At 40.1% G+C, this 72,089-nt stretch overlaps 2 pseudogenes; both read right to left on the bottom strand.

Annotated features, from left to right (window-relative positions):
* Window positions 1-30,020: 30,020 nt before the first annotated feature.
* LOC109703323 (metaxin-3-like) lies at window positions 30,021-32,419 on the bottom strand (annotated as a pseudogene).
* Window positions 32,420-33,088: 669 nt separating this feature from the next.
* On the bottom strand, window positions 33,089-33,406 carry LOC141410422 (large ribosomal subunit protein eL39-like; annotated as a pseudogene).
* Window positions 33,407-72,089: the final 38,683 nt, after the last annotated feature.

Here is a 72,089-nt window from a genome sequence, read left to right as displayed (position 1 = left end):
TTGTGAGAAAAGCCAGCCAGCAAGCCAGCCAGCCAGTCAGAGCAGGTAGAAAAGCAACCTAAGGTAGCAGTTTGAATACTGGTGGTTGTGCAATTCTTCAAGACTGAGTTAATCCAGTTTGGCAGCTGTTGGGTTTGCCAGGATTGGTGCGGATGTGTGAATTCTGTGGAATGATGTATGTGGAATGCTTTGTCGACCTGTAGCTATCTGCCACATAAAAGGAATTTCAAGTTTTCTGTGGATTTTGTGGTGTTTTTAGAAATTGCTTTGTGCCTCTAGACTTTGATAAACCAGGAAGGGTGGGGTGGTGAGTATGTTAATTTAGGAAGAAGTTGGACAAACACAGAAACTTAGAAGAAAGTATACTGCAGGTTGATGACAGTCTGAAAAGGACTCTTTTAAAGGAAAGTGGGAGTAGAGGGAAGAGAATTGAGGAAGGATGAGGATAAGGACAGGATGGCCCTACATCCCTGTCTGTGCATGGTATATGCCCAGGGTCCAAGGTAGAGGGGTGGCATTGCAGGAGTTGTAGCCAGCTTGCTGAGGTGAGAATCTTGGTCATTCCATGAATGGGTGGTGATGAGGTCTACATATTCTTTCTGCTTTCTGTTACTTGTTTCCTCTTAAAGAGATCTTTGTTTAATAACATTTAGTTTTAATGCAAGTAATTTACTAATGTGGCATATAACCATAGTCTAAATGTGCACAGGAGTATAAAGAGATAAGTTGATCTCGCAGCCACTAGGTGCATCCTTCCCTAGAGGTAACTAATGTCAGTTTCTTCAAACTCTTTGCAGAAATGGACTAGAAAGGCAAATATATATCTGTTCTAGGCCCAATTCAGCAGGATAGAACAAAACATGTAGTATAGTTGCTGTCTCTTTCATATGTGTCTGCATATGCACATTTTAATCTTTAAAATGTGCATTTAGTGTATAACTATAACATGACATGTATGAATAAATACAGTTAATAATTTACTATAAGGATGGACTGAGTAGCTCAAGCTGTAAGAGCACCTGCCGAGCAAGCCAGAGTGACACCCTGAGTTTAAGCCTCAGTAATGCCAAGAAAACAATTACTGAACATCCTATTTCTACTAAAAGGACAACCAAAGTGAACGGTCTACATTTCCGTTAATCTATATCTTTAATTTGAATCTCAAAGTATCCTAGATGGTGTAGTTAAAAATGAGATGCCTTGTTTATTCTTGGTAAGAAGTAATTATAGTTATGCCCTGGTGGCTCATGGCTGTAATCCTAGCTACTGCTGAGACTTAGACTGAGATGATAGAAGTTCAAAGCCAGCCCAGGGAAATAGTGCATGAGACCCCATCTCCACAATAAGCAGAGCAAAATGGACTGGAGTTGTGTCTCCACCTCCTTTGCAAGTGTGAAGCCCACAGTTAAATTCCTAGTCCTACCAAAATCAAATAAGTAATTACAGCAAATCTTTTTTCTTTGTACAGTACATCTTTTAAGCCAAGTATTGTTTCCTAAAGTGAAAGCAACAAAGGTTAAGATTACTAAGCACTACAGGATCAGTGTTGTCAGCAAGTACAGTTTTCAAAAGGGGAGCAAGTCTATCACTATGAAGGGCATATTACTAGAATCTAACATGAAGTGTTTGATACTCACATGATCATGCCATAATCATGTCTTCCAGGAATAATGAGACTCTGTTGTGCTTTCTTGAAGATTTTGCTATCAGACATGAGTGATGATGTTGGATGATATGTGTTTTCAAAAGTGGGAATGATAAACAGGTAAGGAAGTGGGACTTTTCAGGGATCCACTTTTGGACAACGTTTTACTACAAAACATAAATGAGTTTTCAAAGTTCTATTTATAATGTATAATACTGTAATATATACATTATATTATAATGTGTATAACATAATAACATCTACTATATACCTATGGTGACTTCTCCAGTGAAATTACTTATTTATAAAGTATCTGCCAATTCTGGATAAAAGACAGTTCTTTATCACATTGCCTTTTTATCTTTTGGTTTAATGAACCCTCTTAATTTATGAAATATTATAAGAATTCTGATTCAATTTTTCCATCATTCCAGCATATTTCACAAACCGTCATGCATTATTAGACTTTATTTTTGAGTCATTTCCAATCCTTATGTACAATAACCAACAGAGATGGGAAATTGTGACTTCACTTTGTTCTAACATAAAGCCAGATGTCTTCAGGAAAGGGAAATAATTTGGTGGGGTTATAGACAACAATCTATAGGACACAATCTCCTTCAGAATTACCTCTAGGTGACTAAAGTTATTGTAGGCCATAGAATCAGTAAAATTTCTAAGTAGTTAAAACTTGTTTTGTTACAAGTAGAAAAACACAGAATCTGCGTAAATCACAGGAAAATTTGTTACCAAGGTTCAAAGGTGAGTCACAGAACTTAGGGGCCCCAAGGCAACCTGGACTTGCTCATGAAGTGGAAGAAAGGGTTATTTGCATCAGGAATATTTTGTCTTTTGTGGGCTCTTCATTGGGATTCACTTTCTCAGGGGATGGTTTTTTGTGATCATTCTGAGAGCATGAGTTCACACCTGCCCTGTTTACAAGCAAACCAGACTGAGGTTGGTGAGAAAGAATGGAGGACTGTGGAGGATTTTTAACAATCAAGTGTATGCAATATGAGACCCATGGGCTCATGAACAAAGTGGCCATACTGGCAGGACAAAGCTTATGCAGCGACTCAGCAAAATGGACTTTCATTTGTCATGGTCAACATGGGTATAGTCACTGTTTGAGTGTCCAAATTGATGAGGAGAAACCAGCATTAAACCCCTGATAAAGCACAATTCCCTGGAGTGTTTGGTCCACTATCTAGTGGCAAGTTGATGATGGAAGGGGCAATAATATGTTGTTACTAAAATTGAAACTTCCTCTGCATAAAAATTTGCCCTCCCAAGCCCTCCTGTGATGCTTGTGGGAATGCAGGCTAGTGCAACCACTCTGGAAAGCAATATGGAGGCACTAACTCAAACTAGCAAGTCAGCATTTCATGTTCTTATACCTATCTTGTCAAAAACATACAAATGACATTTAAAAAAAATTTGGTAATATAGCTATTTTAAAGTTGAACATTATTTTGACAGTTTTAAAATCATATCAAAAAGGTAAGAGGACTATATTAATTGTAAAACCTATACATAGTTTAAAAAGGACAAGACAAACTCACAAGCATATACACTTATACTCACACACATATACACATTCACACAGTCATAGTCACATTCACACAATACACCCAAACACACCACACACTGACACATACACTCACACACACACACTCACATACACACACCCTCACACCCACACATACTCTCAAACACACACTACTATACATACACACACATTCACACACTCACATATTCACACACTCACGTACACACACAAAAGATACTGTCTCATACATAAACACCCACTGACACCTGACATTTGTGGCTCATCACACTGAGCATCCAATTGAAGATTTCAAGAAGAGACATTTGTCACATTAATGGATTAATTTTAATAGCATTTTATATTGATCAGTTGGCTCAACTCTAAAAGGATATAGAAATGATTGAGCCCATGAATAGAGCCTTCCAAACTAACACTATTGCATGGATGTGGAATAAGAGTGTCCACTCCAAGTGTGGACCTGGAATGGCAGCACCTCCAGAAACAATGCACACATTCAGGGGAATATAGCAAACAAAACTAATACACTTTTGTGTTACACTAAGGAAAAAATAACTACAACCCAGGCCAAAAAATTTGGAAAAGTCTCTTTTTTAAAAGAAATTTAAATCAGAACACAGTAACACCATAATTACAGCTCCATGATCCAGAATATATACATTCCCAAAGTGAATTTATCACATCATTCTTGCTGGAGCAGAGAATCAGTGAGATCATCAAATTGGCTCTGAACATGCTTTAAAATCCACCTGGCAAAACTGATTCCAGAGCAACTTAGCAAGGGTTCCAAGCCTGGCGATTTGGGTTAGTGCCTTAGACGGAGTGCAGCCCTTACCTAAAACTCCTTGTTTATGTAGGCTAGTTCCTTGCTGAGCTCCAGGATGGTGAGAACCAGGTCCTAGCTGGACAAGGACAGTTACACAGGGCTTGCAGTCCCTTGGAGGCCTTAGTCATCCATTGGGAGTTGTGTCTCTGCTTCTCAGTGCAGTCACTACACTTGCAGAAATAGTCATGAGGCCACTGTATCCTGATGCCCTTCAGTAGCAGCATACTTCTGGCAGTGAGCTGCCAGAATGATGGGCCAGAATCAATCAAGGTCCTCCTCATGGGTGTGGAAGTACTTCTTCTGCAGCTCCTGTACAGGAGTTCAAGGTCAGGGACTTGTTGGCCATCAAGCCCAGGTGGTTGAGGATGGCCACGATGCCCACACAGGCCTTGCTCATGACAAACAGTAGGGAATCCTATTGTGTGCCAAGTTCTGTTCTTGAACCGCAGCTCTCTCACCTCCAGGTGCTCATTGCCCATCACCAGCTGCAGTTCTTTCAGGGGGAGAGGAAGATAAGAGAGGATGAGGGGGTGAATATGATCAAAGTACATTATATGCATGTATGGAAATATCACAACAAAACCTCTCTGTACAATTAATATATGCAAAAAAGAATAAAACCTAAATAACTGGAAAGAATGCCAGGGATGTATCTCAGAACTAGAGCACTTATCTAGCACATGTGAGTCCCTGGATTAAATTTCCAGACCACAAAATATCTTGGCATTGAAAATTAAAATGAGTGAATTTAGCCAGTTGCAATGGCTCACACTTGTAATCCCAGATACTCAGGAGGATCACAGTTGGAAATCAGCCCAGGCAAAAAGTAGGTGAGATCCCACTTCAACCAATAAAAGTTGGGAGTGGTGGCACTCATTACAAGAATCTTGGTCCAGGCCGACTTGGGCAGAAAAGAGACCCTATTGGAAAAATAACTAAAGCAAAAAGGGCTTGGGGCATAGCTTAAGTGGCAGAGTGCCTAGTAAGTGCAAGGCAATGAGTTCATGCCCCAAAACTGCAAAAAAATAAATAAAACAAAGAGAGAGGGAGAAGGATGAGAGGAAGGAAAGAGAGAGATGGAGGTGGGGGGAGAGAGAGAGAGAGAGAGAGAGAGAGAGAGAGAGAGAGAGAGAGAGAGAGAGAGAGAGAGAGAGAGAAGCCAGGGAAGGAAGGAAAGAAGGGAAGGAGGGAGAAGGGGATGAACTCTTCATGACTGATTTACCTGCTGAATGCCTGTGAGCTATAAAGCTGAGTTTATGGATTTGTGACCCAACCCACTTCTATTGTGGTGTAGGAGATGGATGTTGTTACCTGGAAGAGTTAGAAATAAAAGGCTGAGATTTGCATAGTGAGGATTATTCAGATTTACTGATTACTGAAATCAAGGAAGCTTTTCAACTTTTCGTTAGTACAAAAGAAAAAGCTAATCACCAGGAGTACATTATTCTCACTATATAGTGCCAGCATAATTTTGTATTATGGCAGCAAATTGTGTCAAGGATATAGTTAAATAAATGTGATACTTAATATTTTGTGAGATCTGGGGGAAGCACTCTTAACTTATAAACTTTCATTAGGTTTCATTAAAAGTAATTAAATAGAATGTCCTGCCAACCAGGCAGAACACAGGATTAACACAGGAATCAAGCTATAAAATCACCTGTTTCTTAAATATATATCATCAGGTAACAAAGCACTTGCTTTGAAAAAATCACTCCCAGGATTTGGGGTAGAGCCCGGTGCTAATACGCTTGCCTAGCTTCCCTCAAGCTGTGGGTTTGAACTCCAGCACCACATACACAGAAATCACTCCAAAACACTGATTTAATAAGCTGTTTATAACCACAGCCCAAAAGAGTTTTCAAAATAAGGCATTAATATAATTGGTTACAATATACACAGATGTCCACAATTCTTAAATCAGCTAAAATAATTCATAACTACAGTCTGGATGCTGCTTACTTAGGTTATTGGACTAAAGACCAGAATCTTCACTTAAACTCTTCGATTCAGTGGCATATTTTCTGCATTGTGCTCATCTGCCATCTCTAGTAATCCTTAGGTTTATTATCCTAAATTGGCTCATTATCAAGCAAGGCAAAATGTAATACTGGGTTATCCATGATGTTGATCTGTGTTTAAAATCACACATACTCAGTAGCATCAGGTGATCTTTCTGGAATACAAATAGTGAGCTCTTCTCTCTTACTCCATTGAAGGTGTGGTCAAGAGATTAAGAGACATGGAGAAGGACTCAATAAAAATAACCCCCTTCTGTTCTCAGGATGGAAATTCCTCATTCAAAATATGGCTCTGGGGCTGGAGTAGTGGCTCAGATGGTAAAGCACCTGCTTAGCACAAAAGGCCATGAGCTCAAACTTAATACCACCACCAAAAAAAAAAGGTATATGGCTCTGAGTACTGAGTGTGTAGGTCAGTGATACAACATCTGAGTAACATGTGAACAAGACCCTAGGACCAACCCCTGGCACTGCAAAAAATAAATAAATAAATAAAAGAACTAAACAGAAAACTCCATGCCTATGTTAGAGGTGTAGCTCAGAGCTAAAACACTTGCTTAGCATGTGTGAGGCCCTAGTTTGTTCCCAAGAACAACAACAAACAAACAAAAACTCAAGTATCTCAGTGGCATTTGGGGCAATTTTATAGGACTTTGGTTTTTGGTGCTGGGGATTGAGACCAGGAAGCATGTGTTCTACCACTGAGATATAACCCCAGTTCCAAATGGCTTCTTTTACACTAATATAAATGAGAGGTAGGGAAAGGAAGATTGTAGCTGCAATAAAGCCCAAAAGCCCTAATACTCAGTCAAAATCTTCCTAAAGCCTTCCTTTAAAAATCTGGATTTTGGGCTGGAGGTATGGCTCAAGTAATAAGGTGCTTGTCTGGCAAGTACAAGACCTTAAGTTCAAACCCCTGTCCATCAGAAAACAAGAAAACAAAAAACAAAAGACAAAAACAGTGATTTAGGCTTTTTGGCATTGCCTGATATGGTGTTTCCTCCTTACTGCAATAATTCAACATGTTAGAGATTCAACACTCCACACTGACCAGACTGGAGCCACATGACCTCAGGTGGTCCAAACTGACCAATAAAATCATGAAAAGTATGTGGCCTATGGCAGTTCTTTGCTTTTGTTTTTTTTTTTTTTTTTGCTGATGGTACTGCAGTGTGAACTCACAGCCTTGCACTTTGCATTTGTTAAGGAACTGCTGGACCACTTGAGCCACTCCACCAGCCCATTATTATTGCTTGTTTTTGAGATAGAGTCTCACTTTATGCCTAGGCTGACATAGACCTTAATATTCCTATTTGTGCTTCCCTGCATAGCTAGGAGGACAGAAACACATCTCCATTCCCAGCTGTTGTTAAGATGGAGTCTCATGGGCTTTTTTGCCCATGCTGGCCTAGAACCTTGATCCTCCTGATCTCTAGCTACTTAGGTGGCCTGAGCCACTGAGCTTGGCTGGGAAATTCTTAATGAATTAGCCATTCCTGGAACTGTCTTCCTTTCTGAGACTATGCAAGTCTCATCATTTTGTTAGACTTAAGTAAAATAACAAGATAAGATTCTTTCATCAACAAAAAGAAAGTGCTTGATGATTTTCCTCTATTCAAAAATGTTTACCTCCACTGAGATATTTTTGTACGTATTTTATTTTTGGTGCTGAGTATTAAACCCAGGACTTCACAGTGCTAACCCTGTGCTCTCCCACTGAGCTATTTAAAGACTAATAGTCATACACAAATCACTAACAGCTGACATTCCCTATCCTAAACCCCCACACTCATTCAGGTTTAGAATGATGGGCACATTCATCAAATTCACAGACTTTAAAAGACACAGAAGTCTCTGAAGACAGAAAACACCCTGACAAACACTGCATCCTGTTAGGATAAGTTGCCCATTTTCACATGGTGCCACCTTATGGAGTAAATGCCTGGCCTTTGACATTGTAAAAGGCAGCAGAATTTAACAGAAGGACCTGGGCCTTGAACTCACCTGTACTAAAAATGATGGCTTCACTTTGCTGAGCCTGGTCTCCTTGGAAATCAAAAAATTTTCCAAGCCTGCCACAGGCTTCAGAGGCTTCCTGAGAGCAGATTCACTTTATGTGAGGGCTGTGTTCTGAAACAGTGAGAATTGACTTTAAATGAAATCACTTTACACACCATTAGATATTGAGATTACAAGTAGTTCTATAAAACATTCTCAGCTAGCTGTGGTGGTACACACCTGTAATTCTAGCACTCAGAAGGCTGTTGGAGGAGGATCACATGTTTGAGGTCAGCCTGAGTTACATCTTGAGACCCTGCCTAAAAAAAAAGAAACAAAGATAATTAATTTAATTAAGATAAAGCCTCTGTGGTGCCACATCTTACTTTCTTTATTTCTAAGTTTAAAACACAGTATCTCACCTTCTATTTGCCTTTTTCTTTCTTCCTTCAAACATTATCTTCTTGACATTTCATGGGGGGTGCTTTCTCCCACTTATTCCTTTGTCTAGTGCAATGTGGTGTATTTGGCATCATCCTTAACTTTTACACCCATAAATTCCAGTAGCACTGTTCACCAAGTGGTGGCAACAGAAAATGTCTCCCAGGGGAGGTCATGACCCAGATGAGAGTAACTGCTTAACTAAGACATGACAATAGATGAGGATCATCTACCACAAAAAAATGACAGCTATAGACATTCCACATTGATATCACTTCCATTTCAACTGTCCTTTTACACTCTGTTGAGTCTCTCACTAACAGTTGTGGCACAGACTGTTAGATGTTAGTCGCAAACCTGTCTTCTCCTTCTGTGCCCACAAACAAACTGTATTTTCCAGTCTTTCTCAAAGAAGTTATGGCCTGTGACTATGTTCTAACCAATGAGTGAAATGGTCACTTCCACACTGAGCTCCTAAAACCTCTGAAACTTGACTCTCTCCATGTTCCTTCTACATCATGGAAGGTCTGGGTTGGAAATGACAGAACCACCTGGTGGATGGGGGTCTGGGTCCCAGAACTGCTAATTGGAGGTGCAGCACTTGAATAGACATACCCTTCTTGAAAGTGGAAATAAGAAGTATCCTCTATCATGTTTATACTACTGAAACTGTGGGGTTCACCTAACACAGCAGCAACTGTTTTTCCTCACCTGCCCTCTACTTTCTACTTCTGTCCTCACAGTGAATGCTCCTTTATTCTCACTCTCTTTATTATTCACCTTTTTATTAGGTACTGGGGTTTGGACTTAGGGTCCCATTTTTACTAGGCAGGCACTCTACCACTTCAGCCACTCCAGCATTCCTGTTTTGTGTTGGATATTTTCAAACTAGGATCTCACAAACTATTTGCCTGGGGCTGGCTTTGAACCTTGATCTTTCTGATTTCTGCCTCCTGAGTACTAGGATTACAATCACAAAGTGCCTGGCTCCCTTGCTATTCTTGTGACTATTTTTTTCTGTTATGCTTGCCTTGTTTATGCCTAGTACTTACCTTTTTACTTTCATGACTGTGTAGAAAAAACAAACCGAGACTCAAACTCAGTTTCTTCTAACTATACAACACAGATCACTTCTGACACCTGGTGTGTGGGAGTTTCTCTCCACACACAAACAAGCAAGCAAGCAATTCTGAATGACAGACATGTCCTCTGATTCAATGCCAACTTAACACTATCTACCTGGTGCCAGTATCAGATACCACAGGTTGAGGGCTCAGTCCCCAAGACTGACCCCTCTGCCCAATTCAATTCAGATGTCAGTCACAAGCCCCAGGTTGTTTACTCTGTGGTGTGTGTGGCTATGCATTGGGCTTCCCACAACACTCTTTTTGGTTTCCATGAATGTAACTGAGTGACTCACAGAACTCAAGGAAAACACACATACCAATTTATTATAAAGACTATTACAAAGGATACAGATAAAGAAACACATCAGGCAGATAAAGGAGAAAGTTGTACAGAGGTTCCATGGCCTTTCTGGGTGTGCCATCCTCCATTAACATCCATGTGGTCGGCTGTCTGGGCTATCCAGATGCTGTCATTTTGGATTTTTATGGACACTTCATTGCATACACATGGACAATATGTAGAAATTTGACTGGACATAATCTGATGAAATGTTTGATGGATGAGTGGGGAACACACCAAGGCCTGTCTACTCAGATGCCTGAGCCTCTCTATGTGGCCTGCCTTCTTCAGGACTTCTGAAATGGGGGTCTCATGACATACAACCAAATATGGCAGGTCAGAGAATATCTTTATGGCCAGCTACAAAATAAAACAAAAGGGCAGGGGAAGAGTATAGCTTTAGTTTCTATGAACTGCCTTTGGGAGAGAGTTATGGGCCAGGAACTATGTATGAAATCATAGATACATAAATGTCAAATAACTTTACTGGATTCCTAGCATGTCCAAATACTCTTTATTTCCCTTCTTATCTCCAACACTTCTATTTCTTTCATATTTATATAATGAAGGACATCTACTTTGCCATCAAAGAAGTACAACTTTCCTTAAGTTAAAGATGTGAATAAATGATTAAATGTTTTATAGGTTTCTGTATCTAACCTAAATGTACAGAAATGCAGATTAGCTCCTTATGTCTAAGTGAGTTGTTGGTATTGCAGAACTTTCAAGAATCCATGTATAGAAGCTGCTACAACTTAGAACCAAATAAACTTTGCTGTCAAGCCCAATATAATTTTTCCACTTTGAGTTCTTATTGATAAACCACCTGGTTTTTAGATTTGTACATATCAATTACTCCCTTACATTATATATTCTTATCCTTTGTCTTTATACAATGAGTACCATAGTTGGACATAATTGTCCATGTATATAATTCTAGGTACTCAGGAGTCAGAGATTGGGAGGTGTTTAGCTCAAGGCCAACTCAGGCAAAAAGTTCCCAAGACCACATCTCAACCAACAGCTAGGTATGGTGGTATGTTTCTGTAATTCAAATTACACGGGAAGTGTAAATAGGAGAATGTTGGTGCAAGGAGACTGGGCATAAACAGTGTCTTGTTTGAAAAGTAACTAACACAGCCTCCTGGTGGTGTGACTCAAGTGGTAGAGCACATGACTAGCAAAGCACAAAGCCCTGACTTCAAATCTAGGTACTGTCAAAAAAGAAAAATGGGAAGCATGAGTTTTAAATTATAACTGAATGATATATTTTTAGTGCCTTAATTTTCAAGGAAGATAGTTCTGAGACTGATTCCAAATTTCAAGCTTTATGGAGAGAAACTTTTAGAAAAATTTTATGAGAAACTAACATTTTCTCCTGGGCAATATAAAATTTAAACTGTAAAAATACACTATGTAATTATGTAGATATTATATACAAATATATACATATTGATATAAACTTACCTATGCATTGTATATAGCTGTATATGACTCCTCATATATATTATGTAAATATGAACTGGATTTAACTGAGTTTAAAAGATTTGCCTACAACCTCCTAATCAGAGACATGTATTTGGCTTCAAATTCACCTGTTTCCTTTGTGATTTCATATCTTTACTGTGGCAATGTCTGAGTTACTACTGGTGTGAAACTCACATTTTATATTTAGTGCTAAATGATATACAGAGCGTACACATAGGAGATTGTTACAGCTCATGACACAGTGTAACAAAGTCAGGCTCACATCTCTACTGTTTCAGTTTCCTGTACTTGGGGTTGGGGGGGGGGTGCATACAAGCTCCTGTTTATGCAAGCTCATGCTCAGTTTTAATGAAGTTGGGTCCCTTTCTTTAAAAACACCAGCAAAAGGATCATGACAATCTACTCACAAACAGCACAGACCCATCTCTCCTGAGCCCTTCTCCTTTCTTTCTAGTTCATGCCTACAACCTTGTCATTAACACCACTGCCTTGTTCCTTCACACAGAATATCTGACTGTCTCCCACATATGAATGGCTCCCCAACTGCCTTCAGATGAGACCTGATCTCTCTGGCTTAACTAGCCCAATCCTTTCCTTTGGTTCCCACCAATTACCTACTGGCTCCTAGGCTTAAGCCAGAGGCAGGGACCTGCACTGTTCCAAATGAGTCAGATTTTGCCATGCCTTTGTGCACTTGCCCAGGCTACTCTGTACAAAGCACCCACCCTGCCCTTCCCTTCATCAATCAACTCATTTCACAGCGAGTAAAGACTTCACCTTCCAGACCCATACCACCATTGGCATTCCTAAGGCATGCTCACCTTCATCAAGAGCCCTTAGACTGTCCTGAGATCTCTGGAAGAGAGGGACTGTGACTTGGAAGCATCCAACCTGGTGGGTGTCAAAGACATGAACCCAATAACATTCTATGAGAATCACTGAGCTGAACTCAAGCTTTCTTATCTAAGATATAACAAGCAGTTCACATAAAGTTTAGTAAGGTCTACTCATCACAAGGAACTGTGCTAAGGGTAGGGAATGTGGACAATATGAAGAATAGTCCTCAAATTCTTCAACTAACTATACAGTACGACCCAGCAACCTTGACTGTAATAACAAGAGTACACAGACAGGTCCAAGGAGGTAGGCAACTCCTGCTTAAAAAGCTATCAAGGACCTCTTTGGGTTAGGTTTCAAGAGATTAGGGAGAATTTCATACCATGGTGTTGAGGTATGAAAGTATGGGAACTTAATGTTATTTTCCTTTAATTATAAAAATAAAATGTACTTGGTCTGGTAGAGTGCCTCAAGAAGTGCAAGCACCCTGTGTTCAAACTCCAGTGCAGCCAATAAATAAATAAATAAAATATACTTTAAAAACTAAGAAGTTGATCTGAAGGTCCAACACAGTGATAGAGCACTTGTCTGGCAGGTGTGAGTCCCTGGGTTTGATCCCCAACACCTCCTCAAAAAGCCAGCATTCTTACTTTCATCCTAAGTAAACACTGCAATACCTGTTTCTGTGGGTGGGGAGGTGATCGAGATCTGAATTCAGGACTTCAGCTTGGAAAGCAAGCACTCTACTGCCTGATTCACACCACCAGTCTGTTTTGTCTGGTTATTTTGGAACTATTTGCCCAGGGCTGGATTTGAACCAAGATCATTCTGATGTCAGCCTCCCAATCTTCTTGGCTAAGATTACAGGTGTGAGCCACTGGCAAGAGGCTATACAATGGGCAAAGTCTTCTTAATACCTTCAAGTAAAAGTCTCCTCTGAGGGGTAGCATGCAAAGTGGTTCAAATGGCAAAGCACCTGCCTAGCAAGTAAAAGTCCATAAATTCAAACCCCAGAACCACCACCAAAAAATTAAATAGCAAAATTAAAAAGGAACAGGGCTTTCAAATGGCTTAAGTTTGAAGACACCGTGGGGATCTACGTACAGCACATACCCAGAATGAACTTGCTCAGCAACATCACAGCCATGGCCTTGTCTAGACATAACTGCCCTGCTCAACCTCCTGTACCCCCAGGTTCACAATGAGCCACATTTCCTGTAGGTAATTGCATGGCTTTCCTGCACCCCTTGCCGCTCCCTCTACATGCTCATGCCATTTGCTGGCCGTCATCTGTGCCCCATATGCACACTGATAGGTTGTCTTCTGTCTTCTCATTGGGTGCAGAACAGATCCAGCAAGGGCAAGCAGGAAACTCCTGGGTCTCCACTGCTCTAATGAAGAAGGAAGTCAGATTTGGGGAAGGGATATTTCCAAGTCTGTCTTCTTTGGGAATTCACCCTCAGCCAGGGATTCCTTGTACTTTCTAGTAACACTTTTAATGAAAGGCTAGAAGTTCATTATACTACAGTTTCTTTGTTTAGCCTACAATGCAATTTCATTTTCATTAGTAGACCCAACTAATAGGAATGTCCTCAGAGCCTATGATCAAGGAAATGTGAATGTGTACTATTAACATTCCTATCCTGTTATTATAAATAAGAAATATGTTTACAGTGTATTAATGGCTAAAAGTAACCTAAATGTACACATTCATTTGTGTGCATGTGTGTGTGTGTGTGGGGGGGGTGTAACCATGTTTGAAATCAGGACATTAAACTTGCAAAGCAGGCATTCTACACTGGAGCCATACCTCCAGTCTATTTTTCTCTGGTTATTTTGGAGACAAGGTCACATGAACTATTTGCCCAGACTGGTAACTTCCAGCTCAGTGGTATCACTCTGTATCACCTGGTATAAGAATTCCTTTTCTTGGAAGTAATACTCCAGTCTGGGCATGGTTGCTCACACCTGTAATCCTAACTATTAGTGATGTGAAGATCATGAGGATTGCAGTTCAAGGTCAATCTTGGCAAAAGATTAGCAAGGGCCCATTTCAACCATTGCATGCATCTGTCTTCTTATGCTAAATGGGGAAACACAAATAGAAGGACAGAGGTTCAGGTTGGCCTGGGCAAAAAGGGAGACCCTACCTCAAAAACTAAAGCAGGTCGGAGACTTGGCTCAAGTGGTAGAGAATCTGCCTAGCAACTGTCCAAGTCCTGATCAGGTTCATCCTTGGTACCACCAAAAAAAAAAGGCAAACAAAAACCTAACCAACATAAAAATAATTGCTGTTGTGGCTCAAGTGGTAGAATATCTGCCTAGCTATGCAGGGCCCTGACTACAACCTCCAGTACAACCAAACAAACAAAAAACAAAAACAAACTAAGACATGTAGGGTAACTACCAAGGCAGGGGAAGTAGGAGGATAGCAGTTTAAGACCAATCTGGGCAAAGGGTATTGAGACCTTGTCTCAAAAACAAGCTGGAAGGGGGGTGCTGGTGACTTACACCTATAATTCTACCTACTTGAGAGACTGAGATTAGGATAATTGTGGTTGCAGGACAGCCAGGGCAAGAAAGTTTGTGAGACCCTTTCTTAAGAAAAAAGCTGGGTATGGTGGCTTACAACTGTCATCCCAGGGATAGCAGGAACCTTAAAAGAAGAATACCATGGTCCAGGCTGACCTGAGCAAAAAAAGTTATCTCAAAAATGACCACAGTAGATAGGACTGGAGACATGGATCAACTGGTAGAATGCCTCCCTAGCTAGGGTAAAGTTCTGAGTTCAAACCCCAGTGCAGAAAAAAATAAAAACAAGCAAAACCAAGCTGGGTGTGGTGGCACATGCCTGAGGTCCCAGTTTCTCAGGAGGAAGAGGATCAGAGGTGGTCTGAGAAAATGAGACCTTTTCTGAAAAACAAACAAAATATAAGGAATAAGAGCCTGGCTTAAGTTGCAGAGGCCTTGAATTCAATCCCTAGTATAGCCATAAAGAAAGAAAAAAACAAAACAACAAGAAAAATCTAAGACCTCTAAACCAGCACAGCACAAGGTTAAAGGAACAAGAAGCAAAAATTTTGCCAGTAGATCACAAGGGGTAATAGAGGTACAATTTCCATTTCCATCCCTTAAGTCTTGGCTATGGGAGACACTCCACAACGTATTGGATATAGACAGCCTACTGGAGAATTTTTTCCCAATACAGCAAAATTCTGTCTCTGATTTTTTGTTTTGTTCTGTTGCTAGTACTCATGCTTACTAGGCAGGCACCATACAACTTGAGCCCTTTGACAGCCCTGTTTTTGTGTTGCATATTTTTGAGATAGAGTCTGCCAAAATATTGGCCTGGCAATGCTTTGAACCTCAGTCTTCCTGAGTTCTGCCTGCTGAGTAGCTAGGATTACAGGTATGAGTATTGGTGCTCAGCTGCTTGAATTTTCAAAAGGCCATTCCTGTATTCAAGATGGTAAGGAGCATGGTAAGATGGCAAATTTCATGAGTGCAAGCTGTGGCCACAAGTCATTTGAAGGTAAAGGAGTTCCTTGACCAGTAAGTATGCTGTGCAGAATATCACGAGGATAGGTAAGTCACTGTGTAAGTCCACAGATGATAGCTTCAGCAGAAGCAGTATCTGTAGGGAAGGCAAATTTTTTTCTTTATTCATATATTCATATGTACATACATTGTTTGGGTCGTTTCTCCCTCCTGCCCTTGCCCACACTCCCCTCACTCCCTCGTTTCCAGGCAGAACCTATTCTGCCCTTTTCTCCAATTTTGTTGAATAGAAGACATAAAATAATAAGAAGAAAGACAACTCATTTTTGTTAATTGAGATAAGGATATATATATGGAAATATTCCTAGCATTGCTTCCATGCACAAGTGTATTACAACCCTAATTGATTCATCTCTACCTGACCTCTTCACTACTTCCCAGTCACTTTACCATATTCACGTCTGTCACTTTAAGGTTACTGTATTAGGTCCTCTGCAGTGGGGACATCAAATACTTTCAAGTTTTGGGTTTCCTACCTATCCCCATTCCTCCCACATGTGCTCTCCTATCAGTGTGTGACCCAATTCCAACAACATTACTGCCTTTGCCCTAGATCTAAAGTCTGCATAGGAGGGAGAACATATGATTTTTGGTCTTCTGAACCTGGCTAATTTTGCTCAGGATGATGTTCTTGAGTTCCATCTATTTAATTGTGAATGATAAGATTTCATTCTTCTTCATGGCTGAGTAAAATTATTTTGTGTACCACATTTTTTAATGCATTCGTCAGTGGTGGGGCATCTTCGCTGTTTCCATAACTTGGCTATTATGAATAGTGTTGCAATAAATATGGGTGTGCAGGTGCCTCTGGAGTAACCTGAATCGCATTCATTTGGGTATATTGCTAGGCATGGGATTGATGGATCATATGTTTACTTTGTTAAGAAGCACTGAGGTTAGTCCCATAGGTTTTCAGTAGTTTTAACTGGTTCATTATTTGTAGATTCAAGTTGTTTTACTACTAAGATAGTTGTCTCATCCTTCTGACACTTACATTAGAATGTTCTTTTTCAAGGTTTCATAAAGAGACTTCTCTCCTTTATTCCCATATAGAGATGTGCATTTTCTAAACACTTTGGAGCCACTGTCAAATGCTTTGAAGATAAATGTATCCAGTTTTACCATTATCCCTGTGCTGCTGCAGCTGGCATGTTACAGGATTTCAGCCTCATTATCCCTTTGTGTAGAAGACATTAACCAAGCTCCTGAGAGATGTAAGTTTACTACAGATAATTGTTTTAATCTTTTGAGTAGGTGTTTATTTTAAAAAGCACATGTAAATTCTCTTAGAGCTATTTTGTTAATATTAAAAGTTAACATTATACAACCCTGGTAATTCAGGTCCCTTTGCCATGGTTCTTTGTGGGGAAATGTGTTATTAACAACTTGTTTAAAATTAATTCCAGTTATTTCCTCAGATATTTAACTTTTTTCCAAATAAAAGTTAAAATTGGCATGGCAGCATGTGCTTGCCATTCTCAGTGACAATGAGAAGCATAAAAATGGAAAGATTGTGTCGAGGACTGCCTGGGCAAAAACAGTAAGAAGATATTTAAAAAAAAAAAAACAGAGAAAAAAGTGCTAGCAGTATGGCTCAAGTGACAGAGCACCTGCCTATCAAGTGCAAAAAACCTAAATTCAAGCTCCAGTACTGCCAACCATTCCCCACCAAAACAAGAAGTACTGTACAAAGACACATAGAGTTATCACTGTTTCTAATATGCACTGTAAAGCAATTGATTCAAAGGGTAAACACTACTGAGTGTCTTTTACCTGAAAAAGTGAAATACTACAAAGCTTACAGGAGCAGCAAATGCTTCTTAAATTCCTGGGAGATGTAAAGTCTCTGCAGTGCTTCATCTATCTTGGCTGTTTGTAATTTGCAGTGGTGCTTTTTTCCTTTCTTTTCCCAATGGTATTTTATAATTTATTGAAAATTCTTATATGTTTGAGTTTTATCTGCAACTACTTTGTCATTAAACAAAGATCTTCTGGTTTTTCACTACATGGATTTTTTAGTGAACATGTATATTTTGGGATCAATTTTTTCCTAGTGAACTAAATTTCTAATCTTATTGTGAAATTTCCATGTTTGATTGAATCGTCTTTATGTCACTTCTTGCTTACCTAACTGCTTTTTAGCTTTTACCTGTGTTTAGCAACGTTATAAGTGTTTTTTCTGTCTTTTCCAGGTTTATGACAAGCAAATACAGCTACTGTAGGCAAAACCTTAAGTAATTTTGAACAGTTAGACTATATGACCTTATTTTATCTTTTTTGTACTAATATTTCATCTACAGTCCAAATTATTTTATGTTCACAAATGTAATCATGTCTTTACTTTCTGTAGAAACTTAAGTTATAGGTAAGACAAACCAAAATTTCATATCCTATTTAGGCCAATAAATAAGTGATTTGAAGTTTTTAAATTATTTTGAATTTCACATATTTAAATCTGTACACTGTGGTGTTTATTATTTATATAGTGAATGATTTCTATACATTCATCAACTAGGATGACAGTCATCAGTGCTGATCATATTCTGGGTGGCATAACACACTTGGCCAACCAACAAAATCCTGTGTGTGCAGGTGTGTATGTGAATGAGTGTGTATATCTGTGTATGTGTTTGAATGAGAGTGTGTTTGTGAGTGTATGAGTATGTATGTGTGAGTGTGAGGGTGTAAGTGTTAGTATCTCTGTGAGTGTGTATATTAATGTGTGTGTGTATGTGAGTATATGAAATTTTGCAAGTGTATGAAATTGTGTGAGAGTTTGTGTGTATTTCTGAATGTGTGTGGTTATTTGTACGTGTGTGAATGGATGTGAGTGTGTGTATGAATTGATGTGAATCACTGTATGTGGGTAAGTGTGTGAATATATGTGTGAGTGTATGTGTGTATGATGATATGTGTGGGTGACTTGTGTGATTGTGTGTCCATGTGTGTGGGAGAGTGTATGTAAGTGTGTATGTAATGTGCAAGTGTGTGACTGTGTGTGTGTGTATGTGTGAGTTTGCATGTGTGTGAGTATGTTTATGTGTGTATGTGAGTTGTGTGTGTATGACTGAGTGTGTATGAGTGTGAGTTTTTATGTGTGTATGTTTCATTGTGTGTGTATTATGTGTATATGTGTGTCTGTGTAAGTGTGTTTGCATATGTATACATGTAAGTTTGCATGAGTGTGCATGTTTCAGAGTGTATGCATGTATGTATATGTGATTTACAGTGCATGATTTTGCAAGTGTGTAGTTATGTGAGTGCATGTATGTGTGTGAGTTTATAATTGTGAATATGTGTGTATGTGAGAGGATATTTGTGTGAGTGTATGTGTGTGAGGGTGAAAATGTATGTGTGAATGTGTATGTGTATGTGAATGTCTGTTGGCATGTGAGATATTCATGGTAGTATTTGCACTCCACCTGTCTCTGTTAAGTGAGTTCAGTTGATTCAGCAAGGCTATTTATGAGCCACACTTTTGAACAATATTACCAAAAGTAGACTGTGTGTAGCATGGGACTTTCTATGTCAAACTGTATTCCTTCTACTGTGAGTACAAAGATAATACATTCTGGTGCCTTTACCTGAGGATATTGGATGAGGATGAAAAAAAATAGATAGTTAACATGGAATGGCATAAATGCTAAAAAAGACGTACTTACATAAGAAACATTTACATCTTTATTGTAGAAACAGAGATTTTATACTATAGTGTCCAGAGCTAGAGGCTCCCCCCACTAGAAAAAATCCCATTGTGGATTTAGCAGGATAAGGAAGAGTTTATTTATCATATTAAGGGAAAACTGTAGAAAAGTAAATGCAGAATTTTAAATAATTCATACTAACCTTTTCAGCATTCACTTGCAATAGACAACCCTGTTTGATTGGGATTTGATTCTTTTTAGCATTAAGGGAGGGTGAAATGGAAATTAAAAAAAAATAACCAAGATGACTTATTTTTCTGTTATATTGTCAGCTTTTATAAAGAAATTTGTGTAATTGCTACTGAAGTATGTAGGTTTTGTGAGTGCCTTTAGTCACATAGTTGTCCTTTGTTGACTTATTTATAGGTCCCAAAAGAATATATTTCTATTATCTCTTTTGTTAAGATGTAAACACTGTTAAAATAATTTTCAACTTAAAAAATAGATATATTACCTAATATTCTTTGAAAGATCTTCAATTGTATATTTTGGAAAAAGTAGGTATAAGACATGAAATGCTAACATTCTAGTTTGAGTTAGTGATATATGAGCAACTGAACTTAGTTCCATGGGGTTTTAGTAGTTTTATCAGGTCCTTTATATATAGATACAAATTGTTTTACTACTAAGGTAAAGAGAGTTGTTTCACCTTTCCAACCTTTACATTTGAATGTTCTTTTTTCAAGGTTTCATGAAGAGACCTCTCCTTTATTCCCATGTAGCAATGTACATTTTCTAAGGACCTTGGAAGCCACTGTCAAATGCTGTGAAGAGAAATGTATCCAGATGAACATTATCCCTGTGCTGCAGCAGCTGGCATGTTTCTGGATCTCAGCCACTTCTTTATCCAGAAGATATTGACCATGCTCTGAGAGATGTAAGTTTAAAACAGGTAATAGTTTTAATCTTTTGTCAAGGTGTTTATTTAGAATAACACATGCAAATTCTCTGAATGTTATTTGCTTGTATTAATAGTTAACATTATTGAATCCTGGTAGTTCAGGTACCTTCACCATGGAACTTAGTGGGGAAATGTGTTATTAACAATTTGGTTGAAATTAATTCCAAAATTAATTTCATTAAAAATTCAGCTTTTTATCCAAAAAATGTTAAATTTGGCATGGCAGTGTGTGCCATGAGTTATATGTAAGAAAAACTGAAACTTCATATTGTATTTAGGTGAATAAATAAGTGATTTGAAGTTTTAAAGTATTTTGAATTACACATATGTAAATCAGCACACTCTAATGGGGATTAGGCATGTAGTGAAATATTTCCATAAGTGAATCCACTAAGATGACACTGTTCAGAGTTGATTATATGCTGGGTGACATAATAAACTTGGTTTTATTGACACAAAATAAAACCCTGTGGGTCAGTGTGTGTGAATGTGTGTATATATGTGTGAGAATGTGTGTGAATGTGTTAGTGAATATATGTGTGAGTGCCTTGAGTTTGAGTGTGAGTGTGAGTCTGTATGTATATGTGTTTGAGTGTGCTTGTTAGCATGTTTGTGTGTTTCTGTTGTTAACTTATTTATAGGTCTTAAAAATATATTCCTATTATCATTTTTTATAATACTTAAAAAATTTTGTAATAATGTTCAACTTAAGAAATAACTACATTACCAAATATTTTGTAATGTTAAACTTAAAAAATATTCATATTACCAAATATTTTTAAATAAACTTCTATTTTACATTTCTGACAAGGTAGGTAAAAGAACATGAAATACTAACTTGCCAGTTTTAATTAGTGATATATATAGCACTCACATTAGTTTCATAGGTTTTCGGTAGTTTTAGCTGTTTCTTTATTTGTAGGTTAAAATTGTTTTACTACTAAGGTATATGTCTCAAACTTCCAAACCACATTTGAATGTTCCTTTCCATGGTTTCATGAAGAGACTTCTCTCTTTTCTTCCCATCTAGTGATGTGCATTTATAAACACCTTGGAGCCACTGTTAAATGCTGTGAAGAGAAATGGACCCAGATGTACTATTATCCCTGTGCTGCAGGAACTGGCACTTTTCAGAATTTCAGGCACTTCTTTTGTCTTTGTCCAGAATACATTTACCAAGCTCCTGAGATATGTAAGTTTACAACAGATAATAGTTTTAATCTTTTGTCGAGGTTTTTATTTAAAATAACACATGTAAATTCTCTGAGTGCTGGTTTTCTTTTATTAATAGTTCACATTATACAATCCTGGTTATTCAGATAACTTTGCCATGTGTCTTTGCAGGGAAATGTATTATTAACAATTTTGCTGAAATTAATTCCAAAAAGTTATTTCCTCAGAAATTTAACTCTTTATCCAAAAAAAAGTTAAACTTAGCATGGCAGTGTGTGCCTGCCTTTCCCAGCGACAATGAGAAGCATAAAAATAGGAAGATTGTGTCCAACCCTGACTGGCCAAAACAAACAAGACAATATTTCAAGAATAACAAGAGAATAAAGTGTTGAAGGTATAGCTCAGGTGACAGAGCACCCACCTAGCAAGTGCAAAAACCCTGAATTCAAACCCCAGTATGGCAAAACCCTCCTCTAACCAAAAAAACCTACTGTACAAAGACACATAGTGTTATCACTGTTTCTAATGTGCAGTATAATGCAATTCATTAAAACAGTTACACTACTGAGTATTTTTTACCTGAAAAATGAAAGATTTCAAAGCTTACAGGAGTATCAAATACTTCTTAATGTCCTGAGAGATGTGACGTATTTGTTGTGCTTCATCTATCTTGGCTGTTTGTAATTTAGTGGTGTTTTCTCCTTTCTTTTCCCAGGGTTATTATATAATTTAATGAAAAATTTTATACATTTGAGTTTTATGTTATACAGGAAATATCAACTCTTCACTAATTTGTCCTTAAACAAAGATCTGCTTTTTCACTACTTGGATTTCTAGTGAAAATATATATTGTGTGATGTCTTTCTCCATAGTGAACTGAATTTCCAACCTTATTGAGAAATTTTCATATTTTATTCAATCATCTTTGTGTCACTTATTGCTTACCCAATTGCTTTCAGCTTTTGTCTGTTACTTAGCAATGTTATCCGTGTTTTTTCTATCTTTTTCAGTTTTATCAAAGTCAAATATAGCTACTTTAGGCAAAACCTTAGGTAATTTTGTACAGTTAGACTTTATGATCTCACTGTGTGTCTTTTTTGTGCTATTATTTAATCTACAATCAAAATTATTTGATATTCACAAATGTAATCCTACGCTTTTACTTACTGTAGAAACTTAAGTTATTGGTGAGACAAACCAAAATTTCATATTATATTGTACATTATAAATTATCTGGTCAGCATCTCCAATGTAACCCCTTATACTGAGTATCAGCAACCCTTCCTTTATGTCCACCAAGCCACCTATCTTCAGAAAATATAGGCTAGGAGTTCATAATGCATAGAAAAACCCCATATGTATGTTTCTTTCAGAATTGCTTGTAGAACGTATTAGCACAATACCCTCTGATGTTCGTCTCCCAACACAATCCCCAAGCTCCACCATAATCAGACAGCAGTAACTATAGTGGAATTCAAAGACTTAAGGAAGACTATAGCCATTGAGAATGGTATCAGGGAGACAAATGCCTAGTTGGAATGGATCAAATATTCCATCTTCACTCATTTAGAGTGAAGATTGTTATGAATATGCATCAGGGGACTAGAACCCCATGTTGTCCCCTTTTCCCTGGGATGGACCCTGATGTTTTGGTATATATCGTTTCCCTCTTCCAAGATAAGACAGCCATGTGGCAATAGGTCTTGCAGGAGCTTGTCACTACTGTTCCCTTTGGTTAATGAATCTGAAAGGCTAAAGCCACCTCAGTCAGTCAAACCCCCACTTCAAAATTCTAACTACACTTAGTGCCTTTCTAGGTCAAAGGATAAATTGGAGGTCTGGGAAATGTAGCAGGGTGCAGTGAAGGCTGATCCTTTGAAGAGGTAGCCAATAAAACATCTCTAGCTGTTGCTAGGGCACACATCAGGTGATATTGAGATGGACCTTTACTTTAGATTCTTCCAGTCAAATGGAGTGGCACTTGTACTTTAGTCCAATTGACTTTCCCTTTCCCTTTGGCATTTCAAAGTCCCAAACCCTCTCTGACTAAGAGGAAATAAAAACAATATCTTACTTCACTTTATGAGCCATTCAACTCTCACAATTATATAGATGCCATTGAGGTCCCACAAGGAGCTCCCAATGAATTCAAAGCAAGAAATCAAATAGTGGCAGGCTTTGAATCAGCATTCTTTTGGTTGTATATGATCAATAAAAATGTGGACTGGATTAATTACATCTGGTATGAACAAGAGAGGTTCATGAACTACATTCAAGATGCATTAAAGGGAATGACAGGTCAGTTAGTAAAATGGCATGGGAAAACTGAATGGCTCTGAACATTTTTCTAGCAGAGAAAGGGGAGGGGATGTCCTATTGGATGTGAATGTTGTACATACATCTCTAACAATACAGCCACAGATGGAACTAAAACCAAGGATCTCCAGCCTGGAGAGCTCTATTGAATGAACCAACCAAAAGGTCAGGGATAAATAACTACTTTACTAGCTGGTTGGAATAGTGGTTTGGAAAATGGAAGGGAGTAATGGCCTCAATTCTAACTTCCCTCATTGTTGTAAATGGAACCCTCACCTTAATTGGGTGTGTATTATTCTCTGTATACAAAGATTGAAAATTTGGGTCATAGAAACTGCTCTAGCTAAACAAATTTCTGTGTCACTCCAGCTGTTGTTAAACACAGCTGAGATAGAAAGTAAATTTATGTTAAAGGAGTTTGAAGAAAAGAATATGAAGCAAACAGGGGTAAATTTTGAGAAAATAGTCTTTTTCTATCAATGTGCATGTCACCATTTTAATTGCTTGTATTTATGGCTTCTTTGGACATTTCTGTCCTCTCATGGTTTTGTTTGCTTTCATCTTCTGTGTGCATAATTCCTTGTATAATCCACTATCCTGGTGGTCATATTTTAGTTTCTATTTATTGTAGAAGACTTTTATTTCTCCATCAATTTTGAGTGATAGTTTTGCTGGGTAGAGTATCCTTGGTCTGAAATTATTTTCTTTCAGTGCCGAAATACCTCTCTCCTTGACCTTCTTGCTTTTAAGGTTTCTGTTGAGAATTTGCTGTTATTTTGATGGGTTTACATTTATAAGGTATTTGTTTTTATCTCTCTTACAGTCTTCAAAATTCTTTCTCTGTTGTCTGTGCTAGTTGATTTAATGATTATATACCATGGAGAGGTTCTATTTTGGTCAAGTCTGTTTGGTGTCCTGGAGGCTTCATGTACCTGAATGGGCAAAACTATCTTGAGATTTGGGAAATGTTCTGTTACTATTTTGTTGAATATGTTATATATCCTTTTGGCTTGCACCTCTTCTCCTTTGTAAATGCCCATGATTCTCAGGGTTGGTTTTTTGATGGAGTCTCTGAGTTCCTGTATATTCCTTTCACAGCTCTTGAGTTTTTGATTATGACTTTTTTCTCTAATATCTATTTTATCTTGAACTCTGTGATTCTGTCTTCAACTTGTTCTACTCTGCTGGAGTGACCTTCCACTGTGCTTTTCGTTTGACTAAAGGGACTTTTTATTTACAGGATTTCCATTTGATTTTTTTCTCTGAGATTTTCCAGATCAACTACTCTTTTATATCTTGTGTTTTCTTCTTTACTTCATATACTTCTTCCTTTATAGTGTCCTTTGTTTTACTTTGCTATTTGTTAAAGTCCTCTCTGAGTTAATTTAGATGTTTCTGTGTGTTCACAAGTTTTTTATTTGTGGTGTCTTGAAATATCTTCAGTGCATCTTGTACTTTCTGGTTAACCCTGTCTCATAGCTTCTCAATGTGTTTCTCAGTGATCTCTTCCATGATTTCCTCTTTGAGAGATTTTAAAGGGCACCACTGAGCTCATTAGTGATATTTATCATTATTTTCTTTGGGTCAGGAACTGGGTATCCATTTTCATCTTTTCTTATTTAATCCTCCATTAAATTGATTTTTTGAGTAGTGTAGTTTCCTTCCCTTCTTCCCCCCATCAACCTAATTGGTGCTATGAAATTATGTTCTTGATTGACTACTTGGTGGTTTTAATTGCCTGTTTTCTTTCCCCTGATTTGATGTTTGTATTATGACTGGCTTAGTTTTTAGATAGGTTGAAGTGCTATTTCTGTCCCTGGCCTGGAGATGTAAATTAGCAATAACAAAGTCACAGGTTCAATGCCAGACCAGTTGTTTACATATTATATAGAATCCCCCTTAGTGATAATAATTGTAAAAAGTGGGAGTTGGGTGGGTATTGTTTATTTGGCTACAGGTTGAAACTGGGATAGTTAGTAAAGGTGGTGCTAAAAGGGGAAACTGAAAGAGCTATGGGGGCTGCTGGGTGTTATGGCCCTTGTGTGTGATTATGTGTATTTCCACTGTTGTAATGGAGGGTACTTATGTCAGTGACTGCAGGGGGTATAGGGAGTGTATGGTTTGTATGGTAATCGAGTCAATAGGTGGCGAATGTGTAGGAGGGAGAGGAAATGTGGGGACAGGTTGGGGAATGATAGGAGGCGAAGGCAAATATAGTGAAAAGAGTGGATGAGAAGGGGCAGAAAGGGTAGTTGGAGGGGAGAAAAATGTATTGCAGCACAAGAAAATGAGAGAAAGTGAAGGGGGTATGAATAGGGAGAAGAAAATAATAATAGAAAAGCTAATACTACAAAAAAACCCAGATACAACAACAAAATGTACAGACTACTCAGTAAAATTTCTGGACTTATTGGTTTGGCATCCAGTCCTGATATTGGTGCTTGGTATTCTGGGCTTTGTGGGGAAGGGTGCTGTCCCTCTGGTCAGACAGCTTGGGAAGAGATGGCTGTTTTTCAGCATTCCTTGGTCTTATGATCTGTCCATTACAAGCAGAAGCTCTGAATTAGTCTCACCAGATGACTAGCTTGTGAGTGGTATTTGGTTTCTTCTGTTCACAGGGCAGGTTGTAATTGAGACCTGAAGTTACTCACTGCCAGCTTGTCCAAGGTGGTCTTATTTGTTGTTCTATTCACAAAGTGGCAGCTGCATTGCCCTTCCAGTGCAACTCTGTCTGGTCAGTTCCTGCCCCAGCAAGGTGGAGCAATTCAGTTTTGAGAACCACCATCAGTCCCACCAAACTAGCTCAGCAATCCACCATGGCCCTGTTTTGAGCCTCCACTCTCAGCCTTTATGTCTCAGCCCACCTCTGCTAAGTGATAGTCCAGCTCTTTGGGAGTTGGTTTGTCACACCACCTGGTTCTTAGCCCTTGTTCCTTGTCTTACCTTAGTTCACTGAGAGCACATCTCCTTGTGCCACTGGCATTCTTAGAGGCAGGATCAGTGTTCCACTCCACCCCCACTGTCAGTGTTTTTCTACAATTCCCTTTTTATGCTTTTCAGTTTTGTTTGGGGGGGTGTTCAATATGCCCAGGGGTTGCTCTGGATTATGTCCTCAGGTGGAGGTTAGGGGAGTCACATGCAGTGCATGTTGCTCACCTGTTGGGTCTGCAGGTTATGCAGGCAGCTTTGAAAGTGGATGATGGGGAGAACTGGCATGGCTCTTTTCTCAAGGCAGATACTTATTGGGACTGGGTTCCATCCAGCAGGGTGTAGATATGCTTTACATGGGTTACAGGTTCAGGGTGTTGCAGGGTTTGATTCTGATTGAATCTATATCTTCTACTCATTAAAAAAAGGGAGAAACAGCCAGGGGGCTTTTCCCAGGGCAGACACACAATATTGGCTGTGCCACTCCAGGATTTTCCTGCTATTAGGTGCACTTCCAAGCTACATTAAGGAACAGTCCTTGAATATTTTGTGTTCCTAATGTATTGGCAGTTGTTACTTTGGCTAGAAACAATCACAATTACCCAAGTGTATCTCCCACATCACACAGAGTTTTCTGGGGTTGTGGAGTTAAGGAATTTTGACTCCCTACCATAACTGTCATCTTAGGTCTCCTCCAGATATGATAATACTTTAATAATTTAAACTAAACTTACATACACAGCACTTAGTGATGTACTTTTCAATTGCATAAAGTTAGTGAGTAGCAGCCACACATACAAATGGAATATTTCAGACTTAAAAATGCTATTGAGGAAATATCTATGACACTTAATGAAATTGAAGCAGCAATAAAATGTCTCCCAAAAAAGAAAAGTGCAGAACCTGATATAGTCTCAGCTGAATTCTACCAGATCTTCAAAGAAGAACTAATACCAACACTACTTAAACTTTTTCATAAAATAGAAAGGGAAGGGACAATGCCCAACTCATCTACAAAGCCAATCAATACTCATCCCCAAACCAGAAAAGGATAGATCCAAAAAGGAAAACTACAGGTCAATCTCCTTAATGAACATTGATGCAAAAATCCTGAAAATAATGACAAACTGAATCCAACAACATATCAGAAAGATCATTCACCTTGACCAATTTGGCTTCATTCCAGAGATGCAGGGAGAGTTCAACATATGCAAAGCAATAAAACTAATATAACACATTAATAGAAGCAAAGATAAAAACTATTAGATCATCTCAATAGATGCAAAAAAAGCCTTTGATAAGATTCAACACCACTTCATGATAAATGCTCTAAGAAAACTAGGAATAGAAGGAATGTACCTCAATGTAATAAAGGCTATACATGACAAACATATAGCCAGCATCATACTTAATGGGGACAACTAAACTCAGGAATGAGACAATGGTGCCTACTCTCCCCACTCACTCTGGAATTCCTAGACAGAGCAATAATGCAAGAAGAAGAAATAAAAGGAATACAAATAGGTAAAGAAACAGTCAAAATATCCCCACTTGCACATGAAAGGATCCTATTCCTCAATGACCCAAAAACACTCCCCCTCAAAACTCCTAGACAACATAAACAGAGTTAGAAAGTAGCAGGATACAAAATCAACTTACAAAAATCAGTGAACAAATTGAGAAAGAATATAGGAAAACAACTCCAGTTACAATAGCCTAAAAAACCCCACAAATCTGTAGGAGTAAACTTAACAAAGGACATAAATGACCTCTATAAGGAGAACTGCAAACCACTGAAGAAAGAGATCAAGAAGACTACAGAAGAAGGAAAGATCTCCCATGCTTATGGATTGGCAGAATCAACATAGTAAAAATGGTTATGCTATCAAAAGCAATCTATATGTTCAATAAAAATTCCCATCAAAATTCCAATGACATTTATCACAGATATTGAAAACCTACCCTAAAGTTCATTTGGAAACACAAAAGAACACTAAGAATCAAGACAATACTGAGCAAAAAGAGCAATCCTGGAGGTATCACAATACCCAACTTCAAACTATACTCCAGAATCATAGCAATAAAAACAGCATGTTACTGGCACAAAAACAGATATGAAGACCAGTGGAACAAAATAGAGGACCCGGATATGAATCCATACAACTATGCACTTGGTTATCTATTTTTTAAAAAAATTCTGTTTCTATACCTAAAATGCAATGAATTACATGAGTGTAAAATTGGGGAATGGTATTAGAGTGGGAACCTGTGGAGGGAGTCATGACAGGAGATAGAGAAGCAGGGACTGAATATGATCAAAGTACTTCATAAGCATGTATGAAAATACATTGAGGAATTCCATTAGTTTTTTTAAATGGGTAGAAAACAAGAGTAATACAGATGGTTGAATTTAACTAAAGTACATTATTCCCATGCATGCATGTAAAAACCACAGTGAAATCCCTTTGTACAACTGGTACATGCTGAAAAAGAGAGAGAATTTATTATTTATATTCTCTTGTGGAGAAATTTTCTAATTCTTTATTTGTTTGTACAATGATGCATATAGATAGATGGATATATATGTGAATATATTAGACGCACAATTAAAAAGCACATTCCTCATTGCATTTCAAAGTTAAATACAGGCTTTTCTATTGAAATAATTTATATTTTTCCTAGTTCCTAAAATAGGCATCAGATTTCTAAACAGAAAATTTCTCAGCCAGAGAGCCATACATTATGTATTCAGGTAGGTATAAGAAAACTAAGTTAATAAACTGAAAAATTAACTTGAATAAATTAGGAATAAACATTCAGAACAGAACTGTAGCTTTTTGTCAGCAACATGTGAACCAAAGTCAAAAATCTATTAAGATTAAGGCAGTTTTTTCTGTATGTATATAGTACAATGTGTTTCCCCCCAACACATTCATTTACCATTCACCTTTATTTAAAATGTATTGTCAAGCTGGAATACAAGCTTCCTCATTAAAAACAAAACAAACAAAAACAGATGTCATAGAAAGTTCCTTTTGTTTTAGAGTTTTCCTTATGCCTAGGAGCAGTATTTTCTTTTTGTCTTCACATCCTCAGTGTAAGAAGTTACCTAGACAATCATAAGACTTAGGCTACAAAACATGCCGACTGTCAGGGTGATAGCTGGTGTAAGGAATTACTCTCTTCTGCTGGAGTCAATTTGAGTGTTGGCAGTTTCCTAAGGAGGAAGCTGAGGGCTTTGGTAAAAATTGTCATCCATCTCTGAGACTAAGCCTAATGTAACTGTTTAGGATGTCATCACAAAAGTGACACAGGTTGGAGAGCTGTTTCAGATGTTCTTGTAACTGAAAGTTAGGAAACCATACTTTATAAAGAGGTGTAAGAAAACCAAACACATAGGCATCCAACGTAGAAGGCGTATCTCCAAAGAAAAACTGAGATGTTCCCAATCTGTTTCACAAAAGATTAAGGCACTCTTTGGCATCTCTGTATATCTGTGCTTCCATTTCTTGGATGTGACAGAGGGGAGCCTCTATTGTTGTCAGGAGAATCCTATTCAGTGCTCCTCTAGACATCCTTCCAGGAATGATTAAACTCAAGGGAAAAAGAATTTGTGAAGCAAGCCATGGTTTTGTACCAGCAAAGTAATTGTCACCCTCAACCCAGAATGTGTGAAGCACACAGGGAGAAGCTTCTCCTCAAGGAAAACAATGTAAGCCAGTGTATCCAGCCCTTGTTTAGCAAAAAGTTCATAATCAGTATTATATTTCTGTTTTCTTAAAAAATTAAGTATTTTTGCAGGCTGAAAAACTGGTACATCACCTCTTGGTCATCAGAAAGCTGTGACTTCATGATATGCTTCTTACGTAAGAATAAGAAGTTATGTCTATCACATTGAGTTTCAAGGGTGCCCAAAACAGTTTGCAGTAAAACATTTTAGACTGAGTCCATAATGCAAATGTGCAGAGCAGCTTTCCTTCATGGTCCCACCCCCAAGGACAGAGATGGCAGACAGTCAGGCTGGCTCCCTCCTCTTCTCTCAGTCCCAGATTGTGCTCCAACTTCCTGAGTTACAGAGACCATGTCCCCCCAGAGGTCCTGAGGATGCAAAGCTGGGTGAGTTTTTACCTCCACTACCCACATGGCTTTGCAAGCTAAGAAAATGTGAAGACAGGCAGAGTAGCCATGATGCTTCTGCCAGGCCAATCCAGGGTCACACGCCAGGTTGTGACTCACTGAAAAAAGTGAGCTCAAGGCAGGCACTGACCATAGTCCCAGCCTGCCATGATACCACAGTGCTATGGGGAAATGCGTGAAATGGCTATTTTTCTCATATCATATTATTTTTTCTTGAACCTTCCACATATATTAAGAAACACAAAGTGGTAACCATTAAAATCGGATTCACTCCTCACCAGAGTTTTGTTATTGCTTCTATTCTTATTAATCTTTGTTTAATGTCTTCCTTGGATAATTCTTAAATCTACATTATTTTTAAATTGGAATTTAAATTGGAATTCTTTGATTACCTTAAGGATGTTTTAAATTGGAATTCTTTGATTACCTTAAGGATGGTGTAGTAATAAATATGTGAAACCTTAAAAAGAAAAGAAAACTTAAAATCAAGAAAGGCATGGAGTGAGGTGTTTCTGGCACTGAAAGAAAACAACTTCAGCCCAAGGATACTCTACCCAGAGATATTATCATTCAAAATTGACAAAGCAATCAAAATCTTCCACAGTAAACAGAAACTAAAACCATCCATGACCATCAAGCCACCACAACAGGAGATTCTACAAGGAAATCTTCACACAGAAGATGAAAGCAAAGAAAACCATGTGTGGACTAGAAGTATTAAAATGCAGGAGAAGAAAAGACAAGTAATCAGAGAGTAGCAGTGACTTGGCTGCCTACAATCAAATCCTTAAACCACAAAACAACAAAATCATTACATATTTATCAATATTAACACTGAATGTCAATGGAGTCAACTATCCCAACCAAAGACCCTGTTTGGTAAAGTGGATTAAGAAGAAAGATCATACCATGTGTTGTTTACATGAGACCCATCTTATTGACAGAAATAAACACTGGCTTAGGGTGAAAGCCTGGAAGAAGATTTACGAAGTCAATGACCCCCAAAACCAGCCAAGAGTATCAATATTTATTTCAGACAAAGTAGATTTCAAACTTACATTGGTCAAATGAGACAAGAAGGTCACTTCATGACAATAAAAGTGGCAATGTGATTGATGTTATTACACAGGCACCTGCAAACCTATGATTATTGGAGCACTACTCGCAATAGCCAAGCTATGGAAACAACCAAGATGCCCCAGTACTGATGGATTAAGAAAATGTGGTAATTATACACAATTGAATTTTATTCAGCCACAAAGAATGAAATTTTGTCATTCACAGGTAAATGGATGGAACTGGATAGTACAATCTTAAGCGAAGTTTGTCAGGCTCAGAAGGACAAAAATTGCATGTACTCCCTCACATGCAGATTATAGACCTAAAACTAATGCAGTACCATTATTGGACATGGGTCGCACACTAAGGGGAGACTGCACACTGGAGGGATAGGCAATGGGAAGGAAACCAAATACTTGAATGTGGTTGATATGCTCACTGTATAAGAATGAATGTAGTAATCTTCAATGGGCAGGGGACACTATGTGAAGGGCACTAGGGAGTAGTGAAGAGGTCTGGTGAAGATGAACCAATTTGGGTGGTTTGGAAACATCACAAAGAATCTCCCTCTATAGCTATGTTTATCACAAACTAGCAAAAACACCATGTTTTCCTTATCTTTTATGCTTTTTATTCTACAAAATTGGGAACAAGTGGGCAGAACAGGTTCTGTCTGTAGGTGAGGGGGATCAAATAATGTATACACATGTACGTAAATGCCAAAACTATAAAATTAAATTAAAAATGAAATAGTAATAAAAATCTATTAGATGATCATACAAATTAATGAAAAGAAAAAGAAAGCCAGGACTATAAATAGGTACATTGTGTGCGGGGGGTGGTGAATAAGGGAGATGAAGGTGAGGATATGTGGTTGACAAGGTTCATATACATATACATATGAAACAGAACTTTTGCAATTGCATTAAGTGGATTGGGAATGGACTTGTACAAAGAAAACCAATTTAAAATTCCAGAAACACCTCACTCCATGCCTTTCTTGATTTTAAGTTTTCTTTTCTTTTTAAGGTTTCACATATTTATTACTACACCATCCTTAAGGTAATCAAAGAATTCCAATTTAAAACACCCAACTGTCCAGGTAGCGTGACAAGCCAGCTTGATGCCAAGATGATCGCCAACCACGGAAGAGCATAAATATGTGTGCCATCTCTCACAATTCCATACAGACCCAGTTTGGTTCTCCTCCAGTGTCTCCTCTGAGAGTTGTACCTGATTTTGTTAACAGTTTTCATACGAATCCACTGGGGAATGGGACGATTTTGCTTTTGTTTCTTGGCCAGGAATCATTTGATTCTGAAAGTCTTGTGAGAAGACATGGTGAGAAGCTGGGCCAAAAGCACACACCATGATGGCGGACAAAATCAGAAGAGGGGGAGAGGGTGCTTTTAAGTTTCCTGTTGAGAAATCAGATTTTATTTTGACGGGTTTACCATTATATATATTTTTTTTCTCTCTTACAACCTTTAATATTCTTTCTCTATTCTCTGTGCTTGTTGTTTTAATGATAATATGTCATGAACAGGTTGTATTTTGGTCAAGTCTGTTTGTGTCCTGGAGGCTTCCTCTACCTGAGTGTGCAAATCTTCCTCAAGATTTGAGAAATTTTCTATTATTTTATTGAATATATTATGTATCCCTTTGGCCTTGGTCTTATGATGGAGTCAGTGAGTTCTTTCATATTCCTTTCACAGCTCTTGTGTTGTTTGACTAAGTGTTCTTCTGCTTTTTATTTAATTTCTATTTATCATCGAGCTCTGCTATTCTGTCTTCCACTTGTTCTCGTCTGCTGGAGTGGCCTTCCTCTGTGTTTTTTGTTTGCCTAAAGGGACTTTTTATTTACACGACTTCTGTTTCATTCATTTTTCTAAGGTTTTTCCATATCTCTGTTCAACTCCCCTTTTATACCTTGTGTTGTCTTCTTTATTTCATAGATCTCTTTTTTATATTGTCCTTTATTTCACTTTGATATTTATTTAAGTCTTCTCTAGGTTCATTTATTTGTTTCTGTTTCTTCTCTTGTGATTTATTTGTGGTGTCTTGAAATTTCTTGAGTACATCTTATACCTTCTGGTTAACCATGTCTAATACCTTCTCCATGAATTTCTCAGTAATGTCTTGCATGATTCTTCTTTGAGGGATTTTTTTGTGGGCCTCACTGGGCTCATTAGTGAAATTTATCATTGTTTTGTTGTGTTCAGGAACTTGGTATCCATTTTCTTCATTTCCTACAGTATCCTCTATTAAATTTTTGTTTTGTTTTGTTTTTGAAGAATGTAATTTCCTTCCTTCTTTTTCTCCCCATTGCTCCAGTTGCTGCTGTGCAACTATGTCCTTGATTGGATGGTTGATGGTTTTAATTACCTTTATTATTTCCCTTGATTTAAGTTTTGTATTTTGACTGACTTGATTGTTAGCTAGATTGATATGCTGTTTCTGTCTTTTGCATGGAGCTTTAAATTAGTAATAATAAATTCACAGGTTCAATGCCAGACCAGTTGTTTATATATTATATAGAAAATACTTTGGTGACAATATCTGTAAACAGTGAGATTTGGGGGATGTTTTGATTATTAGGCTACATATAGAAATTTGTTTAAATAGTAAAGGTGGCACTAAACAGGTGGGAAATAAAGGGGGTGGGTGGGAGAAGAGGTATAGGGTCTGCTGAGTTTTGTACCCCATGTGTGTATTGAGGTGTATTTCCACTGTCATACTGGAAGGTGCTTGTGAGAGGTAGTACAGGGGGCCAGTAGTGTGAATGTTTGTTATAGTAGCCTAGTCAGTAGGTGGTGAGTGTGTAAGAGGGAGGGGTAAGGTGGTGACAGGTTGGGGAAGAATAGTATGGGGAGGCAAAGATCAGTAAAGAGTGTATGAGAAGGAGCAGAACTTGTAGTTGGGAGGGAGAAGAATGGATTGCAGCACAAGAAAAGCAGGGAATGTGAAGGGGGTAAGAAAGAGTAGGGATAAGAAAATAGTGACAGTAAAGTTAATAATACAAAAAAAGAAAAAAACCAGATATGCCAACAACATAAAGTTCAGTCTGCTTGGTTAAAGTTTTGAAGTTATTCCTTTGGTGTCCAATCATGATATTGGCTCTTGGTGTCCTCGGTTTTGTGGGGAACTTGTGGAAATGGTCGAAGGATTTTTTTCTTTTTTTCCCCACTTTCCTTTGTCTTATTGGCTGTCCATTACAAGCAGGAACTCTGAAGTGGTCTCAACAGGTGACTGGCTTGTGAGCAGCATTTGATTCCTTCTGTCTACAGGGCAGGTTGCAAATGAAGTCTGAGGTAACTCACTTCCAGTTCATGCAAAGTGGTCAGAGCTCTTTTTTTCACCAAGAGGCAGCTGAATTGCCCTATAGCTGCAACTCTGTCAGGTGTCTCTTCCTCCAGGAAGGTGTGGCAATTCAATTTTGAGTACCTCCCTCACTCCCACAAGACCAGCTCAGGGATCTACCTCTGGTCCCATTTTGGGAGGTGGCTTGTTGCCCCACCCCTGCTTTCAGCCTTTGTGCCTCACCACACCTCTGCTAAGTGCTAGTTCTGTTCCTCTGGGATATTGGCTCTTCCATCCCTGCTCTCCACCTTTGTTACTTTTCCCACATTCATTCTCACCCATTACCACCCCCAAATATTTGTTTCCCAAGAAGAACTGATATCTTTGACTACTTCCAGATCCATATTCTGTTTCACATGGTACATAGCTTTATTTTTATTTTTCTTATCATTATGTTGTACTGGATTTGCATAGTGACATTTATAAAATTGTTTGCAATATAAAATAGTTAAATTCACCCCTCCATTATTCTCCTTTACCCCAAACTCCCCATTCTTAGAATGCCTTCCATAGGTCTCATTTTTCCATTTTCATAAATGAGTACATAATATTCCCACCATATTCAAACTTCCACACACTTTCCTTACATCTTTTCCCCCTCCCACTTGTACCAACCCTCAGACAACACCTGTTTTACCTTCCTGTCCTCTGGTTTCCAAAAGAGATATTAGTTTCTTTAAGATACTTATACAGGGAGTTTCATTATGACATTTCCATGTATATATGTATTATGAACTGAATTGGTACATTCCCTCTGCTTTTCTCCTTTCTATCTTAGTACTCTTCTTACAGTGATTTCAACAAGTTAAAAGTTCCATATTCATCTTTGTATGGAAAGTACATCAATCATATTCACCTTCTTTTCTTCCTTGTTTTACACTCCCTCTTCCATTAGTGACCTCCCCCTAATGTGACCTGTTTTTCATTCTTTTCCTTCATTGTTTAGGTGTCTGTTCATAGTTCACTGGGATTTTGCATTGGTATTTATATCTGTACATGCACAGTACTTAAGGCAATGTAAGACCCTCCACTGCACTTCCTCTTCCTTTTCCCACAATTCTGCATTGTTTTCAGAACAATGGTCAACGTTTTTCAGCATGTTTCCTGTTTCTTGTTCTTACATAGATGTGATGTACTTCATTATTAATTACTATCTTTCTCAGCTTCCTTTCCTCCTCTCTTGGTCTCCTCTACAAGTCCAAGTTTTGCATACTTTTTCTGTGTATATTTCTATGTATATATAATATTGCTTTTATTTGTATTAATCTTTATTCCACATATGAGAGAAAACAAGTGGACTTTGGTTTTATGAACCTTGCTAACTTCACTTATGATGATGTTCTTCCATAACAAGCATAAAGCCCTGGGATCAAACTCCACTACCATAAAAAAAAAAAAAAACCAAAGATGAACATCTCTGGTCCCATCCCTTTACCAACAAATGACAAAATTACCTTCTTTTGGGGCATATCAACTGTTTCCATAATAGTTGGCTATTGTGAGTAATGCTACGATAAGTATGGGTGTGAAGATGTCTGCATTGTAACCTGACTCACATTCCTTCAGATACATCCTTAGAAGTGGTATTGCTGGATCATATGGCAGCTCTATTTTCTAGTTTTTTAAACAGTCTCCACGCTATTTTCTATAGTGTTTGCACTAATTTACATTCCCATGAGCAGTGCATGAGGGGTCCTTTTTCTCCACACACCCCCACAACATTTGTTGTTGTTTGTGTTCTTTGTTATAGCCATTCTAGGGGAGTAAACTGGAACCTTAATTTGGTTTTGAATTGTATTTCTTAAGGTCAGAGACGTTGAGCATTTTTCATGATCTTTTTGTCATTTGGACTGCTTCCTTTGAAAAACAGCATTCAGTTCATTTGCCCATTTCTTCATTGGACGATTGATTTTTGTGAGGAGTTTAGTTTTTTGACCTCCCTGTACTTTCTGGTTATTAATCCCTTGTTAGATGCGCACCTAGGAAAGATTTTCTTTGGGACTACTTCTTTCATCTGCTGACCATTTCTGTTGTTTGCCAGAAGCTTTTTAATTTCATGTCCTACTATTTGTCAGTAATTTCTCTTAATTGGTAAACCATTAGAGTTTTATTTAATAAGATCTTGCCTATATCTAGTAGTTCCTTTGTATCCCCTACTCTTCTGAACTAGTTTCAATGTCTCAAGTATTACATTAAGGTTTTTAAAGCACTTTGAGTTGATATTATATAGGGTGAGAGTCACAGAACTAGTTTCAGTTTTCTGCATGCAGATATCCAATTTCCCCAGGAACATTTCTTGGAGAGACTGTATTTTCTCCATTGTGTGGTTTTGGCAACCGTTCTAGTGCTCAGGACCCCACCCAAAGGTTTCTTGGCTTCTTTGAAGTTCAAATAAGCCCAAGACCTCAGCCTTCTTGTCAGAATCCCAAGAATTTGGGGACCCAAGGTGTGCCCAGTCCTACCCAAACCCAGCCCCCAAGACTCCCAATAGTGAGACAGATGCTCACTCTGCAGAAGTAAAGAAATGCTAAAAAGTAGAGCACAAACCAATGTGTTGGAAACAAAAAGCAATAGGAAAATCAACAAAACAAAAACTGTTTCCTTGAAAAGATAAATAAATTTGATAGACACCTAGCCAGACTAAACAACAAAAAAAAAAGAAAAGAAAAAAAGAGACACAAGAAACATGCTGTCAATATGAGAAATTAAAGAAAGGACCTTACTAATGATTCTGTGGACATTAAGTGAATAATAGAATGTAATAACTAAATAATGAGCTACACTCCACTCCAAATAGCAGGTTTTTAAATTTTTTTCTTTACTTCAGTATTGTCTTCATGTACAGATATTATAAAATGCACACACACTGGAGATTTTACATAGAATAGGATATGGAAATAATATTTATGGGCAATTAGGAGAACTGGAATTGTCCAGAGAAGTTTTGAGGATCATTCTTCCTTAAACGTTCTTTATTAATTCCCCTTGAGTTCTTCCTTTGTGAACATGTGGAAATTCTCACCAGTCTGTACTATGGCTATCTCTATGTTAGTTGCATTGCATTCAGGTTCTACCCCATTACTTGTTTGAGGATGAAGACTTCATGACTTCTTTCAGAGTCATAGACTTGAAATCCAAAGGGAAGGACATGAGCCACTGATTATACATAATGCCTTCTTTCTTAAAAGCATTTTCCTGACTCTCTCTTGTGGTAAACTTTTCACAAGGATAAATAGCTTCTTTTTAATGCTGGAGAAAAGAAAGCCTATGTGATCCTGAACAAGAATAGAATATGAGATTAGACATGGAAGAAGACAAGTGCACCACAAATAATGATTTTAAGTCTTCATTATACAAACATGAACCTTTAACAAACTGTGATTCTTTTAAAATCAGTAAATTATTTTAGTAAATAAGAAGAAAGAATAGGGGCTTGTCTTGCTATCTTTTAAGAAATAATTTTATTAGTTAAAGAAAAGCTCATATCATATGGGAGCAGGAACAAGTAAATAGTGCAGTAAAATAAAATGATGTATGTGTGTGTGTTGAAACTGACCTGTGAAATTTATACCCAATACAAAGAGAAATTCTTTCATCAAAAATTCTTTAATCAGATTATGAAGAAAAGTGGTTCACTAGAAGTACATAAATGTGTCCCTTCCTTATGCCCATACATAGGTAGTGAAGTAGTAGGTAAGTAATACAGCTAATGGAAGAAATTATTGGTGATTGGTTGGGCAAAGTCTTTCTACACAAGACCCAAACTAGAAGATAAAAAATGGGTGTTGACAACAGAGAAAGTATAGAGAAAAATCAATAATGTCTGCTTAAGGGAAGGCATTAGAGATAAGTAGACAAGGGACTAACATAAAAGATGCTTGCAGTATTCAGAACGCACAACTCAAGGATGCTGATGTGATTCTGTGGTAGAAAAATCATCAAAATATTGAAAAAAATGAAGGCATAAAAAAAAGTTATAATTGAAGTGATAAAACAATTGAAAAAACAGGCATGGAGCATGAGTTAGTTTAAAAGTGATGAGTCCCAGAATCCAGAAAACATACTAAAATATTCCCAAAATCACTGGTAACCAAGGAAATGGAAATTTTTAACTAGAGTTCATATGACCTTATTATGTGACAAAAATTATGAGAATAAATGATGGCAAATTTTGGCAAGTAATGGCGCACTGCTGGTGGGAGATTCATTCTCAAAACTCTCTGAAAACACTCAAAGTAATTAGGTATATGTTTGCTCTATGACTTAATGATCCCATTTAAGAAAAGTGTTTTAATGGGTTCTTAATGGGCTATTAATTGAAAGTATTCTCTGTGACATTACTATAGATCTTAGAGAGTGAAACCCAGGGAATTAATACATAGAACAGGATAGATGGACTAATATGCATTGGATACATACAAATAGATAGAACTAACCATGTGTAACAATATATTCATATAACTTCTGCTATATAGAGATATCTGTATTTATTTTTATATAGCTAAATGTTGTATTTATGTAAAGCAACTTATATAGTCACCAGAAATTAGTAAAAGAATTGAGGAAAGAGAAAGATTCACAATACAAGGACATTTTTCCTTGTAATCATTTTAAAGTAGAACAAAGACTTAAGGTCAGAGTGCATATAAGTAAGAGTATGAAGATACAACTACAATGTACTAAGAACTAAGAAGTAAGATAAGCTCAACTCCACCTCTTCTTGGACCAACACATGAATAAATAAATTATATGAATGCATAAGTAGGAATATTTAATTCCTATGCATAAGAATTACATAACTCATTTATTAAAAACATTTTAAGTCTGTTCAGTGAGGTCTAGTACCTTAACAAAGTAAGAAAATTATTTTGTTTATAAAAACAATTTTGCTTCCTAGTACTGCTCATGTAAGTATTATCACAACTGATTGTGCTCAGGCTCATTTGGAAGGTTTTCAAAAGAGAATTGCAAATTGCTTACTCAGGACCACTGAACAGCCAATAGCTCTATTAAAGACTTTGTTGGATGGGTTTTTAATTCAGTTCTTCACCTAGTTCATAATATTGTATGTGGATTCTATGAAACAGATAAACAGAGCACTGACTTACCACCAAGGCTCCTTGCTTTCTTCTGAGTTTTAGTGGATATTGCTCTGTGTTCCAATGAGAAAAATAAATATTACTCAATTCAAATTTTTCTGAAAAAAATAAAAACATATTTTCTGAAAGTCAACATTCTCTAAGCAGCAACAAAATATTTTACTAAAACAATAATTAATGCACACAAGTGTGAGATAAGAGTACAAAAATTGTTTTTAATCCTGAGAACGGCTAGAGGAAACTATTTTCAAGACTTATTCCTGCCCAGTTGGGGCTTACTTTGTTGAAGAAAACGTGTGAGTTTTATCACTAGTCTTATTTTTATGCCTTCTTTAGCGTTTCAAGCATCTAGAACAATTGCAAAGCCTATTGTAGTGAACAGTTGGAGAAATTTTATACGCAAAGATCTGGTTTCTCTCCTTAGCAATGAGGTGATAGAGAAGTTACAGGTGAGGAAGTGGATTGAAAGATTTAAATGGAAAGAGACATAGGAAGAAAGGATATGATATCACAACTCTTCAAATAAGGTAGGTATCAAAACCTTTCTTGACCAGTTTTCTCATATTGTTCAACCAAAAAGGCCCAGGAAAAGTTCACACTCAATTATCAACCCATAACTACAAACAGAAAAGTTAGAAAGCTGTCTTAAGCCATTGACCTAGCTAAAATATTATAAAACTCATCAAAGACAAGTAAGGCTGAGCAAAGCTATTTGTTGCTTGTATACCAAAGGTTTATCCAATAAACCTATTTTCAGTAGTGAAGAAAGCTGCTGTCCAGACCACTACAGGAATACAATGACTATGTGTAAATAAGTTAAAAAAAATTCACCCAAGGAAAAATCATAGATATTTAAAAGATAGTTCCATTTCCCTATGAAAGAGTCCATCGTCCTCAGAGGGAAAATCATTACTGAATTATGTGATGGACCCTGGGGTGGGCAAAAGGAGAGGTTTATGTTGTTAAATTTTCCTTAACTTGTTGAGAAAGAAATAATATGCTGAGGAGAATGGAATATTTATGCAGCAGAAAAAAAGTAAATTAGAAGCTATATGTATCATGATTTGTTTCCTGTCTAGAGGAAGATAAATGAGTTTCCAAAACTTATTTCTGTAGTTAGGAAACTCTGCCTCTCACCTCTTAGGAAATGCTGAGTTTTCAATAATTTGTCCCAAACATCAATTCATGCACAGCCAGTATCTCAGAACTTCTCTTCAGGCTTGTGAAAGAACAAACATCCTGGACTTATGATTTAAGAAAAAAAGGATGATCCTAGATCTTCTGTTTGCTCTATGGTGGGAACTTTGAGTTTTGTAGAAGAAAAAAACAAGAGGCAAAATCATGTCCCAAAAATGAGAATTGAGCACCATGCAAAGATGAGCAGTGGGATTTTTTGTTTCACTGTGTCTATGGATCACTTCCTAGCAGTCATACAAATTAATGGAAGCAAAGAATGCTGGCAGTCATGATACCTTAATACTGCCTCCTTCTCCCTTTTCTTTCCTTTTCCCTTCTGCTACCCTCACCCTCTTTCCACATTCTTCCTACCCTGCTAGGGCAGAAGGCCTAGGTCCTAGGAGCAGTCCTATTAAAACATTTCTGCACACTTCAGGTACAGTAGTGGTCCATAAACCAAGATCAGGCTTTGTCCTCATCCTTAATCTGTGAGAGGACCACTGGTTCAACAATAATGGGTACCATGGGGGTTTGGGTTACTTGCACACATGGAGCTTCTTGATAGCTCTGTTTCTCCCCAGAATTCACTCCGAGTATTGTAAGTTTTTCCTCATGCCAGACGTTTGCTTTGAGCTTTGTCTATAGTGCATACTGCCATTTTAAAATATTTTTTTCTTTGAAAATTGCTCTATTTTGCATTCTAATAACACAAAACTATTTCTGTAATGTGTTTGAATAGATGGGATAATTTTGGAAACTTTTCCTTCTTTGGTTTTAGTTCTTACTTGGCATTACTGGGGTTTGAACTCATGGCCTTAAGCTTTCAAGGCAGGAGCTCTTATTACTTGAGCCATGCCCTCAGTCCTTCTGCTGTAGTTGTTTCTCTGAATAGGGTGTCCAGTTTTTCCCAGGTTAGCCAGGACAGTGATCTTCCTTATGACTATCATATAGCTGGGATGAGAGGAGCATACTTATTGGTTATGGCTTATTGGTTGAGATGAGGCTTGATAAGATTTTGTCTAGGCTGGCTTTGAACCATAATGCTCTGAATGTCAGCCTTCCAAGTAGCTGAGATTACAGAAGTGTGCCTCCCTGCCCTGCCTTATTTTTGCCCCTGATGCTTTATTTTAAAAAACTTCAACCCCACAGAAAGTTGCACAAATAGTAAAATTAACTATTTATCTGGTTAACTAATTGACCTTTCATCCTGTCTTACCCAAGGTTAACATTCCTAAATAACTGAATAAGTTATCTCCTAAGGACTAAGTGCATTTGGCTACATAACCATAGTATCATTATTATAAACACAAAATTGAACATGAGCAATAATCTTATCTAATATTCTTTTCAACACTCAATTTTCTTCAAGTAGTCCCAAGATATGCCTTCTACATGTTTAGTTGTTTTGTTATTGTCATTCTGTGGGTTTTTTTGCTTTTGTGGAAGTAATGTTTGAACTCTGGTCTTCATGCTTTTGAGTCAAGGGGTCTATTGCTTGAGCCATACATCCAGCTTAAGTGATGAGTTGGGTTTCACCTTTTGTTTCTGTTCTACTATCCTAGACCTCAAAATTGAGGTTCTCCTGCTTCTGTTTCCTGAGAAGTTGGGTTACAGGTGTGTACCACCACACCTGGCCCGAATGTTAACATTCAATATAACTTTCATCTTTAAAGATATACATGAACATAACTTTAAAAGACAGGCCTTTGTATGAGAAGGAAAAGAGAAGACTCACTTTCCTTATTCCTGAATTTCTTTTCCCCTGAACACTTGAGCTTACACCTTAACTATACCATCTGGTTTGTATAGATGTTTTTCTTGTATTTGTTTTTATTTGCTGAGGATTGAATTCAGGACGTAGCGCTTGCTAAGCATTAAGAAAGTTGCTATATTTAGGCTCATTGCCTGTATACAGACACACTCATTATTGCTACGTAACCACTCATGGACAACTAGTTATGTAACCAGTATCTGGATTCACATGCACAATAGATGTAATAACTTGACTGGGTGCCATTTTGTCTACAGATGTACAAAAAGAGCTGTGTGAGCAGGCTGGGGAAACAATGTAGTTGATGATGGGGGCTAACTGGCTGGCTGTTACAATCAGTAATAAAGCCTATAAAACTTACTGATGGCTCATTTTTCGTCCAGTCTGCTGAAATCAGTGAACCCATCTGCTCAGAACAGAGCATTTGAATTACTGTAGGTAAGTACTGTACCACGTGAGAAGGGCCCCAGCCCTTTGCTTTTCAGATAGGGTCTCCTCATTTTTGCCTGGGGCAGGCACAGTCTGCAATCCTCCTGCCTCTGCCTTCTGAGTAGCTAGCTTACAATCCTATTTCAAAACAACATGCATGTCCAGCTACTTCCTGAATTTCTTGTTTGTTCCAGACATTATCTCTGCATTTCTTACTATGAATGAGTGCCAATACTCTTGCACTCCTGCCATCACTGCTGTCTCTTCTTATAGTCTTTCAATACAGTTATATAATCATTTGAAAAGCATTTTGAGAACAGAGGCTGTAGTTCAGTGGTAGAGCACTTGTTTTGTTATCCAGGGCCACAGTAACATATTAACATATACATAAATGTACAAAAGATTTAATGAACTTTAAAGTACTTGTCACCCACTCCTAACAAACATTAACCTATGGATATTCCTACACTCTCCACACCCCATCTGAACCTCATCAATTTTCCCTTCCCTTCTAGAGTATTTTGAGGCCAATCCCAAACATCTGTCTGAGAAAACACAGTCCTGAATCCACAACAGGATGCCTGCCAAGTCTGTGGTCCAAGGCCTTTGGGGGAAGGCTCATCTTTCTCCTGGCACAATGCCATACTTAGAACATCTACAAGGTGGGGCCCATTACAGACCCATTATCATGTGCTAGGTGTCCCCACACCACTCTTCTAACCACCAGCTTCTTTCTCATTGGGGCTCCTTGTGCTTCCACTGGGCCAACAGAAAATGAACACAGGATTAATCATCCAAGCCTGGCATGTTGAGATGCAGCAGATCTATCAAAAACTTGAAGCAAGGCAAGTGTGGAGGCTAATTGAAAGCCTCTGAGTTCCTGTCCAACCAGATGGCAAGAATGGAGATAGCCCTGAAGGCAAATTGAACAGCAGCAGAATCAGAGGCCTGGCCTTTCCTCTCCCTTCCTTGCCACAGCTGACATTTGGGTCCTGGGTTCCTGGGCCTGCCCCTGCCTATCCAAAAACCAGCACACCTTAGCCCAAGTCTCTTGTCTGGCAGAAAAGTAGATAGGCAGAAACTTTAGGGAACCTCAGTGGAGCTCAAGCTAAAAGGTTTGAACACATAATTCCTGTTCTGGGATTCTCTATACATTTCTCTGTGTGCCTCTTGGCCCCTTTGCCACTGGAATGTCAACTTCACTAGTACATGTCCTACTAGCTGTCATGCAAATGGTGCCAATGGTCCTCAAATTGTGTTTCCTGATTCATCACTTCCATAAGCACCATTTGCGCTCCACTTGAGAGGCACAACTGAGGGACAACTGAGTTCCTTTTGCTAAGCATTGAGGCTCTCACATCTATTTGGTGGTCTGGAGGGTCAATGGGGTGGGCAATGTCTCAGGTAAAGGCTGCCTTGTGATGATGGATTCTCATAGGTGCCTGCACTGAGGTCTTAGAAACCACCTCAGGTGCTCAGGACACCAGCCACAGCTCTCTTTGCTTCTTTGTAGTTCAGATAAGCCCAAGACCTCTGATCTCTATGCAGAACCACAAGAGTTTGGGGACCCAGGGTGTGCCCAGTCTTACCCAAACCCAGGCCCCAAATATCCCCACTATCTCCATTCTTGTGACAGGTGCCCACCACATTTACCCAATAGTTGCTCACCTTTTGAACTTATCTTGTTGGAACCATACTTAGAAGAGTCCATGAAAGAGTCATATCTACTATACCTGCTATGACACCTAGTGTTATCGAGTGACTTTCTAAGGTAATGAAGCCCAGAATAACAGTGATTTATTTTCTCTCTTAGCAAATTATACTAAGTTCCTGAAAATTTGCCATCACCCAGTAGGGGTCTCAAATATATATATATTGGTGCAAAAAATTAGGCCATTGGCTCCTTCCCACATATTTCACTGGGCCTGGGATTCTCAGTAATCTAAGAGGTCTCTGATCTGCTACAGTTAGGTTTGAAATGACATTCTCCATGGAATGGGGAAAATCCTTTAAAAATCAGGAAAGTGCTTTGCTGAGGCCACTGGTGAGTGAGGACAAAGGCTGAGATCTTCCAAAAGTGAGACTGGGAAAGCATAGAAGAGCCAAAGCCCCAGGCAGCTGACTTCAGAGGAGTAGGCCCATGATAAGAACTTCCAGCATTCATCACTCTTTGTCCTGGAAACACAGTATATGAGGTTTTGACTGAGCACACGGTATATACTCTCTTCTAAGGACAAGAGCAAAGCAGGGCATTACCAAGCCACAGCCATTAGATGGGGAAACCTCTAGTTATTGAGATAGTGCTCACGATGTGAAAAGCATATCCAGCACTGGTGGGGGTTGTGTAATATCAGTAGATGCCTATAAATGTGGGGACAGAGAGGATGTCCTCAAACATCAGCAAAGGCAAAAGGCCATCCAAAAAATTGTCCCTGTGCCTGCCTTGAGGATCTCCTTGCTTCAGAGTTCAACCACTCTGGTTTGTTGAGGACCAAAAAACGAGTTCAAACATGGAAAAATAGGAAACTTGAATGAGACTTTGCTGTACAGTGAAGTAAGCTACCTGCTTGAGATTGAAGGTGCCTGAGCACCAGGGTTCTATGTTGTCTGTGGTCCTTAATGCGTAAAGTGAGGTCATCTGTAAAGACTTTCTCAACTGAGCCTCTGCCTCAGAAAAAACTTGTTCCAGGTCCACTGGTATGTTGATCCACCCACCTGTCCTCTCCAGGTGGAAATCTAGACACAGTTGGATCCACACCTTTCCCCATTCTTACATAAGCCAGGCCTGGCACACCAGTGCCTCACCTTTAAGAATACAGAGACTTCTTCATACCTGGCCCCTCCTTCCAACCAGTTTTTTGACTGTGCATTGGTCATAGGGCATCCTGTTTCTTTCCCACACTCCTGGTTTTTCTCACTAGGAATCATCCTTTTATCTCTCACCTAGGAAGTCCTCACTTTTATTGCCTAATGAGCTGTATTAACCTCGAGAACAGTTGCAAAATGAAATTATCACACTAACATAGAGGAGGGAGAGTTGCAAGAATGGGAATGACAAACAATGAAATGCAATTCAGGTATGGTTGTTCACACCTGTAATCTCCACACTTTGGAGGCTAAGGGAATTGCATCTCAGGTTCAAGGCCAGACTGAACCATGTAGCCAGACCCACTCTCTCAAACAACTAAGAAATCAAAGACAGCTCACCCAAGCCTGAGTAACACAATGGAATCCAGAGAAAATCACCAGTGTATCCATAGAGATACAAGCATCCACTCACACAATGGTCTATATGAACATATGTATGTACATGCACATTTATAACACTGGGTTCCTGTAAAGGTTTTTGGAGAGGGGCTTGACAAGCTGCTTAGGATTTGAAGACCTGAAACAGGGAGGTGTGGGGATACCTCCAATGTTGGAAATTAGGGCCTGGCAGTAGACAAAGGGCTCCAGAGTATCTCTTGGGACCAGGGCTAATCCTGGCTAATGGGGAGGGATTTAGCACAAAGAGTACTTGCTGTCATCTGCCTGGTCCCAGATTCACAGGTAGAGAACTTCCCACTCTTATGAACCTGTCCCTTGCAAAAGGAATCCTAACAGAGAGTCAAGGGCACGTATGGCAACTAAGTCATAAAGTAGCGCAATCCAGTCATACCCATCCAAATGAAATTATACACACACAGGCATACAATAGCGGGTGGATTTTTGTGCAGGTGAGGGAGGTCCTATTCCCAGAGCCACATAGAAGCATACACTACAGGCAGCAGCAGAAAGACCCAGAGACTATGTTGGGGCCAGGCATCTGCTGTTGGTGATTGTGGGGCTGAGCTTTCCCTCTGTGTGTGACCCATGCTGCCTCCAATTCTTGTTGCCCTCACCAAGAGGTGACAACCCTAGCACAAAATGAGGGTGGGATGTGAAATTCCAATGTCAGAAACCTGTCCTGAGTCATAATCTCAGGCTGGTGGACAGAGGTAGAATGCCCAGTATTATGACAACTGTGTAGGTCTGCCATAAGAGGAACTGCTGAGTGGTCCCTTGGAGACGCATAATGATTTTTTCTCCCATGGTAGATCAACAAGTGCTGGCTTAAGGAGGTCTCCCCAGAGTATCCTTTAGTCAGGGTCCTGTCAGCCCTGACATTCACACACTGATTTTCTCCTCTATTCAATTTTAGGCTCCAGAGAAGCTTCTTTCTCTTCTTCAGATCAGATTCTATTCAGAATTTCAATTACCAAGAAAATGCTCATGAATCTCAGTTTCTTTCAAACAAAAAATTTGCTAAAAGTTTTGCCTAAAAACTGACATGAGCTTTCATGACTATGGAGAGAACAGCCACTACCCAGTCCTCTGAGGACAAGGCAGAAGCCACAAAATACAGAGATGGATGTTGATGTGTCATACTGTGCAGATTGTGGTCATCCAGTGTCTCCTAGATTAGACGGTACATGTACCTGCCATTCATCAATCAACTCTTTCCGAGCAGCTAGTTAGGGGCCCTTGAGCTGAGCTTTTCCAAGAAGTGTGTCATCTAGGAGGTACCTTGCCTGCCCAGTACCTCCCATCCCTTGATGATACAGAATAGCTGAGTTGACAGTAGGTATGTGGGTATCCTTCCTGGATGTGGGCTCACTTTTCATTGATGTCCACCCTACTGAAGGCTAATTGTACTTCATGCCAAACAGATGCTGTCCAGAATCTGTGACTTCCTCTAATGACAAATGCAACACATTGGTTTATAAATTCTGATATCAAGATCATCCCAGTATGACTCAAAAGTACTTTCCTCAATCAGGGTGCTGTCCATTTTTCAGTCATGCTTACAGACTCCTGGGCCTGGTGAACACAGCACCCATCTCTTTCACACAAAGCCCTGCACTCTAAATTCCATGTTATACTCCCAAAACGTGTGGGTCAGCCATTTCTGGCCTCAACTAAAGACCTGAGGTCCAGGCACAGGAGATAAATGTGTGCATAGCTGAATCTCTAGCCCATCCCTGAGTACACACAGTAACTGGAAGGAGCCCACATCAACAGTCCAAAAGTTGACCTGAAGGTTTGCATTAAGACAATGGCCCTCTTCAGGGTGCTTATATAATTGAATAAGAATTATTGCCTATACTCTTTCTTCAACAAAATTAGAGATAAGGGCAAAATAGTTTACGCTTTGTATTAAGGGGCTGGGGGAGAGAGGGAAGGGGCGGAGTGGGTGGTAAAGGAGGGGGTGGGGGCAGGGTGGAGAAATGACCCAAGCATTGTATGCACATATGAATAATAAAACAATAAAAAAAGAAACACACACACACACAAAATAAAAAATAATTGAATGGGAGAATGGGTGTTAGCCAGGCAATGCCAGCTTTGTGCAGAACAAGTTTAAAGAACACTTGCAACCACCTTGCCCTGCAAAGCCATTCACAGCATCTGTCAGCATGAAGTGCTGTGCTACCAGGTCTGGAGGAAATGCCATGTTGTGAGGCATCTAATGTCAAAGAGTAAAGAAAATTATGGTTATTTATGACAAATGATGTTATGCAATTTGAAAACTAAGAAACTTTTATTTTATGAAATTGCAATAATGTATTATTGAGTCAGTAAATATGTGAACAGTAGTAATTCTCATAGACTAATTTTTCATAACAAAAACAACAAAAGGAAAAAATAAAACAAACTAAGAAAAACGGAAGTAAAACTCCTCTTTAATTGGCTCATCCTCTCTGGCAATAGGAAAGGGCAGGAAGGATCTCTTGATGGGAAAAATGTCTATAAACTAAAGAATGCCACAGCTGAACAGAAGAGGTGAGAACACATGCCATCCTGGCCTGCACAGCCACTCCCACCACCCGTTAGCATGAAGTTCTCCTCATGTTCTTGAGATGTGGCAAGGAGCTGAGTATCATCATTGATCAACTTCAGCTCCATGTCTTCAGGTATAGGCTTGGGAGAATTTATTGTTGGTCCTGGTATAGGATTTGGCTCAAAACCTTGGGCCTGTTTGGGATATGGTTCAGGCTCTGCATTTCGTTAAAGAGTTAGCAATTGAGCACTTAAAAGCACTGCAGGAGGAGAAAAGATTCTCATATGAACACCTTACCTTGATGCTTTCAAAAATCAGAAAATGTCAAGGTTTCTAGTGAAGCCAGAACCCTGATCCCATAGTATAAGACAGCCTAGACTATAGTCTGAATGCTGTGGAGGTGCAGGCTCCTCATTCCTCCTTGCACACCTCAAAAAATGAGAGGTCCACAATGTGGGGCCCTACACATACCACTCCTTGTGTGCTCAATGTTCAAACCCAGGCTTCTCACCTTAGTCTGTTTCACTGGGTTCCAGAAACTCCCACTGGAAGAAGAGATGTTGGGCTAGGTGCTGCTTCTCTGAACCAGGCATACGGATGTTCAAGTACACAACCATAAGTGTGAGGCAGGGAATTTCACTAGGTTCATAGAATTCCTCCCAGTACATGTTAAGCCATTTGTGAAGGATGTAGGTGTGGGCCCTGGAGGCACATAGAAGGGGAACAGATCAGGAAACTGGTCTTCCTTTCCCTGAAGTGCCAGAGTGAATTTGTTGGACCTGGCATCCTGGTGCCCATCCCTATCTATTCAGAAGAGAGAAAAAACAGACCAAAGCTTTTGTCTTTGCAGTCAGTGGCAGGGAAGGAAAAGAAGAGGGAGATGCTGGGAGCCACCATGGGAGAGTCCCAAAGCTAAATGTTCTGAGCACATCTCCCCTGATCAGGGAATGTCAATATACTGCTTTATGTGCCTCTGGGCCCCCTTGTCTCTGTGATGTCCAATCCACTAAGGCATGTTCACCTGCATGGCTTCCCTTTGGTGCTGGTGTCCCTCATATATTGTGGTTCCATATGTGTCATTTCCTTAAGCAATATGTGTTGGCTGTCTGCCAATTACACTATTCGATTGACATGCTCAGTCTGACTGTGAGCACTCTAGGAATCTCTTGGGTCAGGTGCCTTTCCAACAGAGTATCCACTAGACGCTCCACTAGAGAATCTCCTCAGAGAACCCTCGCAGATTCTCTGGAGCCTGTTGGTCAACAGAGTGGGCAAGCCCACATGGATAGGCTATGATATAGATGATCAATTCTCAAAGGGGCCTTCACTGAGGCTTTAGAAATGCCCCTCCCTCTCAGGTGCACAAGGGAGTCCCACCCACAGTTCTCTTGGATATCTTTTAATTCAGATGAAGGTCTAGACCACAGCCCTCTGGTCAGAATTGCAAGAGTTTTGGGGCCCAGTGTGTGCCTACTCCTACAAAAACCATCCCCTTACATTACCCAGTCTTGTCACATGTGCCCACATGTACCCAACAGCAACTGACTTTTTCAGGTTGCTGTCTGGTCTATCATCATCAGGGGAGTCACACCATGCAGAGTCACAAAAGCTGTCAAATGTACTGGATCTATGATGAAACATAGCATTACTGAGTGACTTTCCAAAAGGATGGAGCTCAGGACATCAGGGATTTGCCTGTCTTTTTAATAAAATATACTACATTCCTAGAAACTTGCACACACATACTAGGTGCCTCATGTTATATTGTGCAATGAGTGAGACCACCTGGCTCATTCCCAGATAATTTTCTTGGGCTGTGTTCCTCAGAACCTGAGAGCTACCAATCTGCTTAAGATAGGTCAGATATTACTCCATAGACTGGGGATTTTCTTTTAAAACTGGGAAGACTGTTAGCTGAGGCAAAAAGTAAGTGAGGTCCAAGCTAGCAGATTCTCCCAGGGGGTCTGGGGATGCACAGAGGAGCCACAGCCCTGGGTAGCTGCCTATACAACATCTGGCTCAAGACAAGTGCTTCTATGGCTCATCCCTCTAGGCAATGGAAACACCTCATAAGGGTGTTCTATTTGGCACACTAGTGTTTACAACCAAACTGGAACAAGAGAGGACACTTCATGGCCAAATCATAGCCAGGAGTGAGGGACTCCACTGGGTATGGAAACAGTGCTCACCACGTGACGAGACCATATATATAAATTGGCTGAGAAGGCTTGTGTATATGTATATGTGCATGTATATACATGCACATATATGCATATACATATGTGTATTATATACCGTCAAGATACCTCATGTGAACACAAGCCTTCTCACAAACATTTGTACCACTGGGTATTAAAGTAGATGTTTGAGAGGAGATGGACTCTGTGCCTGTTACTTCAAGAACTTCAAGGATTCTGGAGGGGTGAGAACTTCAACAACGGTCAGAACAGAACCTGGGATTTGACAAGGCCTCCACAGTGTTGCTCAGGACCAACACTGAACCTGCATTGTTTGGAGTTAGGTGGTACAAAGTACTCTTTCTATCATCTTTCTGGTGTCAGATTTGCTGGTAGAGCACTTGACACAAATATCTCCCTTGCTCAAGGACTCCAAAGAGTGTATCATGGCACTAAGGATGGATAACTACACAAATCAGGGCCTTCTTTTCATATCCATTCCAACTCAACTATATGCATAGCCGGAAAATGGAGGGTGGATTTTTGTACAGGTGAAAGAGTGTCCTGCTCCCAGAATGATGCAGCAGAATGAACTGCAGGCAAGAGCAGAAAGGCCTGGAGCTAGAAGTGGGTTCAGACATTGTTCTAGCTTTTTGCAGGTCTGTTTTCCCTCTGTGGTGAGCCATGCTGCCTCCACTTTCTAAAGTCCTCTTGGAGGAGGTGAAAGGCTAGTGAAGGAATGAGGGTCTGACTGTGCATTCCAAAGTCAGGACCCAGACCTCTGTGATATATCAACCTGCTGGATTTTTCCCACTGATAAAAATATGTAAGATGACATGTGTTATGATACTGGGTCAGCCTTAGAAAGGAGTATCATATTGATGGTCCCCAAATGACACTAAAAATTATCATTCTACTGGGAGAGAAAAAATGGTTATCATAAGCAGGTATCCACAGAATGTCCCTAGTCCGTGTCTTCTTAGTCATGATACCCACACACATGCTTCTCAAACTGCCCAAATGTTGTTTCTTCATCAGATAGGATGCTAGTAAGAATTTTCATTGCCAATCAAATGCCCACAACTAAAGGATTTTCCAATGTTTGGACCAACAATTTGGGTGAGCTTCTATGGCTCTGGAATGATCAACCCTCACCAGCTCCTCATCACTGAGGTGTAAGCAGATAAGACAGGAGGACAAAGCAGAAGCCACAGAAGCCAGACATGCGGATTCACTTGTCACACCATGCTGATAGTGATACACTCAGTTCTGGATTCGATGGTGTATGTACCTTGCCTGACATTAAGCTCTCAGCTTCTTCACAGAAGGTTGTGAGCAGCCATTGATCTTTACTACTCCATGGAGTTTGTCACCAAGTTGACATGTCCCCATGTCCCCATGCCCTTGCTAAGCCCCTCCCACCCACACATGATGCAGAGAAACTGAGTTGACAGTATGTGTGTGGGATATGGCTTCCTGGATTCAGATTCCACTACCATGGCTGTCCTCCCCCCAGTCACTAAATTGACTTAGTGTGAAACGGGGCTTAAAGTCAAGGAAGCTGTTTTTAAACTGGGTATTTTTAGTGGCACATCAAGCACCTTGGGGTATAATTTCTGCTTCAGTGTGCTGTCCACCTTGTGGTCATGCTCAGAGATGCCTGGACCTGGAGAAACCAGCACCCTACTCTACCCTTTCACACAAACCTCTAGATTTTAATCTCCTATCTAATCGACAAATTGAGTGGGGACAATCAATTCAGACCTAAAACAAAGTCTTCAGGTCCTGGTGTAGAAGAAAAATATATGCCTGGCTGCCCCTCTGAAATCTTTGCGTGCATACATCCTGTTGCAGTCGACTATATCCACTGCTCAAATGTAGAATTCAGGTCTTGGGTTAAAGATTGGCTCTTTTCATGGTGCTCCTTCTTATTAAAATGACCAGAGAATGCCAGTTCTGGACAGAGAAGTTCTGAAAGACACCTGAAAACACTGCTCTGCACAGCCACTCCATCATCCATTACCATGAAGTGCTCCTCCACCAGGTCTTGAGATATGGTAAGAGCTTAGTGTTCTCATTGATTGACTGCACATCCATGTCTTCAGGCATAGGCCTGGGAGAATTTATTGTTGGTCTTGTCATAGGATTTGGCTCAAATCCTTGGGCCTCTGAAGGAGGTGGCTCAGGTTCTGCATTTGGTTGGGGATCCATCACCAGGCCTATTAATGTAGCTGCAAAAGGAGACAAGACGACCTTGGCTTGATGCTAAGCCTGATATAAACTCAGGCTGCCTGAGGAGCCACAGCCCTGAGCCCACAGCAGGAAACCTTACTTGTCTGTGGTCCCAATAATGTTGGGTTGTGCGATCCTTGTTCCACTTTGCCCAACTCCAGAAATAGCACAAGGTAGTGCTTACATAGACAACTCCTCTTGTGCTAAAGATTCATGCCATGCTCCTCGATTTCATACACTGCCCCAGTGGTCACCCAGTATTCCCAATGAACCAGGAGAAGTTGGGCCTTGCAATCCTCCTGCATTCCAGGCATTTGTAGCTGCATGTATGTGGTTTTCAGTATGAGGCAGGGAAACTTGGCAGAATTGTCAAAATTCTCCCAGTACCGGCAGAACCATCTGCCAAGGATATAGCTTATATCCCTGGATGCAGAGAAAAGTGCAGCATAATGAGAGAACTCACCTTGACTTTCTTTGTCCTTTCCCATTGGACTTGGAAGTGCTAGGATCCTGTGCCTGCTACTGTGTTATCCAAAGTACAAGAAAGAGCAGGCCAAATGTTTTGTCTGTCCAGGCAGTGGCAGGAAAGGTACAGGGGAAAGAGGTGCAGAAAGCCTGTATGTGGGTGGAGGTCCAAGCTAAATGGCTTGAGTCATCTTCCCTGATCAGGGATTCTTCACATACTGCTCTGTGTGTGCCTTAGCCTCGTTGCCTCTGGGATGTCAACTCCACTAGGGCATGTCCTCTTCCTTGGCTTCTATGTGGGGCTAGTTTCCCTCACATTGTGGTTCCAGCTGGTTCATCTCCCTAAGCAATGTGTCAGCTGTCTGAGAGAACACTATTTCATGACTGTGCAAGTTTCCCTCACAGCACTTACAGTGCAGCTGGGGAACAGCTTACTCTCCACTAGTGAGGAGGCCACTCTCACAGATTCTCTGGGGCCTAATGGGCAACAGGGTAGGCAAGTCCCACAGGGATAGGCTGTGTTTTGGATGATGGACTCTCAAAGGGGCCCTTCACTGAGGCCCAACATCCACTGTAAACTCAGGTGCTCAGTACCCCACCCACAGCTCTCTTGGAGTCCGTTCAATTCAAGTGCCCCCACCCAAACCTCAACTTCTATTTGGAATCATGAGTTTAGGGCACCCATGGTGTTCCTAGTGCTACCCAAACCCAGCCCCGAAATGTCCCCAGTCAAGACTGGTGCGCACCCTCTTTACCCAATACCTAGTCACTTTTTCACTTTCTTCTCTGGTCTTTCTACCTCATTGGAGTCATACCTAGTGGAGGCAACGAGGCTGTCACTTCTACTCTACCTGAGATGACACGTAGTGTTACATGGTAACTTCCCATGTGAATGGAGCCTAGGAAATCATTGATTTACCTGCTCTTTTACTGAAGTACACTATGTGCCTAGAATCTTGCCCAAACACAGTAAAGCTTCATGTTATATTTCAGAAATGAATAAAGTCACCTGAGTTTTTCCCTGGTAGCTTGCTGGGCCTGTTTACCTGCATCTCCAAGAGCTCCCTGGTATGTGGTAGGTCAGCAATTACTCCATAGAATAGAGAACTTCCTTTAAAAACGGGGAGGTGTTTTGCCAGAGCCAAGGGTAAGTGAAAACCATGGCACAATGATTCTCTTGGAGAAACTTTGGGCACACAGAAGAGCCAAAGCCCTTGTTAGCTGACTACACATCAGACCCAAGACAAGAGCTTCTGTGGCTCATCCCTCAGGATCCTGGAAACACCTCCTAAGAAGGTTCTTCTGAACCCACCAATCTCCACAATCAAATGGGGAAAAGAGCAGGATGGTGCCTTGGCAAGTCACCAGAAAGAGTTATGGATTCTTCTGCATATTGAAGCACTGCTTACCATATGCAAAGAACATCCAGCATATGCTCAGTGGTAGTGAAACATCTGTAATTCCCCAGGATAGAGTAAACAAAAATGGCATCTCCACAGATCAGGGCAGTCCAAATTTGGTCCATTAAATACCCCATGGTGTCTGCCTCAGGAATTTCATTGTGATAGGACTCTTCTTGAAGAGACACTGGTGGAGTTTCAATCTAGATTGGGACAAATGACAAGAAATTCAAACACTAAATCAGTATCAAACAGCAAAATGTTCTGCCTTAGAGTGCACTGACAAAATACCCAAAGATATTCCACAAACACACACACACATTGATAGGGATCTGTTGGTTTTGGTTGGGGATCAGATTCTACCGGTTTTCCCTTGCCAACTATTCTGACCATCCCTGAGTCACTTTTGGTGTCACCTGCAAAAAGTGAGAGGCATCATGGGTTTGAGGAGAACGAGAGTCACAACATTTGGATTAAGCCTCATTTTGGGTGTTCCTGGGTACTGAGCATCTGAAGTTTAGAAGACACCAGTTGAGTCCTCTTCTCCCTGGAGGTTCACCAGAGCAAAGGGTTTGTTGAAGTTGTGCTGGAATATAGGTGCCTGGTCCCCCTGGGTTCTACAATGTTATTGGTCCTGAGTGTTGTAAGAAGTTTATTCTCTGAAGTTTTACTCTACTGAGTGTGTACCCTTAGACCAAATAACCCCAAAGTTTACTGGTATGCTGCCCCACCTGCCTGCCCAGTCCATGTGGAAAATCAGACACAGTAACACCCACACACTATGCCACATTTGCCATGAGCAGATCTAGTCATCCAATTTTACAATTTTGAGGGGACAAAGCTGGGTTTACACCTGGACACTCATTTAAGCAGGTATGTGACTATGGCCAGGTATTGCATATTTCCTGTTCTTGCCACTTTCCCCATGTGTTTACTGTAGATGATCCTGACGTCAACTACCAAGAAAGTCCTTCCTTTTATATATTCCAGAGTGGCTATATTCCCTGTGACTCTTAGGGACATGTGGAACACATAGCTAATGCACAATCACAGAGAAAGAACAATAGGAGTAAGTTGAAAGACAAAGAATATAATGAAGACCAGGTTGTGGTGATGCCCACCTGTAATTTCCATACTTTGGAGGCTAATGGAGGTGAATGTTGCCTTCAAGGACAGTCAGAGCCACACACCCAGAACATGTCATTTATTCAACTACAAAAATGGCACACGACTCAAACCAAGCCTGAGTTCCACAATGGAATTTAGATTAAATGATAAGGCTCTGTATCTATCTATCTTTGTATCTGGCTGTCTTTCTATCTATGATTTATAGATTTATCTATCTGTGTGTATGCTTACTTAATATAATATGTATGCATATATTGTCATACTACCTCAATTGAACAGGAACATTCACACACTCATATTGCTGGCTAAGGATGGAGGTGTTTGGATAGGAGATGGGCCCTGTGCTTGTTACTTTAAGATCTTCAAAGATTGGGGAGGGATGAGACCTTCATTGATTGTCAGACCTGGGTCTGAGATTTGACCAGGGCCTCTAAGAATGTTGTTCAGGATCAGCATTGAACCTATATTGTCGGGAGTTTGGTAGCACAAAGTGTCCTTTCTATCATCCTCCTTGTGCGAGATTCATTGGTAGGGCACTTGAAACTCTGAAAAATCTCTTACTTGTTCAAGGACGCCTCAAGTGTATCAAGCCATTAAAGATGGCTAACTCCACAAAACAGGGTCCTCTTTTCATATCCATTCCAACTAAACTATACCCACAGCCAGCAATGGAGGGTGCACTTTTGTACAGGGGAAGGAATGTCCTTCTCACAGCAGAAAGAACTGCAGGCAATTGCAGAAAGGCCTGGAGATAGAACTGTGACCAGGCAGTGCTCTTGCTGATTGCATGTCTGTTTTCACTCTGTGGGAGAGCCATGCTGCCTCCACTTCCTCATATCCTCTCAGAGGAGGTGAGAGGCCACTGAATGAATGAGCACCTGACCCTGGATTCCAAAGTCAGAGCCCTGTCCTCTGTGACAATATCAGTCTGCTGGACTTTACCCACAGGTAAATATAGGTAGGATGACGTATGTTATGGTACCAAGTCATCCTGACAGAGGAGAATCTACTGAGTTAGTCCTAAATGATACATATTGATTATAATTCCACTAGGAGAGAAAAATCAATTTGTATCACCAGGTAACCACAGAATGTCTCTAGTCCAGGTCTTGCCAGTCATGACACCAACATACCTGCTTCTCACTCTGCCCAATTGTCAGCTCTTCATCAGATAGGATTGTATTGAGAAATTTTGTAGCCAATGAAATGCCCACATTTGGCCCTTTATTAGAAACAATGGATATTCCAAAGTTTTCAGCTAAAATCACAATGAGTTTTGATGCCCCCAGAGAGATGAACCCTCACAGTGTCTGTCCTCATCACTGAGGTGTAAGAGGGTGAGACAGGCAGACAAAGCAGAAGCCACAGAAGACAGAGATGGGGGTTGACCTGTCACAGCATGATGCTTGTTATCCAGTCAGTCCTGTATATTATGGTGTGTTTCTGGAATTCAGCTCTCCTTCTTCTGAGCAGGCTGTGAGAGGAAATTGGTATTTACTAATGTCACTATAGAGGGTCCCTGTTCTGCCCAGCACCTTCCTTGCATCACAGATTCAGAGATGCTGAGTTGAAACCATCTGTGTGGATATGGCTTTCTGCATATGGAGTCCACTATCAATGCTCTCTTCCTCCTGGAGGCTAAATTGACCTTGTGTCAAAGAGAGATCAAGGTCAAGGATGCTATTGAGGAAGAGTGGGGCCCTCTGGTGCACCTGGCCCTATAAATTCTGATCTCAAGATTTTCCCACTATGACTCTAAATCGTCCTTTGCTGCTCAGGGTGGTATCCCGCTCTTGGTCAGGCTCACAGACTCCTAGTCTGGTGAATTGAGCAATCCTAACTTTTAACACAAACCTCTAGAGTATAACCTTCATGGTCTGCTCAAAGAGTGTGGGGTCAGCCTCTGAGCACTCACCTAATGCACATGGACAAATGAAGTCCTTTCTGCTGTACCTTTTTCTCCACCCTGATTCAATTACTGCAGAGTGCCAAATTCCAGGCATTGGGGGGTGTTAAATGAGGTCTGCTTAAGAAAATGGCCATAGTAATGTCAATCCAAGAATCTGAATGGGGAAAATGGCTCTGAGCCATGGAATACCAGGTCTGGACAAAAGAAGTCAGGACATCTGCCAGCATCCTGCCCTGCAAAGACACTCACAGATTCCATCAGGAAGAACTGGTAATCCACCAGGTCATGAGGGGAAGCCAATATAGAAGGGTCCTCACTAATCAGGTAAAGTTCCATGTCCAAGGATGAAGGCCTTGAAGGCTCTCCAAATGGAACAGGCTTATATTCTGGGGTCTCCACAGGAAGCAGCTCCAACGTTGGTGCTCCTGAGAAATTTGGCTTAGGCTCTGTACTTGGTTGTAATGCCAAAACTGGAGTGGAAGATAGATCTGCAAGAGGAGATAAGAACCCCACATGACCACCTTGTCCTGAAGCTTTGGAAATTCAGAGATTGCCACTGTCAGCTTCCTTGAGAAGTCAGAGCCCTGAACCCACAGCAGGACATCCTTCTAGACTGTGGTCCAATCCCTGTAGCTCATTCTTACTCCTGCTCCAGTGCCAGACTGGGAATGTACACACGTTGGGGCTGTGAACACATCCTTCCTTATGTGCTTTCTGTCCCCTGTTCCCAGGCTTCTCACTTTTCCCTTCCATCTCACTGGGCTCCATGTCCTCCCACTGATTGAGCAGATGGAACAATTGGACCTCCCCTTCTGAGCCTGGTATATAAACCACCAGGTAATTCAGTAGTAACTTCAGGCACGGAAAATGTGGTGGTGCACAGAAATCCTCAAAGAAGTGGTCCAGCCAGGTGCCAAGGATTGATGACAAGGCCATGGAGGCAGATGGAAGGGCAGTAGACTCACAGGCCTGGCTTTACCTTTCCCTTCCCTACAACAGTAGATTAATAGGTGTATGGTTAATGTGCCTGCCCCTGTTTATACATAGTACTGCACACTCTAGACCATGACATTTGTCTGTCCAGGCCATGGCATGCAGGGTTTAAAAAAAAGCAGGAGCTGCAAGGATCCTCTATTGGAAGGAGCCTAAGCTAAGTGGTTTTAGTACTTGTTCCTTTTCCAGGGACTCTCCACACACAGCTCCGTGTGTCTCTGGGGACTCTTCCCTCTGGAATGTCAACTCCACTAGGGCATGTACTCTTGCCTGGCATCCACAGGGCTCTGGGAATCCTCAGATTCTAGTTCTGGCTGACTCAATACCCTGAGGACCATGTGTGTGGTCTATCTGCCCATAACTCTTTTCTCCTGATTGGCAAAGCCTGTTTCTGAGCATGCATTGGGTCCCTGGATATCAGCTAAGCTTCCACTACTGAGGAATGAGGACATCAAACCTTTTCTATAGCCCTGAAGGGCAACACAGTGGGCAAGCCCTACAGGGATGGGCTGTGTTTTAGATGGTGGATTAACACAGGGTCCTGCTATGAGATCCTAACAGCTCATCTAGCAATCAAGTGCTCAGAATGACACCCACAGCTCTTTTGGCTTCCTTGTATCCAGGTGAATCCTTAGACCTAAGCCCTGCAGTTGGAATCACAAGAGTTTTGGAGCCCAAGATGTGTCCGTTCCTAACCAAACCCAGCCCCCAAATGTCCCCACTATTTGCACAGGTGCCCACCCACTTGACCAACATCCACTTACATTTTCAGTTCTTCCTCTGGCCTATCATCTTGGTTGAAGTCAAACCTAGAGAAGTCCATGAAAGTGTACATCTATTGTACCTGTTATTTCACTGAGTGTTCCTGGGTGACTTACCAAGGGAATGGAGCCCAGGATAACAATGATTTGACTGCTTTTTTACCAAATTGTGCTATATGCCTGGGAACACAATCCCATGCAGAAGGTGATTCGTGTCTATTTGTCCAAGGAATGAGGTCACCTAGCTCCTTGATAGGTACCACACTGTGTCTAGCTTCCTGGAATGGTCCATGATCTGTTACAGGAAATAGGAAACTTCCTTTTAAAAATACAGAGACTGTTGTGGTGAGGACAATGATCAGTGAGGACCAAGTCAGAGAAATTCTCCAAGGAGAGCTGGGGACACTCAGTGTTGTCAACAGACCTGAGTGGCCAACTCCATAGGATCAGGCCTGGGAGAGGCACTTCTAGGGCTCATTCTTCTTGGTCCTTATGAAGTGGTTCTACTGAGCACCCCAGTCTCCACAATGAAAGCAGGATAAGAGCAAGGCAGAGTATTGCCAAGTCACAGCTAGGAGTTGGGTTGTCTTCTGGGTATTGAAGTAGTGCTCCCCAAGTGGAAAGCACATCCAGCACCTGCTTGGCGGTAGTGAAGCATCTATAGCTGCCTAGAGAGTTGTGGACACAAGTGGTGTCCTCACATAAGGCTGAGTTCAAGATTTCAGTCACCAATTTCTGCAGAGTTCCTGCCTTGACTTTCAGCTCACTGCAGGGCTCATTCCACGTGGAGACTGATATATTTTCATTCTGGGTGGGGAGTAAGGAGGAACGATTTAAATACAACAGTAGCAACTGGCAAAAGAATTGCCCTATTGTTAAGTGAAATTTGCCAAAAAGAATTTTGCACACACAGGCATATACACCCACAGGCATATCAATAGCAATCTGTTGCTTTATGTGGGGGAACAGATTGGTTTGATGCCTGGGATCACCTATACTGTCCCGGATTGTGTCACCTTTGGCATCCTCTGGGAAAAACCCAAGGATTTGTATGCCTGGGCTTATCCAGTGTCTCAAAATGTGGATGAGGTGTCTGTTCTGGCCTTTCCTGGGGACTGGCCATATGCCAGTCAGGAGACACAAAGAGGATATCATTCACTCTTTAGTGTCTCCAGAGCAATCAGCTTGCTGTAGCTGCTCCTCATTGTGCATGCTGATCATCAAAGTTTTGCCTTGTCTTCAATCTTCACTACTATAAGTAAGGTCATCTCTAAAAGTTTACTCCACTAAACCTCTGCCTCAGAGAAAACTTCCCTAAAGTGCACTGGTATTCTGACCCAACTACATGCCCAGACCATGTTGAAAGCTACACAGAGCCACACTCAAACCCTAACCCACAATGTCCTTGGACATGCCTGGCAAGACAGTAACCCTAATTTGAAGTGATAGAGAAGGGTTCATAACTGGCCCCTCCTTCTGACAAAGTATGTTACCCTGGACAGGTCACTGTGCTTCTCACATCCTCCCCAATCTCTCCTTTTTCTCATTGAGTACTCACCCTTGAATCTGCTAGCTAGAAAATCCTTGATTTTACATGACCATAGCTACCTGTATTACTTATGATACTCAGGGACAGTTGGAAGATGTAGCTAATGCACTAATATGAAGAAGGGACAATTAGAAGGGTAGATAAGAGAAAAAACAAAAAAAAATGAAATGCAAGCATTGCAGTACACATCTGCAATTGCCATACTTTGGAGGCTCAGGGAAGCGCATCTTGGATTCAAGACCATATTGAGCCACATAGCCAGATGCTCTCCCTCAAATGAAAAAAAAATGAAACATAAATCTACCCTAGCCTGAGCTCCATAATGGTATGAAGAGAAGATCACAAGTGCCTGTATAGAAATGGATACATATGAAAAAAATGGTTTATGCAAACACATATTTACATGCACATCCAAGCACTCTGTATCCCTCAAGTATTTGGGGATGTTCAGAACAGTGCATGATATTTGCAGATCTGTGAGGAATGTGGAGGTGTGGAGACCATACTTATAGTGGGAACTAGTTACAGGGTAGACAAGGGGATTCAGGGAGTCTGTCAGAACTAGGGCTGATCCTGGCTTTGGGAGAGGTAGGGAGCACAAGTAACTCTTCCTGTTATCCTTGTGGTATCAGATTCCCAGGTAGTGTACTTCCCACTCTGATAAACTCTCCTCTCCTCAAGGTCACTTGAGAGAGCATCAAGGCAACTGGAATGGCTAACTTCACACAGTAATGCCATCCAAACAAAACTACATACATAGCCACACAATGGAGGATGTGATTTCGTGCAGGTGAGTGAGAATCCTGCCTCCAGCACCACACAGCAGAATGAACTACAGGCCCAGAATGCCCAGAAACAGCAAAGAGAACCAGGCATCTGATCTCATACATTGCAGGGCTGAGTTTGCCCTATTTGTGCAACACGAACTGCCTCCACATCCTCCTGCCCTCACAGAGGAGGTGACAACACTAGAAAGGACTGATGGTAGGATCCAGGATTCCAATATCAGGGCCCTGTCCTGCGGGAGAATCCCAGGCAGATGGATAGGAGCTATACTACAAGTAGTCATAAGTAGAATGCCCTGCTGGGCCTGCTTGCCAAAGGAGGAGCTGCTGCATGATCCCCAGGGTCCACCTATTTGTTTTCCCTCTCCTGAGAGAGCAAGGAAGGCTGCCATAAGGAGGGTTCACTAGAGTGTAAGTGGCCCAAGTCACGCCAGCCCTGACACCCACACACCTGCTTCCTCTCCTTGCCCAAATTTGGTCTCTGGAGAAGATTCTTTCTCTTCATCACATAGCATTCTGTGTATAATTTTTATTATCAATGAAATATTAATGCATGGCCCTCTCCTTCAAACCATATGTTTTCTCCAATTCTTGACTAAAAATTGACGTGAGCTTTGATGGCCATAGACTGATCAGTCATCACCAAGCAAGGCCTGGGTGATGTGTAAGAGGGTGGGAAATGATGACAAGGGCAAAGTCACAGAACACAGAGATGGTGTTGATGTGTCATAACACACTGATTGTGGTCATTCAGTGAGTACTGGATTACATGGTGTCATGAACTTGCCATTTAACACTCAACTCTTTCTGAGAAGACTGTGAAGAGCCCTTAATCTAAAGTATTCCAAGGAGGTGTGTCACGTAGTAGGGCACCTACCCTGCCCACACCCACCCTTCCATGGAAGGTGCTGTGAGGCCAAGTTGGCAGTTGTGTGGGATATGGCTTCTTTGATTCAGGTTCCCCTTAATATTCCCATCCTCCTGAAAGCTAAAATGACCTGCTACCACCAGGCATCAAGATTTAGGTTGCTGTCCTTGATCCTGGGGATCATGCAGTGCCACATTCAGATCCAAGTCCTTACCATGTTGAGTCTATGTCATCTTTTCCTCTTCCAGGAAGCTGGTCATGCTCACAGCCTCTTGGGAACCCACTAACCAATCTATCCTTTCACACAAACACTCAGACTCTAAACTCCCTCTTACTTTCACTAAAGGAGTGAGGTCAATAGTTCTCAAGCTTCACTCAAAATTCTGGCACAGGTGATCAGTGAGGGCCTTTGTGCACTGTACTAAGTGGAGTTGAATTTTCAGGTTAAGAAAATGACCCTATTCATGTTGCTCCATAGATTTGAATGGGAAAAATGAATCTGCACCAGGGAATGCCAGATTTGTGCAGAGGGATCACAGGAATGCCTGCCTCCACTATGATCTGCACGGCTACTTCCATCTGTTAGGATGAACTGCTCTGCCACCAATTTGGGGTGGAATGTCAAGAGTTGAATGTTATACTTAATCAGCATCTGTTCTACGGCCACAGATGAAGGCCAGGTAGACCTGCATGAAGGAACCAGCATCATTGCTTGCTGGAGATTTGGAGTCTCTTTGGGAGCTGTATCAAACTCCACAGCCTGTGAATGAGCTAATTTGAGTTCCACACTCACCAAAGTAGCTCTGTCAGGTTCTGAAGTTGGTTCCACACCTTTATGTGGTGACAGAACTGCAGGAAGAGGCAAGATCCTGCAATTTCTGCATTGCCTTACAAAGGCAGAGATTACACTAAGTTTAGTTATTTGACTGAGTCTAGGACTAGGCATTGGGCTAGCACACCCAGGGATAATCCCATTGGGTCCTGGAATCACCCTCTAGGAATGGTAATCAGAAACTCCTACTCTGGGCAAGCAAACTGGCTCAATAGCTGGATACTGCATTGCTAAGTCACAGCCGTGGAAATCCTTTGGGCTCACCATTTGAACAGTCTGTCAAGCTCATGCTGTGTTGTAGTGAACCTTCAGTTGCTGTTCAGGAATGGGAGGATGAAGAGGGTGTTCCTGAAAAGCATGGAAGTCACCATCTTCTCCAGAATTTCTGCCTTGAAGAGTTTTTCCCTGGAGAATTCACGGGGGAAGTGGGAGGAAACATGTTCTCCCTGGTTTGGGGCCAAAGAGGGACAGTTCAAGCATGGAGACAGTAGCTAACTGGAAAAATGGCTTTGTCATAGAGTCAAGTGAAACAGGAGGATCAAATTTTCCAATATATACAGACACACACACAAACACACTCCCACAAGAGCAGTGATCTGTTGTGTTCTTTGGGAGATTAGAGTGGCTTGGGTGACCCCCCTTCAACTGACTTGTCCTACCTTCTGTAACCTTTGGAGTCCTCTTGAAACATGTCCACTGGCATCGTGGCCAAGTACTGACATAGCTTTTCCAGACAGGCTGGCTTCCTTCACTGGTTCTCCTGGGGCGTGAGCCACTGCACAATGGAAGACATCGAGAAAACATCATTTACTCTATAAGGTTTAGAGAGATATGAGTTTGTTACAGTTGGTCAGCACAGTGGCTGCCTGGCCATTAGGGTTCTAAATTCTGTAGCCCATATCCAGGAAGTAAGGTCATCTCTGAAAGTCTCCACAACTGACACTTTGAATACTTCTTGGACTGGTCCATGTGGAAAACGAGATACTGTCACACTGAACCTGCCCACCACTATTGCCACGTGGGTCTGAATGTGCCATTGCCCAGCTTTGAGAAGATCAAGTTAGGTTCACTCCTAGTGTCTCTTTCTAACAAGGCTTGTGACCTCAGACAGGTTATTTTGACTTTCATGCCTTTCCTTGTTTCACTACTTGTAAGATTGGGAGCATCCTAGTATTTGTCTCATAGAAAGGCCTCAGTTAGCTATGGCTATCTTACTTGTCTTAGTCGGGAACCCTCAGAGGAAGCTGGCACCTGATGCACATGCACAACTTAGAGATGGGACAATGACAAAAAGGAGAAAAACAATAAAATGCAGACCAAGTGTGGTGGTGCCCGTATGTAAGAGGCTAAGGGAAGAGCTCGAGTTAAAGGCCATTCTGAGACCCATAACCAGTCCTTATCTCTTAGAAAAATAAAATTGAACACTACTCAACACAGGCCTGAATACCACAGTGCTATCAAGTGAAAATCTCCACTTTATGCATAAGAATGTGTATGTACAGACACACAAAGGCTTATTATGAACATCCACATATTCACAGGCAATCACATGTGTGCTCACAGATATGCATGGCCATGTGTGTGAACACAAGCTCATAGGCAGACACACTGACAATGAGGATGAGGATTTCTGGCTCCTTGAGAGCAAAAATGCAGCCAGTCCACAGGGTTGAGTAACATCTGTTCTACACTTACATTCATTTGAACAGCTGAAGCCAAGTCAGCATTCCTGGACTTGTTTTATTCCTCTTTTTTGTTCACATTTCCAAGTGGTAAAATCTACTGGTTGAAACTTGCTTTCAGCTATCAGATGTTGTCAGTTCTCAAAATTATGCCTCAATCCTGCCCTTCTTGAAGGCAGCCTTTGAAGATGCTTCAGCCTGCACTGCCCATCTCTGATCAGTATGATATGTGTTATCATTCTGTCTGCCTCATCATCTTGTATTAAAATCTTAACCAAAGTGATCTCCCTCCCTGTGTTGCATCTCAGCACTCCAGTACGACTTGCGGAGTCATTCTGCCAAAGCAGCCTATGGATGGCTAAGGTCCTAGATGATTACAACCTTATGAGAAACCCTGAACAAGGACACCTAACTGGGCTGCTTCCAAATTACTGACCCACAGAAAATGAGTGAAGCAGTATTTTTTTCCTGTTTTACTAGGCTAAATGTTAGAAAAATCTCTTACACAGCTATGGAAAACTTACAGATAATAGGTGGCAGGCCCATATGCTAACTACTGGTGGCATCTGGCTCTGTTCTGCAACCTCAGGGTCTTACACTGGGAGCCCAGGAGCATCTTGATACCTTCTCTGCAAGAAAGCATCCATGGCCTCAGCAACAACACTACCACATGTGTCTGATGGGGGTTGATACTTAACAAAACTGAACTGATACAAATGTGCTAAGGGAGCTCTGGTTCATGGGCTCCTCCTCAGCTCAGTCACTGCTAGAAGGTGGGGTGTGGGAATTGTTTCTCTCATAGAAGAAGGATCCCTGTTATCTCAACATGCTCCTTAATTTACTTGAATTTCCAGAATCTGAAATTCAAGTTGAAATGTAACCATGTGGCAATTTTCTGATAATTGGTTTCTCTGTAGAACATTCTTCATAATCTATAAATTAGAAAAACAAGCATTTTATATGCAAACAACAATTTTATTCAAATACCTATTATTTTGTATGAATATCTACAATGTATATAGAAATATAAAAGTGTATATTAGTAATTGTATTTAGAAATCTGGAAGAATCTATATCAAGTTGATTAGCCTTACAAAATCGGATCCGTATCAATTTATACTTTCTAGTTCTCAATCATGCCAACAGTCAAGGTCAACAGAAATATACATATAAAACACTAGGTAAGTTTGAATCATGTTAACTGTTTGATGTTTTTCTTTCTTTTCTGTTTTTCATCACTATCTTGCTCTTGTATGGATTTGGCTTGACATGACTGTAGCCATCCTGTTTCATAACCACTATGGTAGCCCAAGAGTAACTCTAGTCAGTTTTTCCAACAAACACTTTTAGACAAAACCATTAGACACATTCATGGAGCTTTAAATAGGGATCCTGGCTCCAGGATGCAACTGACTCTCAATATTAAGATAAACTGAGAGCATTCTACCCAGAATGAAGTCACTTTTGTACTAACTGACAAATATGCCATTTTTTCTAACCCATATTTAGGGAATCCAAGTGGTCTTGCTGCCACCAGAGCCATGCTGCTGTCAGTAACTCCCCCCAATAAATTTTACTCTGTGCAACTGTAGATATGCCTAGCCCTCTTACTTTGGTCTCACAGCACCTAAGGTGGGCCACATACATTAGGACCAAGTTGTACTAAAATACTGTTGAAGACAAAAAATGGAACCCACATGTGTAGCTCTGTTACCTCTCAAAATTTCACTAATATGAATGCTATTTTCAAAATATGACATGAATATTTTTTTATGGAACTGGGGTTTGAATTCAACATGCTCTACTGTTTGAACCACACCTCCAGACCATTTTTCTCTAGGTACTTTGGAGATGGGGGTCACACAAAGTATTCGCCTGTGCTGGCATCAAACTTTGACCCTCCTGTCCTCAGCCTCCCAGTAGCCAGGATCACAGGCATGAGCCACTGGTGCCCAGCAAGCATGCATATATTTAAATATATATAAAGCCTTTGTTTGTTGTTTATGCATCTATTTAGTTGGGAAGCACTGAGGATTTACCTCAACACCTCAAGCAAACTACCCCTTGAACCAGTTCTTTTCCTTTTTTTTATGTGGGAGGAATTAAAAAGGTTTATTTTATTTTTAAAAATTTTTTATTAGGATATTCATAATATGGGGGATTAATGATGACAATTCTGAATAGACTTGTGCTCTACATTGGTTACATTGTTCCCATTATCTCTTCCCCTTAACCCTCTCCCCACCCCACTTAAAGCAATTGCAAGTTTTCTTAGTTCTATTTCATAGAGGTACATTAAGTGCATCAACCAAGTACCATCATGTTAATATCCTTCATTCACTGTCCTCCTCCCACTAGTGCACCCATACACATTATATCTATTTACAGTACAGTTTTTCATTATTACTATTTAAGTTGGTGTTCAAAGGGGTTTCTCAATGTATTCCCAGTGTGGGTAGACTCACCAGTTCTTTGGCTTTTAGTTTTGCTTATTTTTTTCTCATGTGGACTCTTGCACTTTTGCTTGGGCCAACCTGATCTGTCAATCCTCCTTATTTCTATCTCCTGAATACCTGGGATTGCTGGCCTGAACCACCTAACCAAGTTTGATTTTAAAATAGTGTCTTGCTAGTTCTTACTTGAGTTGAGCCTGAGGCTCAATCTTTTTCTCCATCTCCAGGGTAGGTGGGATTACAAGCATTTGCCACCACAGCCAGCCAACATGCCCTATTCTGAAGTTCAAAGATGACTCATTTTTCTACAAATAAGCCTATCCATGTAACCATCACCCATATCAATAAACAGAAATGTGTTGTACACCATAAGCACAATTTTGACTTTAGGTTGGCATGCAGTTTGTGAAGGAGATTATTTTTAGAAAGGCACAATTCTACAAGGGTAAAGAGAAAAGGAAAGATAAGAGCAACCTAATTTTGGAAGCTGGAACTCATTGGGATAAACTGAATAGTACATGGACAAGTAGAACTGACCTGGAAAATCCAGGAAAATTGAAACCCAAGACAGCAATGGGGAAAGCCCAGAGGCAAGTCAATTTAAATAGAATGCTAGGAAGGTTTTCAGAATCAGTAGAACCAATTTATATCACTAAGATGATTGTGAACTTAGATGCCAAGTGTAGTGGCATATACCTGTAATCCTAGTACTCACAGGGCTGAAACCAAAGGATCTTACTTCAAGGGTAGCCTGGACTACACAGGGAGAAGGAAAGGAAAGAAGAAGGGGAAGGAAAGGAGAAAGGACCAAAAAGTAACAATCTACAACATTAGTCAACTTCAAAAAAGTCAGTGTTACAAAAGACAAAGAGGGATCAACCAGATTAAAGGAGACTAAAGAAACATGACAACTAAATGGAATGCCTGATCATGATTTTAAGACAAGAAAGATTCAATGTGGTTGAGTTCTTCCTCACATAACCTATAGATTCAATGCAACCCAACTGAAACCCCAGCAAGCTGCTTTGTGGATAATGACAAGCAGACTAAAGAGTTTAAATCAGCACATGAATTGAATAAATTCTCAAAGGGAGAGGTACAAATGACCAGTATATACAAGAAGTGTTCAACTTCCCTTGCTACAAAAGATATGCAATTCACAACATTTAGATTTCATCTCACCCCAGTTAGAATAGCCATAATCAAGGGCAATAATGACAACAAATCTTTGTGAGGATGTGGCAAATTGGAACTTTTATACATGCTGGTGGGAATGCAAATTAGTACAACCACTTTGGAAAACACTATGGAGATTCCTCAAAAATATAAAGCTAGAACTGCCATATGATCCACTGATACTGCTCCTGGGCATCTATGCAAAGGAACATAAGACAGGATACAATAGAGGCACCTGTACTCCTATGTTTATTGAAGCCCTACTCAAAATAACCCAGCTGTGGAATCAACCTACGTACCCTACAACTGATGAATGCATAAGAAAATGTGGTATATATATACACAGGAGTTTTACTCAACCAGAAGGAATAATGACATGTGGTTTGAAAGTAAATGGATACAATTGGAAGACATCATGTTAAGTGAAGTTAACCAATATAGAAACACAAAGGCCACACATTTTCTCTCATACATTGAAGATAGATCCAAAAGATAAACATACACACAAAAACAATTGTGATCATATACAAACTCAGATGTAGAATATATTTGTCATAGTAGAACTACTCCATGGAACTCACAGAAAGGGGAAGGAATATCATAAAACATAACATCTGTGAAGGTAGAGGACATAAGGGTGTGTATTTAAAGCTGTTGTAAAAGGGGGGTCAGAGGTAAAGAAGTAAGGGAGAGCAATGGAAGGAACTGAACAGACCAAAATAAAGTATACTCACAGAGGTGATATGTTCAGAAACACCTTTGAACATTAACTTAAATATTAATAACGAAACAAGGTCTATCAAATAGGTACAGTGTGTGTCTGGGGGTACTAGTGGGAGGAGGAAGGGTGAATGAAAGAGATTAAGATGAACATATAATTTAGATGGACTTCATATACTTATATGAAATAGAACAAAGAAATCTCTTGCAAATGCTTTAAGTGAGGTTATTTTTGGGGGAGAGATGATCAGGGCAGTCTAATTAATGTACAATATAATCCTAATCAAAACTGTCACTATGAGTTGCCCCCACTATAACAAACACATCCCAATAAATTTTTTAATAATAAAAATAGGTAAATAAATGCAAGGCAGAAAAATGACAATCTCTAGTTTATCTGGAAAGGCAGAAGATGGGGATATAGTTAAGAGATTGACTGCATGCCTACCAAGCACAAGGCTCTGAGTTCAATCACAGCACAGCAGCAAGATAAAAGGTAAAAGATGCAGATCAGCCAGCAAAATACTGAAGAATGAGGTCAGAGAATTGACTCTACCGAATTTTGAGACTTACCATTTACACTAATAAAGAGTGTGGTGTAATCGAGTCCAGAAATAGATTCACAAACACAGTAAACTGATTTTCTTTCACAGTGTGGTGAGGAGAATTGAGTTGGAATTCAGGGCCTCACATTTGTTATGCAGGCACTCTATAGCTTGGGCCACACCCTCAGTCCTTTTCTGTTTTAGTTGTTTTTCACATAGGGTCTGGTGCTTTTCACTCAGGTTGGCCTGAGACAGTGATCTTCCTATGGACAGTCTCCTATGTACTGGGATTAGAGACATGCACCTTCACAACAAGCTTATTTGTCAAGATGAACTCACATCAAATTTTGGCTCCTGCTGACCCTGAACCACTACCCTCCTGATCTCCACCTCCAGAGCAGCTGAGATTATAGACAAGAGCCACCACCCCGACTATAAAGTGATTCCTGACAAAGGAGCCAAGGAAATTCAATGGAGAAAGGACCATCTATTCCACAGAAGATGCTGGACATCCACATGCAATAAGTAAGTAAATCTAGACATGAGTTACAACTTTTATAAAAATTAATGCAAAATTGATGACAGACATACATGTAAAACACAAAACTATAAAACTCATAGGAAATAACATAGAAGAAAACTAGGTGACCTTGTGCTTTCTACTTGAAAACAAATATGTCAAAATGCAGTAAACATGGTATTTTGGATGAAGG

Source organism: Castor canadensis, chromosome 18 (genome assembly GCF_047511655.1).
Source record: "Castor canadensis chromosome 18, mCasCan1.hap1v2, whole genome shotgun sequence".
Lineage (NCBI taxonomy): Eukaryota > Metazoa > Chordata > Mammalia > Rodentia > Castoridae > Castor > Castor canadensis.
This window is presented reverse-complemented; position numbering and strand designations above follow the sequence as displayed.